The 72089-nt window shown below is 36.6% G+C and overlaps 3 protein-coding genes across 3 annotated transcripts in view; 1 reads left to right on the top strand and 2 right to left on the bottom strand.

Annotated features, from left to right (window-relative positions):
• The window catches only part of LOC136209360 (ATP-dependent Clp protease proteolytic subunit-related protein 4, chloroplastic), a 13067-nt gene extending 10773 nt beyond the window's left edge, over positions 1-2294 (bottom strand). The window contains exons 1-2 of the mRNA XM_066000812.1: positions 1956-2294; positions 413-616 (exon numbers count right to left, since the gene is read on the bottom strand). Of these exons, the coding sequence (XP_065856884.1) occupies positions 413-616; positions 1956-2231 (480 nt within the window). The 5' untranslated portion in view covers positions 2232-2294. The remainder of the gene's footprint in view (positions 1-412; positions 617-1955) is intronic.
• A 21306-nt stretch (positions 2295-23600) lies between these two features.
• Positions 23601-25045, bottom strand: LOC136212693 (polygalacturonase-like). The gene is made up of 4 exons (XM_066002784.1): positions 24676-25045; positions 24308-24597; positions 23996-24224; positions 23601-23918 (listed from the first exon to the last, which is right to left on the bottom strand). The coding sequence occupies exons 1-4, from the start codon at positions 24892-24894 to the stop codon at positions 23700-23702; spliced, it is 957 nt and encodes a 318-aa protein (XP_065858856.1). The 5' UTR covers positions 24895-25045; the 3' UTR covers positions 23601-23699.
• Positions 25046-41364: 16319 nt separating this feature from the next.
• Positions 41365-43438, top strand: LOC136209338 (light-harvesting complex-like protein 3 isotype 1, chloroplastic). Its single transcript, XM_066000785.1, has 3 exons — positions 41365-41881; positions 42870-43007; positions 43084-43438. Exons 1-3 carry the CDS (start codon positions 41482-41484, stop codon positions 43326-43328), a joined length of 783 nt encoding a protein of 260 aa, XP_065856857.1. The 5' UTR covers positions 41365-41481; the 3' UTR covers positions 43329-43438.
• The last annotated feature ends 28651 nt before the right edge of the window (positions 43439-72089 follow it).

Genomic DNA, 72089 nt, shown 5'->3' with positions numbered 1-72089 from the left:
TTGAAAGCTCTAGTTCAAAATAGATAAACAAATTGAGCTAACAGTAGTGACATATCACTATTGGATCAAATATACATCGGCAACAGAAGATGGAGGGAAGAAATAAGCAATTTACCTAGATGGTTTGAAATGTTTCATCAACCTAACTAATAACTTTGATCAACTTACAGGAAATACTGGAAGTTGTAAATATAGAGTTACAGTGAATGCTACTTGCAGTCTAAGAACACCAAGAATCGGAAAAAACAGTCTTGCTAGCATGACTATAATGAACCTCACAACATATATGATATATCAACTATTTTAATTTATGAAACCACCAGCATGTCATACCTAGAACAGATTAAAATTTTATAGTCTATAGTGTATGTACACCCATGTGAAAAAGGACAGCTAGATAAAATGGACAAACCTTCGTTGTTCCAGTAGAGTTTATATAGAGGTAAATGGGCTTCTCTTCATCCTCATACTGAAGGTACAGAAATTCTGCAAGTATCAACTCTGTGACAGAAGGAACAAGAGACATGCCTAAGTAAACAATCCGATTCCTGTACAGGTATGATGCTAAATCTGGAGGAGGCTGTTCCCATGCACTTCCCCTAGTATATGGAATAACCTGTCAAAACAGAACAGCAAATAAATGAACAAGTATTTGCAGAATGTAAGAGATTTTATGAGCAAGAAATATCTCAATTCATGAGAAAATATGGAGTTTATCATGAGCTCAAAACCGGCAATATCTAACTCAGCAGATTAGATTTATCAATATTATCACAACATTTCAAATCTATAAAGATCATTTCTGCTGGTAGTATAAGGTTCACGTTGGAAATTAACCAAGAGAAGTATAGGAAACAAAGGAAACTGTTTTCAGTCCTTCAGTCAATAAAATGGTGTGAAATGATTTTTTTTTTTAACAAAATAAAAGTATTTACAGTTAAAAATGATTAGCAAGAAATTTCACAAAATGCTAGTTCCTATGAACTATTTTCTCAAATTGTCTGGCACTATGAGTTGTAACACCTTTATTCTCCATTTCCAGTCTACCTGTTACATTCCAGAGTCTTGATTTATGTGACAATTCCCAAATATATGCTTCCGGATCTGCTGATGAGATTGACACATTAAGCACAGTTAAAAATGGTTTCTAAGTAGATGGGGAAAGGGAAGGGAGAAACAGTAACACATGGGGCAATCCAAACATCAAAGTCAGTTCCTTGACGGAAAAAGATAACTTGGAGAGGACCAGGCTGTAACCACAAACCTACAACTTGAACATTCTGGAGCGCAATCGTCTTTGATGGGAACGAGTATGTCCATTTTATGAATCAGTTGCCATATACTGTATTCTCAAAGAAATTAGTTGTCTAAAATAAACACATCTCCTTCCTCTAGTCAATCGTGTGAGGGAAGTGAGATAAAGTTCTGAAGAGGAATTGTTGACAGCAACATGGCCCTTATGATACCTACCTAATTCCTAATTTCAAAACTGCATGTGCTGAACTACTTAACTTTCCTCGTGCAATAAAAACCTTCAGTACATAAAATTATGAGGAACTTGAAAACATATACTTATTAATGACGGCATTCCTATCCACATCACTTCCTCAATGGCCTAAAATCATTGGTAAATTACAGAAATTTAGTAGAGAAGAGAATTTGTTCCCTTTTCCTGCTTCAAGGAGTAGAAACCCCTAAAAATTCTGACTAGTTTATGCAAATTCTACGATTCTCAATTCACCCAAAAATTGTTCCAAGCATTTTCAAGTTAACTGATTCCATAAATAATATAATTACATTGCCTGCACACTCATATAAAGAACAACAACCTTATCCATTTTACAAATGAAGACCTGGAATGTACCAGAAGTGATTGATTGCGTATTGAAACAAGCTAAACCTAACACAAGAGGGGCGACATATAACAAGATAAAGAGACTGAAGAGTGAACTTACCATAGCGACAACACTTCTTTTGCCTTTTGAACTTGAAATTGATGCCGGATTGAGACATTCGGGTCGGAGCTTCATTCCGGAGAAATCGCCAGTGACACTCCCGCCGCAGGAAAAGGGAGAGACAAAGCTTGTTGAGAGAGAAGTTCTTACAGAAGAAGATGAAGAAGAGAAAGATAATGTTCGGGTAGAGCTTGAGGTCCGTGAAGATGCCGGCGTCGATGCTAACATACGAGTGTGGAGCGACAAGCTCGTGGTAGTTGCCGTAGCGACCTCCATTGACAGTGGTGGTGAAAGAGAACAATAGAGAGGAATATGACTGAAATGAAGATGCCGAAACTGAAATGGGTTGTGGATGGGTTTGACTCCACTAATCTCCCCCACAAAACCCAATAATTAAAAGCCCAAATAAGATCAAGACTGAGGCCTGTTTTGCACTTAATAATTTTGAGAATTTTACATATAAATGCACTTTTAATAAGGTATATTCAATATATATTAAATTATAATTACAAAATTATAATTAAAGGATGTTGTTAAACATAGCCTCAATTTCCCACCTCTATCTCCGTGAAAGGACGAAAATACCATTCGAGGCTTTGAGGTGGGAAATGGGGGAAAAATACCTCTCCCGGCATGCGGGCGTGAGGTAATCACGCCTCACCACAGGGTGAGGCGTGAGGCTATCACGTCCGCACCTACGGTGAGGCATGAGGTAATCACACCTCACCTTGTGGTGAGGCGTGATTACCTCACGCCCGCGTGCCGGGAGAGGTATTTTTCCCCCATCTCAAATGTTGTTAACTCGAATTCACCGTTTAGAAATAAAAATTATGGGTATTTTAACTCGGATTACCCTTTAACAAATAAAATTTAACAACATAAACATTAAAATAAAAATTAATAAACATAAAAGAGTACATATAATATCAAGTGTTAAAATGTAATAAAAGAGTACATATAATTACGACATTTAGTTCGCCCGACGCCACACGTCCATAAACTCATCCATCTCCCTCCTAATGAGTGGAGCATTCTCGTCAGATCGGTGGGTAGCCGCTAGTTGGGTGACACGCCACAACCAGCTAACCCACTACAAAAAAAATATTAAAAAATAAACACATATAAACTAATACTAAATAATAATATTAAATAATAATAAACTTACAAATTCGCTGTTGGCGCAAGCATATTGGACCGGTCCATCCTGTGGTGCATGAAGGAGATGAGGATGCAAATATCGTATATACCAGTCCATGTAAGCAACATCATAGGTAGTGGGATCGTACCCAACTGGCCGACATCTCCTCCGATCAATGCCTGAGCCGATGGAAATCTCCGCCAGGTATCCTCAACTGTGACAGAGGAATGCGTGAGCCTGTACGATAAAGACCTCCATGGTCGTACTGCTTTATCAGGTCTAATACGCTCAGCTGGGATATGCTGAGTATATCCGACCTGTCGCAACACTCGATCCGGCATATACGGCTCGACAATGTCTCTACACCGTATCCAACCGGCGTAGGACACTCGAAGCTGATCATCATCGGGGACAGGACCATAAGACAACCATGTCACCTGCAAAAAAATAATACTCAATAATAAATAATAATATACTATAAATAATACTTAAATTAATACTAAAATTTTATAAAATACCTCTGCTGCCGTCATACGGTCCAGCTGCCCACGTATGGTATCTAGTCGGGCGGTCGTCTTGTCTGGTACCCTGACCTCCCATCTGCATGCACGGACACGGTCAGTTGGGATCCTGTGAGCTAGTCTATATGACCTGAACACTAAAAAATACTCGTATATCCACGTTTGTAGTAGGGTCAAACATCCGCATATACCAGAACAGTCTCCTCTGCTCGCTATCCCCAGCTGCCGATACAACGTGGCAAGTGTAGCAGACCCCCATGAAAGTCCAACTGCCCCTCTGACACCGCCGTAAACCTCAGCAAGATGGGCCGGCCTAATCCTATCTCCACTCTTGTCAACAAACAAAGTGGATCCGAGCATAAGCCACATCCACGCTGTGGCCCGAGTAACGTCATCCCTACCCTCGATGACAAGCTTGTGTACAGCATCAACAAATACACCTCCACCACTCCAGTAATGTCGGGTCGGCGACAGAAGCTGCTCCCGATCCACCCCGAACATCATCATGCACATGGCATGTAGCCGCTCAGTAGTGGGAAACTCGGACACGAAGAATCTGCCATACATCATGCAGTTGGATAGTCATCTCCCCGAACGACATGTGGAAGGAGTTCGTATCGGGCTGCCACCGCTCCACGAACGAAGTCAACAGCGGAGTGTCAAGGTTCCTTAACATGATAGATGGAAGGTGAGACAACCCAATCTTCTCGATCATATCCTTCAGCTGTAAAATGACACATATACAATTACTGAATGTTTTTGAGGTTTATAGTTAAAAATACAAATTACAATAAATATTGACAAACTAAATTATTCTTACCTCGGGTGACGCACTAGAAAACCACACCCACAAATTCTGACATGTTGTTGATCTGTTGTAGCATGTCAGAAACGACTGAAGCTCTCCTCTCAGCATCCGTGAGGCAACATGTCCTAGAAAACTAGGAATCACGGAACCATCAACGGGGCCACCATTCACCGGTCTACTAACAATCCAGCTCTCGTCCTCACTAGCTTTGGAACGTTTGCTGGTCCCTGAAATATAAAATTATACTAAAATTATACTGAAATTATAAAATTATACTAAAACTATAAAATTATACTAAAATTATATTAAATTATACTAAAACTATACTAAAGTTATAAAATTATACTAAAATTATACTAAAACTATTAAATTATACTAAAATTATACTAAATTTATAAAATTATACTAGATTATACTAAAGTTATAAAATTATACTAAACTATACTAAAGTTATAAAATTATACTAAAATTATACTAAACTATAAAATTATACTAAAGTTATAAGATTATACTTAAATTATACTAAACTATACTAAAGTTATAAATTATACTTAATTTATACTAAAGTTATAAAATTATACTAAAGTTATAAAATTATACTAAAATTATACTAAACTATAAAATTATACTAAACTTATAAAATTATACTAAAATTATACTTAAAAATACCCGTACTCGCAAAGCGACCTCCTCTACGCTGGGTCGGCTGTCTAACCGGGGTCGGCTGCTCATCGACATCCTCACCCTCGCGATCATGTCTAGTTGCAGACTATCACAGTACCTGGGCTACCACATCCAAGTAGTCCTCCACAGAATCGCTATCAAGTTCTCTGTCATCAAAATCCGTCGCCTCCTCTGATCCACGAATATCGGGCTGATCCACAATCGGACCCCTCCGCACCTGCTCCGTCGCAGCCCCTCTCCGCCTACGACCAAATATATCAATACGACGCAATCTCGTATGCCGTGGTGTATCATCCTCGTCGTCCATATCTAGACGACGAGTAGATGATGAGATGGATTTCCCCCCGATAGTAGGCCGCTCCGTCTACAAAAAATTGCACTAAATTAATCTAAAATTGTAACATGTAAATTATAAATTACAAATTACACTAAATTAATTTAAATGTAACTATAATTAAAAAAAACCCCTCGGGCATATGAACATCACGCCCGAACCACAGGTCGGGCGTATGAACATCACGCCCGACCTATGGTTCGGGCGTTTGAACATCACGCCCGACCTATGGTGCGGGCATGAGGCTATCACGCCCGCACCACAGGTCGGGCGTGATGTTCTTACGCCGGAACCACAGGTCGGGCGTGATGTTCATACGCCCGACTGCGATTCCGACGTATAAACAGAATTGCCCACAGATCCCAATTCAAACCGTAAATCAAAAAAATAAAACCTAAATCTTACCATTTTCTCTTTCCCTTTACGGTCTCTTTCACGATCCATGATTTGGTTAAAAAACGAGTCCGGATTTGATCGAAGAGTGTATAGGTATTTGAGAGGTTTTATCTTTTTTTCAATTTTTGGGCAAATGGTAGTTCGGTCAATTCCCGAGACTAGAGGTAGGAATTTGTGGCTAGCTATAATAATTCACTAATTAAATTATATTATCAATATATATTATTAAAAATAAGGTATATTCAATAAAAGTTCTATATCATAATTCATAAATCATAAACTTAAAATATATATATATTGTAGACCTCTAATTTATAAACCATAGTTTTTAAAATGTATTAAAATAATGATTTACTTAGTAATGTCAAAATTCATGTTTAATCATATGTTTGTGATTTGTTACTAATGAGTGATAAAATGATGCACATATGAGGTGTAGATGACAAGATTCAATCGAGAAAATAATTTGATGAATAATTTCTCCAATTGACCAAACTTGTCAACGTTAGGGAGTAAAATTGCTCTTAGCTGCCAACATTAAGGGTAAGATTGTACAATTTTAGACGTTAGAAGTAAAATTGCTCCAGGGGGTAAACGTTAGAGGTATTTTTGCACCTTACCCCATCTAATTAATTATTTTCACATAAGAAAATCTATCTGACAAATAAATTTTAAGAGGTATCCAAGTATCAACACATATCAGAAGATAACAGTTTTGTTTGGTCTCCATCCAAACTGCATAAAATTTAATCCATTGGGATAGTTAATAGGCCTAATGTCATAAAATAGTTAGGGGCCAAATGATGAAATTTTGAATATATGAGGAGCCAAATAACACTTTAAGCCAAAAAGAAAAAAATACCTTTAACATTGGAAAATTTATATAATGGGACGAGATGAGTACTAATCCCTTCCACTTAGATGATGACACATCATCCCAACTGCTAATGTGACATCATTTGAATGGAAAGACCAGTACTAATCCCGATTCAGAATATAATTTCTCTTAAATTGAGACTTAATTTAAAATTATTTCAATCCGATAAAACAAATATCTATGTATAAAAATTAATAATATATAATATTTCTTTCACACTTGATTATTTTCACAACAATTATTTTTTGAGCAAAGGCTGATAAGAGAGAAGAGAGTAGTTGGAAATCCCAACTAAATTGGTACCTCCGATCCACTATCCGAACCCCGAACTTTTCACAACAATTATTTCTCAAAACAATAGGAGGCTAGAAAAAATAGAATATATCAATGCAAATTAGGAATTTATTACATGGAAATAATTAACTAAACAAGATTCCAGAAAAAACCAAATACAAACTAAAGCAAACAAGCAGAATATTATCTTCTTCAAATAAAATAAAATAATTCATTATTGATAATAATTCCATTTTTAAGCATTAACATGAGAATTATTTGCAAGTCCTCTCTGTTTACGTTTACTAATAAATTTCCTCAACAGAAAGGACAATGGAGGTATGATGATCGGCATTACAATAGATACAATGAGGAATAAGAGGCGCATATTCCCGGAGGGCGTAATTGATATCATTGTCGCATCGTAGGCTGATTGAATTGCAAGTATGGCCACATATAACTCCCAATAAAATGGATAATTGCGCATTAGTAACACTATTATATGCATTGATATGAAAAACCCAATAGTGTTAGACACCATGAACCAACCATATCTGAATCCATGTTTACTCAATAATGCTATTCCTGTTTCAGTATCTGCACCTCCTGGAGGGTTTAGGACTGCCTGATAGGTACCCATCGCCATTAGTATGGCTGTTATGAGCAAAACAGTCCTTGTTTTGTCCGGCGAGCTCTTTCGCAAATAGAATTTGAGATATTTCTCCCAATCTGATGAGTGTGTTTCTTCTGGGGACACATGATTGGTAACTTCAATTTCAACATCGTTTGCTACCATCTGGCTGAGAAGCCGGTGGATATGCTGGTGCTGAGAGTTTAGTGCGATGTCCATGGCTGTCTGGTTTCTCTCATTCGTTGCATTGAGTTGTAGCATTCCGGGATTTGATTTGTTGTATGTTACTAAACTTTCTGCAATCTTTTCCACAAAGTGTTATACAATCATTAATTCATACATTCCATGATTTGATTTGTTGTATATTTTGTGTTTCTTCTGCAAGTATTTCCAAACAAATTTCACAATATGTTTGGCACACCACGTTATATGTGCCAAACATACGATGTGATGTCAAATTATTGCACAGATAGCGTGAAGCACCGAGTAATTTTTCGTATTTCTAAAGTTAGGGGATAGCCAGGGCTCGCCCGGGGTGTGCCGTACTAGGGTCCACGGCGGGAATTTTAGTGTTATATATATGTATGAAAGTTATTTTTTTTTAATATAGATAATGATAGGAGAGTTTCATTTTTTCAGAAAACCCGTTGGTTAAAAAAAAAAACTAAAGGATTTGCCCAACCTTTATACTTTAATTAATAAATTTTATATTAAAAGAATCTTTATTAATTATTTTGCTTGATCCCCTAAATTGTTAAGACCGGCCCTAGAGATAGCTTTAGGAATTCGTGGATACCACCAAACCCGAAGTCATCTCCCTATTAGGGTTGCACATAACTAGAGGGAAAATTGATTTTCGAAATCGAAAAATAAGTTACAACCAAAACAAATGGATTTAACTAAGTGTTCATTTTAAAAACTAATGGTTAATGGAAATAAAACCAATTATCTAGGCTTAACATATTTTAGCCTTTAAAACAGTAATTTTCACAAAACAGTAATTTTCACATAGTGAGTGACCAAGTGAATTTGATTAATCACGATTAGATTTAAGCTTATTAAAATCTTAGGGTGGACATTAAAATCATCGTAAGACTTAGATTCACACTTCGGTAAAAACCACCGCTCATATTAGGCCAATTATACATACAGTAATGTTAACAACCTTAATAACTCATTGGTAGGTGATCTGTAAATTCCACTGTAAACCCTCATCGAGGTCTGTGGTTTGCCCTGACCTTAGGAGTGGGTAGACCTACCCTTACCTAAACTTTTATCAAAAAAAAAAAAAACCTTAATAACCAAACGAATTTGGTCATTTAACGTTAGATATGCAAAGTGTTAGTATATATACTTTGAATACTTAAATAATTATATAAATAATTTTTAAAGCCAGCAATCATAGATTAAATTATTAATTTTTCTATGAAAAGTAACGATATGATGTTTTTGTCCATTAGCTGCTTTTGGTTGGTTGGGAATTCTATAATATTGGAGTACTATATACTTATAAGGAGAGCTTATATAATTAAAATGGGATATATACCTGGAATTGATTTCTCAATGTTGAAATATGCAACACAGTATTGCCATCCGAATCCCTGCAGTTAACAACTCTTTTTTTCCACAAATTAATCTCTTCATTACTATCCTTACGAAGCATATCCAACAGTAGTTGAAAAGCTTCAAACATAGAGTTTTTCAAAGCAACATGAAGAGCAGTCTCCTGCCAAACATTCACATCTCCAATGGATTCAGGAAATCCCGAAACTAAACTCTGCAATAGAACCAAATTTCCTTCCCTAACAACAACATGCAAAGGGGTCATTCCTTCCTTCCCTTTCACACGGACAAGGCCAGGGTCCATCTCTACAAAGCAAACCACCATTTGGGTACACTTTTTCTGGATTGCAATGTGGATTGGAGTGAAACCTTCTGGATTACATTTTTTAGCAAAAGATGGCTTTAATCTCATGATTTCCAGGGCAAATTCAACGTGTCCTGAATCTGCAGCAATGTGTAATGGAGTATCTACGAATGGTATTTCATCGATCATGGATAAAATTCGTGGGTTGTGGAGAATTGCTGCGTATAACTTGTCGATGTTTCCTTCTTTGCTTGCACTCAATAGAGCCTCCATTGTTGATATTTTGAACTGATGCAGATAATTAGATTGAGGCGGAGCAATATATATCTATGATGAGATCGACATTGAGTATTAGCATAAATTGATAGAATTCAATAAATTAATCTTTTGACTTTTGAATGTTGCTAGTAATTTGTTCATAGTAGCAAACTGCAGTTATTTGAGTGCAAGCGAGTGAAAACTGGAAATAACTTGGAAGATCCCAACATTAGTATATTTTCTGTCCATCACCTAACACGCGGTAATAGAATTAATTTATAAGTAGAGACATGAGGACTAAGACCAAGTAGACAGGTTACAATTTTTATATTACTACTTGAGGTTAGAGATTAGAAACATTCTACCATACTAATCAAGTATATATTCCCCCTCATATTGGATATAAAAAGGTAATTTTAGTATACCCCAACCACATAAGATGCAAAACATGATGCAACCAAACCATTAAAAACTTGCCACGTATAGTTAAAAAAAAGTACATGTCAAATTAGGTAGAATTTAACATTTTGAGTTTGCCACTTAATTTCTTTATCTCCATCTCTCCAAAGTAGCTCTACCATCGATGACTTGCTACGACCTCTGAGGAGTTACCAACTGTCGAGTTACCAACTGTCAGAGATTCATATAAAATCTATGATTGGACCTTAATTATTCGTTTAAATTTTTGGTTCAACTAGTTTTATGATATAGTATCAGAGTCTCTAAGACTAAATAGTTGAGGGTTCGAGTCATGACAACCTCATTAATGCGTGGAATTAACCTGTGTTGTGCACGCTGCAAGCCTAACTAACAGTTCGAGCTTTTTGTTCAATCGGTTTATTGACACCAACAATTGGTAAGTGCATAATACGTAGTATGTTTTAAAACCGAATTAAGTCGAACCAAATTGATAATTGGATAAAAAATTAATGAGTTCAATGAATTGACTCGGAATAGTTAAATCGGATGACGTCATATATAATATATATTTTTTAGTTTAATTTAAATTATGAAATTTATTAAACTTTTCAATTTTATTTTATGTATACTTATAATTTAAATATAAGTAAATTTTATTTATATTGAAAAGATAAATTAATTTTTTAATAATTTTTATTAAAATATGTATAAACAAATATGTAGGCTTACACTAAGGGCCCGTTTGGTAAGATGTAATGGGCTTTGTAATGGAATGCCCTTTATATTGAAGGGTCATTACCATGTTTGGTTGCACTTTAAAATTTTGTCGTAATGGAATGAGAAATCCATAGATTAAATTTTTTTTAACAACTATTATAATCCTCATTACATAAAAAAATGGATTGAATTCTCATTACATCCAACAAGTAATCCTAATTTCTATCTTTAAAGTTCCATCTAACCTCTCATTTCTCAAATCTCACTTCTCATCATTCTCAAAAACTAGAAAACCTAAAAACGAAAAAAAAAGCAAAAAAAAAAAAAAAATAATGAAAAATAAGAAAATGAGAAAATAAAAAAACGGTGAAAATGGGAAACGAAAAAAGAGAAAAATGTAAAAAAAAAATACTATGAAAACACGGAAAATTATATATTAATTTCACGATTTTCATGTTTTTTTTTTGTTGATTTTTATTATATATGTAAATAAAATTTTGCGATTATATTTAACTAAGCAAACATAAGTAATGTAATGGTAATTACATTTCATCATTTTTTTAACCAAACATGGTAATGAAATCACCATTCCATTACATTACAAGTTTGATTACATTACAATTTTAATTACATTACATTGCATTAGGTCATACCAAACACATCCTAAGTTCTTATAGAACTAAAACAAGCTAGAGGTAGTGGTACAAAGAATTCACTAATAAGTAAAATAATTAAATAGGTTTTACAAAATCCTATCATAATTACTATTTTTTTAGCAAACAAATATTTGCAAACTTTATTGCTATAATTTATGTCCATGGCACATCTGAAGAATTAATTATGGAGGTTAAGCAATCACTTAATAAGTCTTTTACTATTAAGGATTTGGGAGCAGCAAACTACTTTCTAGGTATTATTAGGGAATTCATTGATTTTTCGGAAATCCAAGAAACAAAATACTGCCAGTTGCTCACCTATCGAGCTATGGCCACAATAGTGACAATAATGTGTGAATTGAAATAGTTGAGCTACCTACTTAATGAATTCAAGCTGCAATTTATATCAGCAAATCTAGTTTACAAAAGAAGGCTCCACCAAGAGAGCCCATTTCTCAACTGTATTCCTTGCACGTGAGAAAACCTTTTTCCCAATAATTAGTTAAAGGTTTGTAAAAGCCATTTACTTATAAATTAGTTAAATTCTCATTTATTCCCTATGTGGGATGAGAATACTTAGTTTCTTTTTATTTCTTCCAAACCATTTCGAATGCTTCAATTTAAGTGTTAATTTCTCATTAATCACTTGTCTGTTTTGAGTTTATACCATTAAAAAGATCGTATGACTAGAATATGTTGACAAAAAATAATAAATAAAAAGTTGTTTATAATTTGTTTTGGATATATATAATTTATAAAAATAATTTTAAATTAATTATATATATTTAATATATATATAAATATTATTTATTTATTTATTACGTCACCTGGTCCGACCAAATGACCTGTAACTCAGTTATAAATCCGATTTGATGTCCGTTCCGATTCTAATAACATTACAAATGATATATTACTTACAAATTAATTCAATTCAATAAGAATTAAGTTGCTTTCTCCTCTTTAATCTTCACACTTCGGTCCATGTGGATGTGTTAAATAGTAACTAAATTTGAGTTATCTTCTTATAAGCTTGCTAAAATAATACTAAGACATATGCACCAATTAGTCTACATTAATCCTCTGACGTAATATACCTACTATACTCTAACTAGGAATATTGGTCTACAATATTATAATAGTCATTTTATTAACTAGATTTTGAAAGAGGTATCAGATTCTCTAGTTTGAATGATAAATAGATAAAGATTTTGAACATTTTGTTAACATTTATTAGAGGCAATTTGGATTAATCTAAAAGATGTTCACAATAAAAACAGAATATGCTAAATGGTATAGTAAATTCTTGTTTGATTAATGGAAAACAAGCTGGCCCTAGTGTTATCCAACATCTCCTCTACTATTGGTCTAACAGTTTTTCTATTTCATAGTACAACACTACATATATTAATTAACACAAAAAACAAAAAGATAAGACATTAATTTCTCATAAATCAGCAGATATCATCCCATAAACTTTGCCGATTATTTCAAAGCAATAGGAAATCCAAATCCTTCAAATTTGTCAAACAAACTTGTGTCTTCTTCTCAAGTAAATTTCGTGGCTTCTTCTCGCTGTTTGCTGTTTGCTCATTACTTTATATAATAACATTTTTCTATAAATTAAAAAAACACTCTTTACTTCCTACTCCAAAGAAATTTGGACTCTGAGACCTAACTTAAGTGGTATCAGAGCGTACTTAGAAGAAAATGTTGAAGAAAGCAGCGAAAGATGGACGTGTCGATCTGCTATACGAGTTACTCCAAAAAGATCCATATCTCCTGCAGAATCTAGAAGAATTACCAGTAGCTGATACACCTCTACATGAAGCAGCAAGGGCTGGAAAAACACACTTTTGTATGGAGGTTGTGACTCTAATGCCATCACTTTCTTCGAAGCTAAATGAACAAGGATTGAGTCCTATGCATTTGGCTTTGATGAATGGACATATTGAAACTGCGAGAGGTTTTGCAAACGTTGATGTTAATCTGATACGTGTGAAAGGAAAGGAGAGACTTACTCCTTTACACGTTGTAGCTGAAATTGGAGATGCTGAGATTTTGGAAGAATTTTTGTTTCTTTCACCTTTGGCTATACAAGATTTGACAGTTCGTCGTGAAAGTGCAGTTCATGTTGCTGTTAAAAACGGCGAGGTTCAAGCTTTTCGGTTTCTATTTGGATGGCTTCACAGGCAGAATCTGGAAGATGTGTTGGATTGGAAGGATGAGGAAGGAAACACTGTCTTGCATATAGCTGTTATGAACAATCTGACTGAGGTAATTGCAATTTGCATTCGTATTACATTGATTTCATAGATAAAAAAAGACTAACAATTGATCTCTGTTTGCCCTAAAAAAAAGGTTTTAAAGCTGTTAATCAACAATGCTGATTTCAACGCTAAAAATGCCAAAAACAAGAAAGTTATAGACATGTTGGAAGAGTGCAATCCTGAAACAAAACGTCTTCTCAGCCGTCATTCATTCCTTTCCAGTCACTTAAATTCACTCATCAGGAAAAGAGATCACGAATTGGGATTAAACAACAGCAACAGCAACATTCAAGGGCTTGAAAGTTTCACCATTGAAATTCGAAGCGCAGTGCTCGTTCTAGCTGTACTAATTGCAACAGCAACTTACCAAGCAATCCTTAGCCCTCCCGGCGGATATTGGCAAGACAATGCTGATCCACAAGCAGTGAACACCACCAGCACCAACAGCATGGATGATGAGAGAAAATGGCATAAGCCGGGGAAAGTGATAATGAAGCCATTTGAGAGTTCTTTTTTTACTTTACTGAATACTGCAGCTTTTTCTGCTTCGATATGCACAATTATTGTTCTTGTGATGGGTTTGCCTTTTGCGTTCTTGCTTGAAGCATCTACGCTTTTTATTTCTTGTTCTTATTTCTTTTCGATTCTTACCATCTTTCCGTCGTTAGATGCGACAACGGAATGTCTTCTGTTGTTGAGTTGGGTGATATTGTTATGTGTTCATCTAGTGGCGTTTGAGGCTCGTCGGCGTAAGAGGGAGAATTGCAGAGTTGGGAAATACCAATGGAGCTTTCGATTATCTCAAGATAATTCTGCCCCTAATCTTGGGAATTTATTTAATTAAGTTTCTAATCTCTTTTGGAGATTCTATTTAAGCAGACCTTTTTTAACTTTTCTGATATTATTGGTAATCAATCAAGCATGGATATCAAAATCGCACCGGTTAAATAACCATTTTTTTTCAAAAAAAAAACCTAGTAGAATTATATTAAAAAGAAGACCAAGAATAAAATCCAGAGGAGATACCATATTCCATTTCGTGACACAAAACAAGAAGCTCTAGAGCTACTATATTTACAGAACGACCAGAACTGATTAACTCATTGTAATCAAAGAATCACACCATACATAATGAAGTTTGATTGATATACTCGATCATTATGGTTGCATTTAATAATTTGGAAATATCTTGTTACAAGCACACTAAAGCAGATTAGGAACTTTAGGAGGAACCTTGAGTCTCCACATCTTCTTCTATAGATAACTACTTTTAATTGAAGAATTCCTATGATGCTTAGCAAATAAAATTATTTATCAGAATCATTACCTGAGAGAGGAATACTAAGAATGTTGGCATGGTTTCGGTTTGATTAAGTTCGTGAAAGGAGATTAATAGATTTACGTGGACACTATGTTTGCAACCACGGTAGATAGTTCTTCAAATAAGATACATACAAAAAGAATTTTTTTTTTTTATTATTTTCCGCTGCGCATTACATTATTCTATTTCCTAACATAATTCAATTTATTCTTGTATCGTCATCCTTTAGGGTCGCTCATTGTTCAGACTTTCCACCGTGGTGCCACGCCCTTAGAACGAATTCGTTAGAGGCCCATCAACTTCCATGATTATATGGAGAGTTGGTTTTGATATAAATTGTAACTGACTGTTCTAGTACCATATAAATATTGTCAGCTTTAACTCAAATTCACTTTCTCGGACTTCATAGCTTTAAAAAGTATTTGTATACTTAAAAAAACACGCCTTAATGGCTTATCTGTATTGATGGAATACCATTTGTAGATACTCCATTGCACGAGCTGCAGGTGCAGGACACATCCAATATGCTATGGAGATTATGAGTTTATTATACCCATCTTTTTCCAGAAAGCTAAACTATAATGGCTTCACTCCAATCCATGTTGCTCTCCAGAAAAATCATATTGAAATGGTGGTTTGGCTAATAAACAAGGAACCTGACCTTGTTCGTGTTCAAGGAAGAGAAGGAATTACTCCTTTGCATTATGCAGTTCAGAATGGAATTCCTCATCTCTTAGACATTTGCTTATCTGTTTCCCCCAAATCCATTGAAGATGTTACCATAAGAAACGAGACTGCTCTTCATATTGCTCTCAACAACAATATGTTGGACATTTTTGAAATCCTAATTCATCGCCTTTACAGGGATACTCCTCAGGAGACTACAGATGGTGATTATTGGCAGAAAATGATCCTTAATTGCAAGGATATGGATGGTAACACTGTCTTGCATGTTGCAACGATTAGAAACCAACCCACGGTAAGCTCAAATTTGGGATTTCATCCTCACTTTCTTCACCAAAAGTTCAAATTTTCATAAAATCTAACATGTTGACAGGTTTTAGAAGTAATAATGAAGTACAAGAATGAGAATCCAGGGATACTAGAAGCAGGAGCAACCAACAAAAATGGTAAAACAGCATTAGATATAGCTTCATTGATCTCTCCAGAAATAAAAGAACTAGTGAGTGAAATAGCAACTCCAGCTGCAGAAGGTACAACTAAGTCATGAACATGAAAATATCCAGAGAGAAAGGATATATAGATGGGAAGATTACTTCAAATTCGAGTTTGAAAATGACAACAAAGACAACACAAGAAGTGATTTACTAATTGTGGCAGTACTTATGGCAACAGCAACATACCAGGCCTCATTAAGTCCTCCAGGCGGACTTCGAGAGGATAAACCTGAATCTTTGCTGGCTACTTCAAATCCTTATTTATATATACTGTTTATCACCTTCAACAGTGTTGGATTTTTTCTATCCATGAACACAATTTTGGTACTTTTATACAAGTATCCTATGTATCTGGAGACTTATGCAGCTATGTTGGGGATGGTTTTTACTTATGATATCGCTATCAATGCAATTTCTCCGCCAGGATATATGGTCGGGATCTTTGGCTGTATTGCAACATTCATGCCCATTTTAGTTGGAATCATACCCTTTCGCATCAGAAAATTCTATAAAGAAGGCTGGAGAAGGCTGCCAAGGGATAGCCCAAGTGAGAATGCCTGACCCAATTAATGATTCTAGAAAATTTTTATTTTTGTATTTTCTTTGCTGGAGATGTGAATTGTGACACGTGAATCGAATAAAATTGTAAGATTCCGTTCAAATACATAATATTATTATAAAATTAGGGGACAAATTAAACCTTAAGCGTATGATATAAAAACAACTCTCTTTATTTTCTCAGCTTATGCAATTATAACAGTATAGATTAAATATAAAAAATTAATTTTCTAATAAGAATATCATACAAATCAACCTAATTGAATGGATAGAAAAATCTATTCCATTACATGCATTTGTAAATTTTGAACAAAAATCGATTTTTATTATATGAAGTGTGTTTTTTTAGTTCGATAACGTATTTAATCCATTGTTTAAAACCAATTAGAAATTTGTAGATTTAAATTTATGTATGAAGGGGCCCAAATTTATTATCTTGTCCCGGGCCTACAAAAGGTCAGGATCGGCCCTAATTTTAACCACTCATATTTATCTTAAACTTAACTTTGGTCATTTTTAATGGTAAAAATTTAGGATTATCTTGCAATTTGTATAAAAATTGAGCCATTAGCTCAACCAATAGAGAAGAAGCTCATAATTTGCTTAATTATAGTAAACAAGTTGATTGACAGATGAGGTAAGGGAATAATTAAGTTTTTGGACCGATGTAGAGCTAAAGATGAATAATTGAGTAATTATATATTTAGCTGCAATGCTTTTATTTTATTGCCGTTCTTCAAAGCTTTTCGCAATGTTTGGTGATCCATGGGATAATAATGTATTTCACAATGATAATTATGTTGTATTTAATGTGTTTGCTAAAATTCTTAGATAAGCAAACATCCAAAACTAAATTACACTTCTCTACAACTTTCAAAAAAAAAAAAAAAAAAAGAAAACAAACGATGATAACCAAAAAACACTACAAGAAAATGATTCTATAACGACCAGATGTAACGATGGTATCTGTGATATCCTCTTTAAAAATTCTTTTCTAAGATGGTAAAAAAATAGTCCCATTAAAAATGTAACGTCTCGTGTACCTTTATGCGGTTAATGAACCAAGTATTACGCCCGGTAGTTGGGATGTTCGTGATAGTCTACTTTGATGACACCCTTATCCATAGCTAAAATCTTCAAGAACATGTTGAGCACTTGAGGATTGTTCTAGACTTGTTGAGGAAACACCAATTGTATGCAAACTCTAAGAAGTGAGACTTTGTTATGAAAAGCTTAGTATTCATTGGCTATGTTGTGAGTGGAGACATTATTTGGGTAGATAAGGAGAAGGTTCGAGCCATCCGGGATTGGCCAACACCTTGGAATATGGGGGATATATGTAGTTTTCATAGGTTGGCGGCTTTCTACCAAAGGTTCATGTGGAACTTCAGCTCCATTGTGGCACTTCTTATCGAATGCTTGAAGAATGGAATGTTGAAATCCAATTTTGATGAAGTTTTGATTATGGCAAAAATTACATTAAGGAATTAGATCCCTCAATTATATCAAAATTCAAAATTCAGAATTAAATATGTCTTTATTAACTAATAATTTTTGTTTAAGTGTTGAAAATTGTTTTAAGGCATATTAGGATGTTTCTGTATAAAATGCAAAAAGGCCTGATTATCAATTAAAGGTTCAAAACATAAGCAAACCCAAAACTAGAAGACAGAAGCCTATATCAAACTCATAAGAAGATAACAATGTTGTCTTCCCCAAAGCTTTCCCATTCTGGTAAAATGCAGAAGACAAGCATCTCTGCTATTAACCCATCTCTCTCTACATAAACCAAAATAGAAACGCTCCAGCCTGCAAGATTAGAAACCAAAAAATATCATTGGATGAAGCTTCTCAACAGTCAATGATCTTATGAGTCACAAAGAACTAGTTTTCCCATTTTGCAATTCGACAGAGAAACCAGAAATCCTAGAGAAGAATAGAGGACGTTTCTTCTCAACAGACATCTTCTAGATTCAAACTGCGAGTTTGAATCTCTGCCTATTTAATCAAAGCTCAAGAATAAAATCAAGAAGACCAATTTAAGCATATACGAGATATATTGTAAAAAGCGAAAAATAGAGAAAGTGCTAAACACAAATCAAGTTCATATCTATGTAATCGATTAGAGAGAGATTAGTTCAAATACATTTTCCATCTGAAGAAATTGTGAGCTTTCGATTGTAGTCAGTAGTCTTTTGTTACTTCGATCATAAGTAGCAAAGTGTGAATTAGTATGAGTGATGATTGAAGGATTGTACTTTATTCAAACTTAAGATGTTCTAGAAAAACTTTGTTCTCTTCCTCTAAAAGAGATCGTTAGTGGCTTAAAGCTTATGAGAAGGTATCCTAAGGACTTGACGTAGGAAAGAGGCCGAACCATTATAAATTTGCTCATTATTCTTTCCCTACTATTTGCCTTAACTTATACCGAATTATTATGCTTTGAACTCTACCTCACATATCAACACTCTGAATATTCCTTTAACTGTGCATATCTTTCATATCTTCAAAACCTCTAATAAAGAGTCTTCCTTTGAGTTGGGAATTATCAGAAGTTGAAGCAATCTCAGTGGACTGAAACCTCGATAGACTGAAATTGCCTCTGATATTGAAATTACCCTCTATGGTATATTGACTTGAGTAAAAAGTTTTAAAGGAGTAAAATTACTCATTAGTTGTATTCACCACCCTCCCCACTTTAGAACTAATCCGCCTTATTAGAGACCAACATGGAAAAGGATTTAAATAGGAAGATGAACAATAGGGCATCTTTGTATTGATTAAAGAAAAGTTAAGTACAGCTTCGGTGCTTGCTTTTCCAAATTTTGAGAAACTCTCCGAGAATGTGATGCTAGTAGTGTTGGGGTTTGTGGAGTCCTCTGCAAGACAAGAGGCTAATGGCATATTTTAATCAGAAGCTATGTGAGTCAAGACAACCATGAATCACCTATATGACAAAGAATTTTATGCTATAGTGAGAGCATTAAAGACGTGGGAAAGGAATTTGTGCTTTATATCAACCACCAAGCATTGAAATACTTGGGAAGCCAAAAACAACTCTAGAGTTTGATGCATGCAAGATGGTTTGCATTTGTTGATAAGTTCCCCTATAAACTTATTCAGAAAGTCGAACATCAAAATAAAGTGTCGGATGCCTTGAGCCGGAGCGTTGCACTCCTCGAAACTATAACTCTTGAGGTGGATTGTTTTGCTCATGTGAAGGGGAACTGCAAGGAGGACACGTAGTTTAGGGCTATTCAGGAGAGTTGTAAGAATTAAGTTGGTGAAGGGGAGTACCATGAGCTAGATGAGTATCTTATGAGAGGGAATCAGTTGTGGTTACCATGTACCTCCATTCGGGAGAAGGTGATTCAGGATTTACATGGGGGAAGCCTTGGGCGACACTTCAAAAGGGAGAAGACGTATAAGGTAGTGAGTTCCCAGTACATTTGGCGAAAGATGAGGAAGGATGTAGCATACCTAGTGGAGAGGTGCTACATGTGCCAAACTGCCAAAATGTATGCCACCAATTCGAGATTACATATGACCTTACCCGTGTCGGATACCGTTTGGGAGGACCTACCCATGAATTTTGTTTTGGGCTTGCCAAGAACACAAAGGGGAATGGACTCCATATTTATGGTGGTTGACCGGTTGTCGAAGATGGGGCATTTCATTCCATGCCAGAAAACTATGATGCTTCAGCTATAGTTAAGCTATTCTTTCAAGAGATAGTGAGGCTCCATGAGGTCCCGAAGAGTATTCTGTCCGATCAGGATACTAAATTTCCGAGTCACTTTTGGAGAACCTTATGGGCCTTATTTGACATGACTTTGAACTTTAGTACCACTGTTCATCCTCAAACCGGCGGGAAAACTAAAGTGGTCAATCGGACTTTGAGGAGCCTATTGAGGAGCAAATGCAAACATAAGTTGAGGATGTGGGATTTAGTATTGGCCCAAGCCGAATTTGCATATAACGGCTTCATCCACTTGGGTATAGGAAAATCACCCTTTAATATCGTGAGCATCCCAAATGGTGAAAAGGTGAGCATCCCCGCTCACAAACTTACTATTGAGTACTAGACATGTTCATGGATTGGGTCGGACTAGGCTTGGACCAGACCTAGTCGGGTTTCACATTTAATTACTTTGTCCAAAGCCAGCCCAATCCACACTATATTTACACCGGACTCGGGCCGAGCTGGGCCAGACTAAAAACATTGATTCCCAAACCCAACCAAATCCGCCCAAGTAATATTTATTTTATGTCTCATTAATGACATCTCTTTAAATAGCACTGTAAATTTAGACATAGAAGAGTATATATTTATAAATCCTTCCAATGAAGGAAAATCTATTGTGTCTGGCTCCATAATTATAACCTAAACTAAGAAAATAAAAAACAAAACCTAACATATTATTTCTTTTGAAACTTTTGATAATTTCTCAACCAATAAAAAGAAAATTATGAAAGATATTTACAAAAAGCTAGGGCATTAATTCAGTGGTGTTTCCTGTAAGTAAAAGAATTAGATGGGCTAGAACAAATTCAGGCCGGGCCCAACCGGGCTTATTAGGTAAAGCCCAAGCCCAATTTATTTTATATATGGACTCATCCGGGCTTGGACCAGGCTGGGCTTAATATTAAATAAGTATGTCCAAACTTAACCCATATGAAGTGGGTTTGGCCGGGGTACGGCAGGGGCGGAGCCAGGCTAGAGCCCGGGGGGGCCGAAGCCCCCCCCCCCCTCCGATCACCGGCTCCGCCCTTAAGTATCGTTAGTTTTATCTCGTGTAACCCCCTATAATATTGGTATATATTTAACCTATGTAGTATTATTTCAATAGTTTAAAGTGGTCAAGTTGGTTAAGAGTTTTATTTTAAGGTGAGAGGTCATGGGTTCAAACCACACCAAGCTCAATTCCTGGCTCCACCATTGGTGGACGGGCAACTTAAGGTGGGGGACGAAGTCATGGTACACTTGAACAAAGAGCACCTAAGAAATGCAACATAGAAGTATTGTTCGTACAAGACAGTTTGACGTAAATTTTTGTGATAAATTTATACGTAGCAAATTTAGTTTTTAACATTTTAACAGAATTTTTACAATTTTATTAGCAATACATTAAATGTCACAGGCATAATAAGTATTTGAAAGGAAAGTGACAATTAAATACCAGACAAACCAGTTTTTCTGATTTCCGATAACGTATGACTAAAATTGATCTTATTTAAAAATGTTAAGGTTAAATTTATATAATTTCATATGTTAACCCTAAATCTATACTTATTCTTAAAATGTTAAAATTAAATTTAGTTTTTATCCAATTCATCATCCGTTAAAACTAAAAAATAAATTAAAAAAAAAACTAAAAAATAAATTGAAATATATTTATTTATGGGGTTTTCATACTGTGCTAGTGCCATTTCTTTCTCTATTTCCAATTAATTTTATTTATATATTTTATCCTATGTTAACAGTTTTTGAAAAAAAAAAGGACTTATAACAAAAATTATATCAATAGCTACATCGTCATTAGCATTGAAAAAACAAAATAAGGATGGATTGTCAACATTATAATGAAACTACTAGAAATCCCATTTACCATTTAATCATTTTAAAAAAATTTAATAAATAACGAAATTTTATAATTTAATTAGTTCAGTATGTTTCACAGTGTATATAATATTTCACATTTATTTTAAATTTGATTAATATGTGCAAATAACCTTTTTATTCATTTTTTATTTCAAGATCATTAATAGAATCAATGCAAACGCCTACAATATCGTACTTCCAAATTGGTTGGGTAAGATGTCACCCTCTTTCAATGTACGTGACCTAAACCCCTACAAGCCGGACGCACCCCTTGAGTATACTACAGAAGACTTGGGGTCCAATTCCTCTCGAGAAGAAGAGACTGACGATGACTTCAACATGAGGGATCCGGGGAAAGCCTGAAATTGAGCCGACACAACATGTAGAGACAGGAACACATCATGTGAGCAATCAAGGGATCGAAGAAGCTAAAGAAAGACTATCACACGGTCTGTGACATCACCCACACATCATGTGAGATGTTGCGGAAGTTTCTATCCGCTTTTTATTAATTCATACGGCGTGTCACTACAGCCACATGTCGTATGAATCATAATGGAGTCAGCCCAAGCTTGCATGAAGAACTACCACGTGGATCGCCACATTTCAGCCACACGATGTGTCACCTTGACCACAAGCTATGTGACCTAGTTTCATAACCAAGTTCATCAAGTATGTTGTTGTTTTGCCATTTGGCCCTATTTACTTGCCTTCCATTATCTTACTTTACCCTTTTCACCCCTATTTATTGGATGATACAGAGAGAGTATTAAATCTTTTACCACCTAGAGTTAGGGAGGTATATAAGTTTAAAAGTTTGTAAGGAAAGTTTTTATCTATCAATCAAACTTATTTTTTTCCTCCATTAGAGCTAAGATATTCACCTTGAATGAGGTTATTTCCTACTAGTAAAAGCTAGTGAAAAACATATTTCTTTATTGGTTTACGATTAAAACCTTCATTATCATCACCAATCCGTATCACTTTACAAATTTGTTTTAGTATGAATTTCACCTCTCTTGAGAATTTCTGGATCCGTCCTTGATAAATTTGAGTTTAATGTCAATTTTTCTTATCTAAACCCCCGCATATTAAACATAGATTCGGGCGGGCCGAGTAGATACAATACTCAAGAATACATTTGTCTTGTTTGCAATATGGGGAAAAAAAACATGATAGAAATGGAAATTTAATTAACCAAAACCAAAATTTACATACAAAAATGATGGTATTCCCAATTAAAAACAACCTTGAGGTTGAACATGGCCAACAGTGTTTCCAAGTGCATTAATACAAGAAGATTGAGCTTCTTGATTTGAATATGTCAGGTTGACATCATGCATTCTTATCCCTCTACATGGATACATTGAGCTGCAATCCAGTTTTATAGCAACTGATGTTGCTGATGTTCCTCTTATTCCTTCATATATAACATCACTTATTTTTATACCCGATACCTGTATATATACATATAATTATACCATTAGTCACCATATATAAGAATATAATTGAGTAATAAATAACTAGTAATTACCTTATTAGGACAATGTAAATTGTGAGGACAATAATGTTGATCGATAATAATAGGGTTCTGAACATTTTGCATAATTGCTCCGATGAATCGGATATTCCGAACAAATCCCGTACTCCGTCTAGCCCACGACTTGATTCGGAACCCATTTTGTGTATCAGCAAAGACACTGTTTTTAACTGTCACATTTTGAACTCCTTGTTCCTTCAAATCTTTAGCCAGACTTCCTATGCTGCAAAATGCAATCAAAATGATCATATTTCGTGTATCTGTAAATCGTGTTATCGTATCATAAGTTAAAAATAAATATCAGACCTGATTCCATGACCCGGACCGCATTTAACACCTTCAATCCACATATTCTTAGTTCCAGGGCCTATGGAGATGCAATCATCCCCAGTCTGGATTCTAGTTTTGTAGATGACAACATTGCTTGAATATTGGACGTGAATACCATCTGTATTGGGGCTGTTTCCATCTGCCGTAATTTTAACATTTTGAAGATTCACATTCTTGCAGCCATTGAACACCATGTGAAACATCTGGCTGTTCATCGACAATAATCCTTTGATCTTTATGTTTTCAGAATTTGTAAAGCTCAGTGTCTGCAATCATAATTAGAACTTCGTGTTAACATATTCTACGTGATTATATATGATATGATCGGGTGTAAAATGAATTACCGTAGCACCAGTAGGGCAATTTTTAGCTGTGGTTTTGCAGTCCCACAAAGAAGAACCTTTAGCATCCATTGATCCACCGACAATTGAAACGCCATTAACACCTTGGAAGCTAAACCAACTGGTGGATTTGGCTAGAATTTTATAGTCTCTTTGAGCCACTAAAGTGCCATCGATTAGAAGCTTAACATTAGGGCTATTGCAGGCACCTTGAAACACCATTGAACCAAGCAAATACCTTCCTTTAGGTACATAAATTGTTGCTGAATCTGCAGAAGCACAAGCTTGAGCCCAGGTATGGAGAAAAGCCTTAGTTGAATCAGTGAATCCATTCGGTTTTGCTCCATAGTTTAGTATATTGTAAGTTGTAGTGGAAATTGATGAGGAAATGGAAATTAAGAAGAAGAAGAAAGAGGAGAGAATTGGATTGAACATTTTGATGATTCGATTGAGAAAATAAGGAAGAAGGAATTAGGGGAAAAGAGAAGGTGGTTATGAAGTGGTAATGAGTTAAGAGCAAGTAGTGGGAAGTTGAAAAGTAAGTTTACAGTGGAGAAGTTGAAGGAGGTTTTAGAGGGTAATTACTAATTATAAATTGTATGATTAAAGAACAGCGGTTATGAAAAACAAGAGGAATAGTTTAAAGTTAAGTTTATGTTTTTATATTGTTTTTAAATGGAAAATGAAAGAAACCTACGCTACAATATATACTAAAGTCTACTTTGTACTATTAATTAGTATAATGCCATTTTTTTTATAAACATACTTGTTTGATTAGATGAAAAAAGTACCAATACAATCATAAAAAACACAAGGAGTAAAATCCTAACAAAACCATAAAGGGACGAAATTGATTACAAAGAGCATAAAAATCCATAAAAGGTATAAAAAACATAAAAAACAATGAAACATATACTTCTTGGAAATCAAAATCCGTAGAAGAGCAACTGCAGCAATCTGATCTTCATCATTCAGACCCTTTCGAATATTTGGATCAGAATCATTTCTTTTGTTGCAACCACATAGATCTATTGATTTACGTATAAGATAAATCGTTTCTGCACTTGCTAAATCCGAAAAAGATATAAATAAAAGAATGATTGGGAGCAGATACAATTCAGACAGATATAGAGATCTACAAAATATATGAATACTAAATAAAAAAACAAACATACAATCTAACCCGGTGGGAGGAGGAAGAAGGAAAATTCCTTCTTCCTTCTTAAAGTAGATCCGCTTTGATTTGGGAAGAGTATAATGCCATTAGTTTAAATTAAATTGATCACATCCGTTAAAACTCAAAAATAAATTGGAATACATTATAATGAAACCAGTAGAAATTATGGGTTATAAATTATTGTTATCATTTTTTTAATAATAAATAAATAAATAAATAAATTTTATAGTTCAATTACATTAGCGTGTTGTACAATATATATAATACATTTATTTTAGATTTAATTAACAAAATTTTGAATTTTTCAACTGTACAAATTATTTATTTATTTATGTGATATTTAGTATTGATGGATAATATATTAAGTGAGCTGCTAAATACCGCTATCAAATTCCTTTTCACCGCCATTTTTGGATTTTTTTGCCCATCTCATAATTTTGATCAAAAACTGAAAATTCTCTCTCCAAAATCATAAATCCGAACAACAATAATTGCAATTATGAAAATAATTGATGTGTGACAATCCGAACCCCGAAAATTGATGATTACGAGTCGGAAACATTAAGATTTACATCTTTTTATCAAAGAACTCATGAAAATAATACATATTTTTCATGACGATTTTGCATTTTTCGTCACAAAAAATAGGAGAATTTTTAATTTTTCGTCACAAAAAGTTGAATGATTTAGTATTTTTCGTCACTAAAAATTTTACGATTTTGCATATTTCAAAATTTAGCCTAAACAGATGCCGCATACCATTCCCACCATGGCGGGAACGGATGCCGCATTAGTTTAGGCTAAATTTTGAATTTTCTCTCAAATTTTTTTTTTCCAATTTTGACAAAATTTTTATGCCAAGTGCAAAATGGTCCAATGTGTGCGGTGATAAGGATTTTGGATGCGGTATATAGCAATACCCGACATATTATTGCATAGGAGAAATTTTTATATCCCGGTGCAATATATTTGTGCAATTAAATAATGTTATTTTTAACAGAAAATTATTAGAAGCATCCGGTTCTTCATATCAAATGGAGGAGCTCCCATATATATTTTGACACGTGTAATATGGACTCATATCTATTATAAGAGGTTCCACTATTTTAGTTAGGCAAAAAACATCCTGAGGCCCTTGATCTTTGATTGTTTGGTGCATTACGTCCACGATCTTTCATTTAGACACATTGAGCCCCTAAACTTTCATTCTTTAATGCATTAAGCCCTCGATCTTTCATTTAGACACATTGAACCTTTTATCTTTCATATATGGGTGTATTAGGCCCTTCCGTAAATCAATTCATATATATAGGTGTATTAAGAGTCTGTTTGGTTCAACTGTTAGCTAATAGATGTTAATGTTGATGTTAGTTGTTTGCGGTTGTAGTAAGATGTTTGTTGTTGTTGGTTGTTTGTTATTAACTGTTTAATTATTAGTGGTTGGTAAAATTATATTGAACTATTGCTGTTAGTATTACAAATGTCTAATATGGACTTGTTTTAAATTAATCCACAAATAAATTATAAACTAAATTGTTCTCAAGAAAAAATAAATTATAAAATAAAAAATGTATTATACAAATTAATAAAAATAATTTAAATAAAAAAATAAAAATTTTATTGAACGCAATAAAACCTTGTTTTTCGATAATTATGTTCTAAAAATAAAAACAATGTTAAAAATGAAACACATTTTTGTGGAAATAAAAAGGATAATTTTGTCAATAACAAGTAACTATAAACATCTGTTTATGAAAAGCTCTAAAAAGGAGCTTTTCGTGAAAAGCTCCAAAATGCTGCCGTGTCTAGAGAAAATGCTAAACGTTGCGGTTATATAAATCTAACCAAACATGCCCTTAATACACTCATATATGAATTAATTTACGGACGGGCCTAATACACCCATATATGAAAGATCAGTGGCTCAATATGTCTAAATGAAAGATCAAGAGCTTAATGCACCAAACAATGATGGGCTCAATGTGTCTAAATGAAAGATCGAGGGCTTAATACACCAAACAATGAAAGATCAGGAGCCTCATGATGCTTTTTGCCTTTTAATTATTACATGGGGTCACAATATACATGTCCAAATGTGAATTGAGGTCCTCCGAGTGACATGGAAGACCAGATACTTAATATAAGAACTCCATTCTTAACATCAATCATGTTCCATGAATTGATATCTTTTTCTGTTGGTCGGATGTATTACACTCCTTGTATAGTAGAAACTCTCTATGCATACTTTTTTTTTTTTGTATAATATGAATTTCAACATTATAAAAATTTAATATTTTGAATGTAGGAGCAAAATTTTATTACGACAACTTTTATACTTTAATTAAAAATATACATTTAAATTCACCATTGATTGAAAAACAGAATTGAAGAAAGAAATAATAATTGTATTCAATCAAAGAATAAAAATATCAAAATTATTATAAATTGCATATGTATTATAAACATTCGGATGAAATAGATGTACAAAAGAAGATGATTTTGAGATCTGAAGAGATAACTCTTCTTAAAGACAAATTTTTCCACGGCTGACAATTGTATCCCAATATACAACAAAAGTAGGAGTCAAAACTCTAACTATTTGTATCAAATTATCACAAAAGATAACCAAGAAATAGGCCAGACGAATAGAAACAGAAGTTTTGAGAGCTGAATGAAATTTGGCAAAGATGAAATTTTTTATATGAACTGTCGGTTTTGATCACATGTACCTTAATGACCATGTAGAATTTGGCCATTCACCGTTAGATTTAGCCTTATTAGAATCCTAAGGTGAAGATTCAAAACATTACAAGGCTTAGATTTAATAACACTTAACCTTTTTAAGTTGTTTTATCATTTTTAAAATGACGATTTTTCTTATTAACTAATAAATTCTCGAGATTGGCTCTAAACTATCGATTAATTACTTTCCCTTGGTTCGGCTCAAGTAACTAATCTAGAGAAGCATTAAGTTTTATTAATATAAACCTTTTTAATCTACTTTACTTTGGTCCGGCTAAAGTGATTACTTAAGATTCAAGAAAAACCGCTCGAGTAATTAGTTCCAAACTTTCGATTAATTACTTTCCATTGGTCCGGCTCAAGTAATTAATCCAAAGAAGCATTAAGTTTTCTTAGTTCCAAACCTTCGATTTATTACTTTCCATTGGTCCGGCTCAAGCAATAAATCTAAGATTTGTAATAAGATTCATGAAAAACCTTCAAAAACCAATAACCACACTAAATGGTCATTAGGTCCAACTTATGAATTTCGATTAATCAATTTATTCACAGTTAATATAAACGATTAATTATATTCAAGTAGGAATTTGGTCCATCTCCTACAAGCATTAAGAATTCATAAGTTAGTTCTAAAAAAGGATAAACATAGCTTAAATAGGTTAAACGTAATTACCATATAATTAAGGTTAAGATCCGCTTTTAGCCTTAGTTAAGAGATTTTAGCCCATGATTAGATTAAAACACACCTTAGAAAGATAGATAATGGAGCTCATAGTAATAAAAGATATTGAAGTTTAGAAGAAACTGTAATGACGATTGCCGAACGAACTTCTTCGGTAACTTAAAACTTACTTTTATTGGATGAACTTTTGCACAAACAATAACTTGAGCACAAATACAACTGATCTTTGAAGAGAAAAATCAGCAAAATAACATTATAGATGGAGGAATTAAGCCTAAACTTGGCGGGTCCTCAAATGGCTCCCAAGGTCTCCTTTTATAGTAAAATAGCACAAATGCTTCCAAAGACTAAGTCTCCTTATGTACCATAACTCCTTAATCTTCCATACTCAGCTTTAAAGAGGGTGGTAGAAGACTTTGACAATTTAGGAGTTGAAATGAGTAAAGGTGGGAAATGAATCATAGCCTTCAACATGTTCATCAATTTGGGATAATTTTTTGGGCCTGTTACACTTCGAATTTGGAGGTGATTACCAGTAGTCATTTGTACATCTTTCTTTTAGCTTTCCAATGCATTTTGAATCGCCTTAATCCAAGTCTGTATGAGGGAGCTACAATGAAAATACGAAAATATATCAAATCTGCCCTCAATGTGAATAAAGAGACTTTATTTCTGCCAGGTCCATCTCGACAAGATGCTGCCCATCTCGACAAGATGCACACGAAAAATCACTAAAAACTCATTTTTTTCACTCCGTTTTACTCCCGAATTCTTGCCTTAAGCCCCGACTTTGGTTATTTATGCCGAAAACCTTGCGAAAGTGCCTGAAAAACACACAAAGTGACTTAGATACATAAAATGAAGAAAATATACAAAAACCATTATTAAAATGGTACTAAATAACTAGTAATTAAATACTAAAAATGTTATAAATTACGATGATAACATTACTCTACCGAGGCTTTGGTTATTTGTACAAGGTTTGTGCTCTACCTCTAAAAGAGTTCTCTAGTGGCTTAACGCCCGGAAGAAGGTATTCTAGGGACTGGACGTAGGCCAGAGTCCGAACCAGGATAAATCTGCTGATTAACTATCTTTCTAATCTCTGACCTACTGCCTTTGATTATTCATGTGTTATATCGGATCTCATATAAACTACATAACTGCATGTCTTATTATTTATCCGTTTAAGTATAACGCATTGTGAACAGACCTCTGATAAACACAACATCAAGCTTAGAAGCTGATAATTAAGCTTAGAACTGCTAGATTGAGCAGATCCCTCTGTTTATCTTAAGCCAGCCTCTGATATTAATTAATTTGCATCTAGACCAAATTTGTGCTGACCAAGTGAGAATTTATAAAAAGGTAAAATTACCTAATAGTTCCATTCACCCCCCCCCCCCTTGGAACTAATATTATCTCACTAGGGACCAACAAATGGTATCAGAGCTTAACAAACTCCATTAAAAAAGATAACATTATCTTAAGCTTAAGATCCTTATTGGCTTCAAACAAAGGGTCTATCCATTACCAGACCCTCTTTGTTCTTTGGATCTAATTATACATTTTAGAAGAACATAATGATTTTTTTTTATCCAAGCACAGAGTATGATCGCCTGGTTAGTCATAACCAGAGGCCCATATGAACCTACTGAAACAGTAGGGGGAACGTCTGTAATAAAGACACCAGACAAACAAGTGGTCTGAAGACGATTTAAAAAAATTGCAAACTAATGCTTCGGTTATCAACATGCTTCAATGTCCTCTAGATTCTACATAATATAATAAAATCATAGGTTGTGAGACTGCTAATTAAAGAAATATGGGACAAGCTGGAAGTGACCTATAAAGGAACCAACAAGGTCAAAGAGTATAAGGTGAATCAAAAAATGAGATTCTATGAGCTGCTTGAAATGAAAGATGGGGAAGGAATCTCTAACATGAATGCCAGATTCACAAATATAATAAATGAGCTGAAAAGACTTGGAAAAGTCTTCTCTGAAGAAGAACATGTCAAAAAGATTCTTAGAAGCCTTCCAAAAGGATGGCAGGCCAAGAAGACTTCTATTAAAGAAGCCCAGAACCTTGCAACATAAAAATATGATGAGCTGATTGTCTCTCTCATTAATCATGAAATTTCAATGAAAAACTTTGAAACAAAGGAGAAGTCAGAAGATAGGAAACAGAAGTCAATAGTGCTGAAAGTGGACTCCTCTAAAGAAATCACTACTAATGATGAGGAAATGGCCATGTTCACCCGCAAAGTGAAGCGGATGTTTAAAAGAAGTGATCAGTATCAGAAGCCATTCAAGAGGTTTGACAGATCCAGAAGAGAGAGAGGTGATAGTAAATTCAGAAAAGAATCCTCCAAGCCTATCACATGTTTTGAATGCCACCAGTTAGGGCAAATCAAATCCAACTGTCCAACACTCAAAAAGGAAAAGAAATATAGCAAGGAGGCCATAGTTGCAACGTGGACTGACAGTGATGAATCCTCTACCTCTGAGAAAGAAGGTACTGAAACTGCAAACATCTGCTTCTTGGCAGATGAAACAAAGGTCCAGCTAACAGTTGAGGAAGTGGAAGTTTCCAATGCCTTTGAAAATGAACATCAAAACCATAAGGTAAATTCTCTCTCTCTCTCTCTCTCTCTCTCTCCTGAACTGAAATGGTTAATGCTCTGTGTGATGTTTATACACTAGTGAAAAAGTGTAATAAAAAGATCAGATCTCTTGGGAGAAGATGTGAGGAGATAGAAGAAGTAAAACTTAGAGATATCCAACATCTTCTACAAGACAACACTAGGCAAGATGAAAACTTAAAAATCATGCATAAGTTTGTCACAGAGGTTCAGAAAGAATCCTCGTGTCTTCGAAAGGATGTGACATCAATCTAGAATCATCTGTCTAATAAAAATTATAATCATGTCCATCAGTACTCTAGAGGTAACTCCTTTAGTAAGTGTTTCCCCTATAATTACGCGAGAACTAATTGGAAGGGATTAACATAGAAAAAGTGTCGAATAGAGAAAGAACTGGAGAACACCGCTCAATAAGAACTATTCGAAAGAAACAGAGCAAGCTGATCGAAACGACAAGAGAAGTAGAGTTTAAGAGAAAGCAATAACACGCCCCACAAACCAAGGCTAGAGAAGCTTGAATGCATGAGAACATGGGCAAGAGGGAACGTGGGCAGCTGATAAGAAATCATAACCCATCGTATAGAGGAACTAATTGAAAAACGTGGGTTAGTGGGAACAAGAACGTGAGTGTAGCGGTTACTAGAACAATTGCGGTATTTAAAGAAGAAGAGAAAAACAGGGAAAGGATCCAACTCAAACCAATTCAACAAAAATGAAATCAAATCAAACTAAATCCTAATGGAATTCAAACAATTCTCACATTACAGACTTTAGCTATTCTATAGCCTTAGTTTATTCATCTTGATCTAACTTTCAACTTGTAAGTTCTAGCTCTAGTCTTCCACTTATACCAACTCATTCAATGCAATGCAAGCAACGTTTTACCTTTGAATTCTCTTTTTTATGCAACATCTTAGTGTAGCTATAATCAGTCTTCTAGATTTCGCTACGAACTTTAAGCACTTTTATGTCGTTTAAGCTTTTTAACTTTCGTTTGATTAGAAGTTAGATCCAATTTACAGCTCTTTTTGTAGTTTTAGATAAAAGCTACTGGCATGCTCGTAATCAGATCCAATCCACACAAGAAAGGCACCAAATAGTAGGAAAGGTTGGAATCCACGAAAAAAGAGTCCAATGTGATTTCTGTGGAAAGCTTGGCCACACCACCAATGATTGTTGGCATAAGAATGGTTATTTTGAAGAAGAATATATTAGACCTGCTAGAACTAACCCTAGAGGACCCAAAAAGACTCGGGTACCTAAAAATCACTAGTTGTCTTGCAGGTAAGTCTGAGATATGCTCAGAAGTAAAAAATGTGGTACATTGGCAGCGCATTCTCCAGACATATGACATGTGATGAAAATCAATTCATCATATTAGAACACAAACGAGGCGGAACAGTAAGTTTCGGAGATGATATGAAAGGAAGAATAGTAGGCTCTGGATCCATCAGAACCAACCCTGTTATTGAAGAAGTCTCCCTAGTCAGAGGTCTGAAGTACAACCTCTTGAGCGTGGCTTAACTCTGCGATAAAGGCAGAAGGGTAACTTTCGATACCTTTGGATGTCAAATAATAGACAGTAAGACTAATGTTCGCATACTTAATGCTCCTAGAGTAGAAAATGTTTTCATGTTAAATCTAGAAAATAAGTTTTCAAAGGATATATGCTTAGTAACAAGGGAAGAAAGTTCCTGGCTATGGCACAGAAGACTTGGTCATATAAGCATGGACCTTCTAGCCAAATTAGCAAAAAAGCAACTTGTTGAAGGTCTGCCAATACTTAAATTAGAAAAGATCACTTATGCAATGCTTGTCAATTAGGGAAACAAACTAGAAAGTCTTTTAAAAGTAAAAATCTAGTTTCAACCAAACGTCCTCTAGAACTACTACATCTGGATCTCTTCGGACCAGTTCAACCTCTGAGTCTAGGAGGAAGAAGATTTTCATTAGTAGTAGTAGATGATTTTTCTAGATACACTTGGGTCATCTTGCTCACTACCAAAGATGAAACTTTTGAGCTATTTTTAGGACTCTATAAGAAAATCGAGAACGAGAAGGATCTAAAAATTGCTCATATCAGAAGTGATAATGGTGGAGAATTCTGAAATCAACAGTTTAAGGAATTCTGTGAAACCAGAGGCATTGATCATAATTTCTCTGCTCCTAGAACTCCTCAACAGAATGGGGTAGTTGAAAGGAAGAATAGAACTCTGGTTGAAATGGCCAGAACAATGCTGAGTGAAAATAAGCTTCCAAAGTACTTCTGGGGAGAAGCTGTTAACACAGTTTGCTATATTATTAATAGAGCTCTAGTCAGATCTATTCTGAAGAAAACTCCCTATGAATTGTGGAAAGGTCGAAAACCCAAGACATGATACTTCAGAGCTTTTGGTTGTAAATATGTCATACGGAACACTAAAGACAGCCTTGCTAAATTTGATTCAAAGGTTGATGAAGCCATTTTTCTTGGCTATTCAACAAACATCAAAACATATAGAATTTTCAATAAAAGAACCCATGTACTAGAAGAGTTTATACACATTGAACTCGATGAAACTAACCCCGTAGAGAAGTCTAGCAATGTTCTAGAAGAGGAACAAGTCTCGGCACCTGCCGAGAACCATCAAACCTCTGAAACACTCTAATTGGAGCCTCCGAAGGGTAAATCTTAACCTGAGATTATTTTTGCTGACGATACTCTACCTGCAGAAATTGTTGAAACACATAATGCTGAAGACAATTCTCTTCCCAAAGAAGTAAGAATTCCCAAAGGACACTCTGAAGGAAACATTATATATTCTGTCTAGAACACCGTAAAGGCCAGAGGCCAACTAAGGGAACTATTGAGCAGTGTTGCATTTGTATCAATGATTGAACCTAAGACGTTCTATGAGTATTGGATGATAGCCATACAAGAAGAACTGGATCAGTTCAGAAGGAATGATGTACGGGATTTAGTCCCTCATCCGAAAAATAAAAAGACAGTAGGAACCAGATGAGTTTTTCAAAACAAACTAGATGAGGATGGAAACGTGGTTAGAAATACGGCAATGCTTGTAGCTCAAGGATATAGTCAATAAGAGGTTATTGACTATAGAGAAACATTTGCCCCAGTAGCAAGGTTAGAGGTTATACATATTCTTTGTGCCTATGCTAGTTATATGAACTTCAAATTATTTCAAATGGATGTAAAAAATGCATTTCTGAATGGGATAATTAATAAGGAGGTGTATGTAAATCAGCCCCCTGGGTTTGAAGACCCTAAATTTCTAAACCATGTCTACAAACTCAAGAAGGCTCTGTATAGCTTGAAACAAGCACCACGTGCTTGGTATAAGCGTCTAACAAATTTCCTTATGACTAGAAATTTTGTCAGAGGCAAGTTTGATACAACCTTATTCATTCAGAGAAAGGATAAAAATATCCTCTTAGCACAAGTCTATGTAAATGATATTATTTTCGGTGCTACTGATGAATCTCTGTGCATAGAATTTAGTAAACAGATGCAGGATGAGTTTGAAATGTCCATGATGGAAGAACTCAGTTACTTTCTTGGACTCCAAATCAAACAAGGGAAAAATGGAATATTCATAAGTCAAACCAAGTATGCAAAAGAGATACTAAAAAAGTATGACATGGAACAATGCAAATCAATTTCCACTTCGCTGAGCACAGACACTGTACTCTCAATAGATGAGGCAGGTAAGCCAATAGACAACAAGCTATACAGAGGTATGATTGACTCTCTACTTTATCTTACTGCTAGTAGACCTGGCATACAATTTTCAGTATGCTATTGTGCTAGATATCGGTCTAACCGTAAGGAATCTCATCACATAGCTGTGAAAAGAATCCTTAGATACTTGCAAGGTTCTGTGAATGCAGGGCTCTGGTATCCCAGTCTACCAAGGCTCTGGTTATTTGTACAAGGTTTATGCTCTACCTCTGAAAGAGTGCTCTAGTGGATTAAAGCCCAGAAGAAGGTATTCTAAGGACTGGACGTAGGCTAGAGGCCGAACCAGGATAAATCTGCCTAACTATTTTAATCTCTGGCCTACTGCCTCTGATTATTCATGTGTTATATCTGATCTCATATAACTTCATAACTACCTGTCTTATTATTTATCCGTTTAAGTATAACGCATTGTGAATAGACCTCTGATAAACACAACGTCAAGCTTAGAAGCTGATAATTAAGATCATAACTGCTAGATTGAGCAGATCCCTCTGTTTATCTTAAGCCAACCTCTGATATTAATTATTTTGCATCCAGACCAAATTTGTGCTGACGAAGTGAGAATTTTATAAAAAGGTAAAAATTACCTAATAGTTCCATTCAACCCCCCCCCCCCCCCTTGGAACTAATATTATCTCACTAGGGACCAACACCATTTGCCACATGGGGAATTGACATAGTAGGGACCTTCTCCAAAGTATCTTCTCAAAGGAAATACTTAATCGTCGTAGTCGACCACTTCATCAAATGGGTGGAAGTAGAACTAGCTTCCAACATCACCTCAACCTAGATTATCAACTTTGTCAATAGGGAAATTCTGACCAGGTTCGATATACCTCACACTATAATCACCGATAATGAAAATAGTTTGACTATATAACTTTTAGAACTTACTGCAAAAACCTACAGATCAAGGTCTATTGTTCATCGGTCTCGCACCTATTAAAACATAATGATGGAGATCACCAACAGAACAATCATCCAAGCCCTCAGGAAATGGCTGGAAAAAATTGACTCCAACTGGCATAAATGGTTACAAATTATATTATAGGCTTATAGGACCACACCCCAAACGGTCGCGGAGGAGACACCCTTCTCAATTACATATGGGATCGAAGCCTTCGTCCCTTTAAAAATAATGGCTGCCAGCCTTCAACAAACTTTCTACTCTGAAGCAAACAATAAGACCTAACAAAAAAATCGTCCAAGGCCTTAAGAAAAGGCTGAAAAGACTCGACTCCAACTGGATTAAATAGTTGCACACTATAGTATGGGCTTACAGGACCACATCTTGAACAGTCGCGAGGGAGACATCCATCTCACTCACATATAGGACCAAAGCCTTTGTCTCTGCCCTTGACAACCTTTCTACTCTAAAGCAAACAATAAGACCGACATGAGACATCAGTTGGATCTCTTTGAAGAACAAAGAGAAAAAGCCCTCATACGCGTCGAGGCATACAAACATAACATGAAGTCCGTCCATGACAAGAAAGTCAGACCACGAGAATTCTTCTTGGGTGATCTCATGTTACGTAGCACATAGGCATCCCAATACAAGAAAGATAAGGGTAAACTAGGGGCACATTGAGAGGGCATGTATCAAGTAATGGAATGTGTTAACCTCCATATGTACAAACTACAAAAATTGGATGGCACGTCAGTCCTCCGGACCTGAAATGCCAACATACTCAGGAAATTCTACCAATGAAGGGCTCCTACACTCTCCGAGTAAAGACTTTTGATTATACTTATTATATACAACTTCTTATCTTCAAAGGTAGTCGAAAGCAAATAATACAAGTTACATTTCAACACTAAGGCTTTTTACTTTAAACTCAAATTTTTTTTTCTATTGTTTGTATAATTGTTTCACTCGTATTTTAATTTGGACCGATTTCGTAATTAATTACTCAATTCAGCCTAAATTATGTAAGTTGATGAGATTCGGACCGAATGAGTAATTTTACCAATTATTCTGGCTTGAATCTGATATTATTTCATTAATTACTTCTTTTCATCAAAATTTATGAAAAATATGAAATTTTGGACCGATTTGGTAATTTACTAAAAGTTATGGCTGAAGTGCGTAAATATTCAATTAAATCCACAATTATACAACAGTTGTTCAAATTTGGTAGTGGATCTGAAACATGTGTTAGTGGGTAAGAAACAGTTGAGAACAACTTTGCTTTACAGTTATAAAACTTCATTGCTGAAACGTGGAGCTTTCTTGCTTAAACGTGAAACTTTCTTGCTGGGCAGTTTCCTACATATTTGTTGAGCGATTTTCGCAAGTGCACGGTATACGCTTGTAGTAATAAAAGATATCGATCCCACAGGAAACGTTTTTCAACAAAAACTTATTTTGAATCGGTTAAATTTACTTTTAGGTTTGTAATATGGAAAAATCGTTTAATCGGTTTTTGGTTTTGAAATTGCTAGAATAAGAATTAGATTAGAATATGAAGATGTTAGAAAATATCTGATTTAAGAATGAATTTGCAAAACAGGAACGTTTTAGTAATTTAGAAAAGTAAACAAGTATATTTGTTTGTATTAAGCAAAGAAAACAACTTTAAACTTTGTACGAATTATAAAAATGAAATAAATGACGGAACCTCTAATTAATTGGCTTTGAACGCGACAAAACCCTTTCGGGATAGTTACCCTTAATCAAATTAAAACTCTTTCGAGATAATAATTTGCCTAAGTGTTCAACAAAGTTTCCTTGTAAAGATTTTGAATTAAACTACGTTTTAATGAAAACACCAGCAGTCACTTTAGTGGATTGGTTACCATAAGTGCTGCATAAAAATCTATCGAATAGAACGGACTTTATTAGATGAAATATAAATTGATACAAGTTTACAGAGAACATGGAGCATTGAATTCTTCGACGGCGTGCAAGTGAACGGGTTGTCAATCCTTTTCTTGGGTTTCGTTAGAGTTTGTCAGGCTCAGGGGCGAATCCTCTACTCAATCTTCTCGTTGAATCTTCGTAATAGAGACTGGATCGGTCTACTACCAAAATGAAAACTAAATTGGAACAATGTCTAAACGCTACTGAATTTGTTATTATTTAGTAAACAATGTGTGTACATCATATTGCTTTTTACAGAATCTAAATCTAACTTCTGAATCACTTGACTCGGAATTTCTGCATAAATTCTACACTAATCTCTTTCTTCTACACATATAACATTATTCTTCAACTCTCCATCAACTCTTTATTTGTAGATGTTGAAGAGTCTTGATTGAAGTGTCGTGTCCGTTGTGAAGGATCGTATCTGTTGCGAAAGGACGTCTTTATCCACCCGAACGAACGCGTTTCGTTGAAAACGAAAGTGTGTAACTAGGCTTCTTCAAACTCCTGCTCGTACCGAGAATATTAAATTCTCTACCGAGAATGGGGGAGCAACAATTTGTACTTCGGATGAAGGGAAGGAGGGGCTGAGGGACGCATGTCGCGACCGTGAATATTGGGGGCCGCGGTCGCGACACAGAGCGTTTTTCACCTCTTCGGCTCTCGTTCGTGTCCTTGACTTGGCGTTATTAATTTTCGTCGTCTTCGACTCCTTTTGTAGGGCTTTTCTTCTATTTTTAAGCTCTTTTTACTCCTATTTGGATTTTACCAAATATTTATGTACCTTGCATGAAAGAAACATATTCGAGAGTAAAAGTATTCTAAATAGGTATAAATAGCATAAATTCGTAGCAATATTGATGTAATTATTGATGATATTTTAGGTATATTTTGGACTTAACAATATTTTTATAACATAAATACATAATTTAGCAGCAGCAAATAGTTAGTGGAGGAGAGCAATTACAGAACATTCTTGTTGAAACTTAGAATTTTCTTGCTGAAAAGTGGAACATTCTTACTAGGCAGTTGCCTATCTATTTGTTTACAAAATAAATACAAATTTTTGCAGCAAAATAACTCACTCAACAATCTCAAAAAAAAAAAAAAACTCTCAACAACAATCAACAAAATTCAGACTCAAATTGTCAATTTCTTTCAATTTTCAATACTTAGTTCTAGATTCTTTTTCAATTCTTAGTTCTACCTTTTCAATTCCTATATTTATAATCATTGAATTTCAATCTCAATTTCAAGCATTTTATTCTCAAATTCGCATCGTTCATACTAATTAAGCCTTTCTTCTTTACGGTTTAATTTTGAACCTTTAAGCTTTTTCGTCCTTTAAGCTTTTCACAATCTTTGATTAGACGTCAGATTTCATTCATTTTGTAATTTTTCTAAAAAATTACTGGCACGCTCACCCAACTAAAATAAGGCGAAATAATTTTAGCACGCTCAGTGGGACAAGAAACAATGCCAACACTTAATCATGAATTTAATGAAGAAAGCAATAGATGATTACTAACTGAACCTGACACGATAGATGATTACACTCAATTTACTTTACATCACCTTACTTTAATTACATTATATCCAAACAAAGTCTAAAATACCCTCCTGCCACGTTAGTATTGCATTAAGGAATTTGCATTAATTCTGCTAACGGCTTTGTAACAAAAAAACACCACATTTACAAATATGTAAAAACTTAAAACCCAGGAATGTTATTCTTATTTTATAGGGTAAATAATTTATTAGTCTCTACCTTTTTACGTAACACGTTGTTTAGTCTCCTATTTTGAAAAACACATTATAAGGTCTCTAACTTTTATCAATATTAACATTTTGGTCCTTTTTGTCTATTTTTTTAGATTTTTGACCGAACTTATCTTAGCTTTCGAGACAGTTATAGTACAATACAAAATGGTCATGTTACTATATTATTTTTCGTCTATCTGTTTATACCAAATATAACAGTTAAAAATCTAAAAAAATAGACAGAATGATCAAAAGGTTAACCCTAACAAAAGATATGGATCTCATAATATGTTTTTTAAAATAAATGGACTAAACAGTGTATTAGGTAAAAAGTAAGTAACGATAAATTATTTACCCTTTATATGTGAAAGTTATAAGTAGGGGTGAGCAAAACAACCGGTAACCGATTATCAAACCGATAACCGAACCGAAATTTTAGTTTGGTTTGGTTATTTTAACATTCTGGTTCGGTTCGGTTTTAATTTTGACTTAGTTTGGTAATCGGTTATCGGTTCGGTTACTGAAAAAATATATCGGTATAACCGATAACCGAACCGAACTTATTATATAAATATAAAAAATATAATTTTATTTTTACATATATAAATAACTTATAAAGTATAAAATCCAACCCCTAAAAAATATACTTTTATCTTTATATATATGAATTTTGGTTCATTAGTCTTTAATTTCTTCAATTGTAACTTTTATATAAGAGCATTATTTGAAAACTAATTAAATAAAAACATGCAAAAATTAAACATTATGAGTTTTCGGTTATTCGGTCGGTAACCGAACCGAACCAAAAATTTTCGGTTAAATAAAATTCGGTTACCAATCTTATTCGATTCGGTTATGAAAATATCACAAAATTCGATTCGGTTAACCGAAAGTTCGGTTCGGTTAGTAACCGAACCGAACCGATACTCACCCCTAGTTATAAGCAATTTATACATTTGTCCCAAAATGAAATTTACCATTTTTGTTAAAGCGTGGACTACCTTCTTTATCCTCAAAAGTATGTGTCTCTTCTTGAATGTTTACAATGTACAAATACTTTATTATTTAATATCTAAGTATCTCAAAGGAAGCATTTAGTATCGTCTTTTAGTTGCCAGTAGGTAAGTCCTAAGGCTGAGGATAACTCGATCAAACACAGCCATGAACTGACCCCCAATTTTCCTCCATTAACCAAATCATGCCTATTTCAATGTCCTTGTTCTCCCCTCCTCCCCCAACTCATCTTCTACCTGCCCTTTCTCAGAAACCCCAATTCATCCTCAAATCTACTCTTTTTCTAAGACCCTCTAACCCTCTCCTCATCCTTTCACCTCCAAAAGCCTCCGCTGATAATGGCGCTGGAATTTCAACTTCTGCTGCTGCCGTAGAGGAACCCAAGCCGGAGACCCTAGTTTCAGAACCTTCTGTCTCTGCTCCGGAAACCCAAAAGGAATCTTTGGGGTCTAATGGAGCGGTGGCTGATGAAGAAGTGAAGCTTGAAAGTAAATTTGTGGACCCTAGATGGATTGGAGGGACTTGGGATTTGAATCAATTTCGGAAAGATGGAACCACTGATTGGGATGCTGTTATTGATGCTGGTATGATGTTGGTTTTTGTTGTTTGATTATTATCTACATGTTCTAATTTTGTTGATTGTAGTTCTGAAAGTTTCCAATTTGAGTTATTTTGAGGGTGCAATAATTTGAAAGAGTAATGGTGGCTGAAAATCACAAATTTAGACATCAGATGGTTTGTTAATTCAATTTTCGAATTGGACTTACATCAAACACTTGGAGTGCTAATTTACTGGGCATAGCCTCACAGTTTATCACCACCAATTTTGTGGTTAGAAAGCTGTATGACTTGCGGATAAGAAGTAGGAGAGGATATAAAAGCAGTTTAACTATGTTTCAGCTTTCAAATGTGAGTGATTTATCTGTTGTAACCTTAAGATCAGTAATAAATTAGGCAGGTAATAGACTCTGTTTCTCATTTTCCTCTTTGTAGCTCTGCTTTTGTCTATCTCACATTGCTATTTGTGGATTTTCGGTGGAGAAAATGGCTTCATAGTTTAGGCTTAGCGTTTACTCAATGGGCACTAGTTGTTGCGTGTCAAAATGGTGTTATATTTTATGATGTAAATGCAAGAAAAATGATAACCGTGTCTCTGTAAATTGGGCTGTCGTCTCAAAGTAGATTTTAGTTTTTTAAATTGTGCATCTAATTTGAGGTGAACATTATTTTGCAGAACATAGTCTGAGATATTCATTAATTCTGCTTTTTGTGTCTTCCCTTGAAGGAAGGATGACATGAGTTTTATCTTTGTATACTTTGGCTAAATATGGAATCATCTGATTATGATTGCGTTTACAATTTGAGACTGCCAACATTCAATTGTATTGAAACTTTAAACTGAAAATCATGTAGATGGAAAGTTGAGTAGCTTGTTTTCAGAAGTGAGAAAGAGGGGTAGAGGTGAAGTTGGGATTCATGTACAAATTATTTGCTTGATATTAATTTATATCTATCTTGAGATTTCCTGATTTAGTATATTATAAACTTGCTTAATTAGTTGACATTTTCCAGAGGTTAGGAGGAGAAAATTGCTCGAGGCGAACCCAGAATCGTCGAACAATTACGAGCCTGTGGTTTTCGACACCTCAATCATACCATGGTGGGCATGGATGAAAAGGTTCCATCTACCTGAAGCAGAACTACTTAATGGTTTGTTATTTTCCATCTATATCTAAACCAAAAAGCGCCATTTTTGTATCTCTGATTTCTTATACATGTCGTACAGGGCGTGCTGCAATGGTCGGGTTCTTTATGGCATACTTTGTCGATAGCTTGACTGGTGTTGGTCTTGTGGATCAAATGGGAAACTTCTTCTGCAAGACGTTATTGTTGGTAGCTGTGTTAGGAGTGCTTCTAATCCGCAAAAACGAGGACTTGGAAAAAATTAAAAAGTTGATCGAGGAGTCGAACTTTTACGACAAGCAATGGCAAGCAACCTGGCAGGATGATAACAATTCCAAAACTGAGTAGCTACTTCCACTGTTTTGTTCCTTTTTTAAGTGATGTAATCGGATTCCATTTTATGTTGTAATTCTGTATTTCCAGAGTTTAATCAAGGTTTTCTTGAGGGTTTCATGTTACTTTCTGGAGTTCAATTGCAGAGTTTTGAATGCTTCACTTATAATAGTTTCAAAATTGATCAATATAATGAATTCCTGTATTATAAGATCAAATTGCATACTATAAGATCGAGCAGATGGAATATAAATTAAGCAATTCTTGAAAATAAAACATTATATTAATTGAAAATTTGTTTAAAGTTCTCAATGCATAAGAGTTTGGAGGTATATAATAATGTTCACATTGATGTATATTAACTAATTAGTAAGTAATAACCAATTACCAAGGGTGTCTGCTGCAATGGAAATGTGCCCTAGCGACTCACTAGACAAAAACATCGATCTACGTGTAAACTCTTGACCGTCTGGTTCAAGAGGCTCTGGTACCATGTTATGGAACCGATTGAACTAAAAGCTGGAACTGATAGTTAAAGTCAATCATATATCTTATATTAGTCTCTGACACTCTCTAACGAAAGCAGCAAACTCAAAAAACCCAGTGTGCAAAAGCCTAAAAACTCCGAGAAGGTTTCTTTTATGGACGTCTTTTCATTGGCTACCCTCACCGCCAAATACCATGAGTTTGGCCTAGGGGAGTGCATCGATTCGGTTTAAACTCCATACCGAACTGAACCAATTGAATTCGGTTTTTCGGTTCGGTTTTTTTGACACTTCAGTTCGACGTCGGTTTTATTTTTAGGTGTCTTTTGGTATTCGGTTCGGTTGGGTTCGGTTTGACAAAAATTGTAAAAAAATCAAACCACACATAATTACACATATTCCACATTATATATATATATATATATATATACACACACACACACGTATATTTGATTTTACAAATTTACTTTTTTTTATTATTATTGTGATAATAAGCTAATATAAATATATTTTAGAAGTATTTTAATTTTTTATGTTCTTTAGGTAAATTTAATGATGAAATATAGTGATTTTTATATGTTATTTCATTTTTTAACTAAATTCGGTTTGTTCGGTTAAACCCGAACCGAATATTCCGGTTTTACATTCTATTCGGTTCGGTGTCATCTTTAATACAGATAGTAAAATTACATGTAATTTATGAACATATTACAAGAGTGCAGACTTTTGGATGGTTATTACTGATATATTAATCCAAAAATGATATAAAATATTTAAAAAATATTACCATATCATCCCAATATTTTACAAATCACCATTAACCTAAATACATAATAAAATTACATAGCAACCGAAAATAACTCAATTAGGTAACTGCAAAACCAGCAGCCACTGAATGTAATAAAATTGCAGAAAACAAGCCAATGAATGAGAGAATCAGAATGCTAATGCTCGTGAAAGGTGATATCAGCTTCCACCTTAAGCTACTTTTTTTTTCTGTGCCTTTTGTCTTACACAGAACTTTGATTCTCAGTTGATTCCATGATTCTGCAATTATAAAGGATATAAGAGGTATAATCAAAATAAATTTTTGTCTATTTATTGATTTTTGAAGACAAAATTTTGAGATAAGCTGAAAAAAAACTAAACAATTTTACCCATTATATCTAAAATGGTGAAATTTTACTCGAGGTTGGATCAATTTCAGAAAGTATGATTAAACACAGATATTTTGTTCCTTATAGTTTTTTTAATGTCTAATCATATATATTTTTTTAGTGACATACATGAGAAGTGTAGATAACAATATTCATGACCGAAAAGACAGTTTGATGAATTATTTCTCAAATTGATATAATTCGTCAACGTTAAAAGTAAAATTACTTTTCAATGCCAATATTAAAGATAAAATTGTAAAATTTTAAACGTTTGAGGAATTGCCCATGTTTAAACTTTAAGGGCACTTTTATCCCTTATCCCAAAATTTTTCTAATGAAGTTATTTAAAGGAAAAAAAAAACCATTTGAATATGAAAGCTCTCCTGTTGTGGATAGAGGATATTTAAGTTTTCAAGTTAATTTCTGCTTTCTGTTATTATTTAATGGTTCCTATGTATACCTAACAAAATAAGAGTATTGATGTAACTTTTTTATATTCCCTACTATATACATTGTTTTTTATGACTATATATACAAAGAATTTTTTTTTAGTCATGTCTTACATTATCTAAATTTAATGATTATATATACGCTACATTTTAATGATATATGATATATTTCGTTAACGTAACCTAGAAAACATCAAATTAATCATGTGCCGATAAAAATGATCTTTTCATAACGTGCCATAACATTAACAAAACTTAACGGTTATGTATACGTTAAAAAATGACTTTTTAATGATATATTGGTAATAGATTATACCGTTAACGTAAATATCACATCATATTCGGATAAAAATAACCATTTGATGATGTCACACTAAATTATGTAAAAGTGATTAATTACAAATGCATATTTTTTTTTTATTACAAATGCATATTAAATTGTTAGACTTTTTTTCTTTTATCATATTAAATTTAAGATATAATCTTTTTTCGTTATTCATTTTATATAAATTTCCAAAATAATAACTATTATTCTCTCCAATCCACCAAATGAAACATTTGGAAGGTGAAATATGGAATACTTGACACACATATATATATGAAACATTTGGAAACTGAAATGTGAAATCCTTGACACGTATATATAGATATACTCTTCTTCCAAATTCAATGCAAGAAAGTTTTATTTTTTTTATATGGCGACTTTATCACAAATATAAAAGCTTTGTGTAAATCATTACATTTTTTTAATATATTTGGGTGGTTTTTTTAATGAAATAATTATTCTACAAATGAAAAAATAAAGATCTAATCTAGAAATACATATTCCTTATTCCTTAAGTTATAATATAATGAATTCCAAAAATACCACTTTCATCTATGGATCAAAACAAGAAGAGAGAGTATGAGAAAAATGTGATCACAACAACAAGAGAGAGTATGACAAAAATGTGAAAAACAATCAATACAGAAAAAATAGGAAAAGAGAAAAGGGAAATGGGAAATTTTTAAAAAAAAACGAAGAATACGATAAAAAACATAGAATAGAGAAAACGCAGAACGTAGAATAATGCGAACACCGGAAGAAAACAAGGAAATACAGAGTACATGAAAACGTAGAAAAATACAAAAAACACGGTAAATTGGAAAACACTCAACGGGAAATATGAAGAAAAGGGTAAAAAATGTAAAAAACGAGAAATAGAAAAAGAATGTAAAGGACGTGGAAGACGCGAAAGATAAAGAATACGGGAAAACCCTAGAACACAGGAAAAACATAGTTTCAGGAAAATATAGAATACAAGAAAAACACAAATTACATGAAAAAATATGTAGAAAAATGCAAAATACGAAAAATGGAAAAACGCAAAAAAAAGGAAAAAGCTGAAAACACGAAAAACATAGAATACGAGAAAAAAAACATGAATATGCAGAAAACATAGAATATAAGAAAACGCAAAATATATTAAAAATGCAGAATATAAGAAAAACGTAAAATACGAAAAAAAACGCGAAAAACGCAAAATACTGCAAAAACGCAAAATACAGGAAAAATACGGAAAACAGAAAAATGTAGAATGTTGTGCTTTGTTCCACATGTTCTCTGTTTTTCTCGTTTTACTATTTTTTCGTTTTCCATATTTTTCCCATATACATTTTTTCTCATTTTTATGCGTTTTTCCCACTTTTCATGTTTTCCCTTGCTTTGTGTTTTTTGCGTTTTTCCTGTTTTCCCCTTCTTCCGACCAAGTAAGTGCGTCCATTCTGCTGCTTTTTCTTTTATATTCTTTCTATTATGGCCACCAAACTCCGAGAAGGTTTCTTTTATGGGCGCCTTTTCATTGGCTACCCTCACCGCCGAGTACCTTGATTTTGGCCAACTGGAGAAGGTGCTACCTAGTCAGTGCCATGTCATTACCTATGCTCCAAAAGGTCACATAGGCTTTTACAAGATTTTTCTAGAGCAAGGGATGAGGCTTCCTTTTACCGATGCATGGTGAACGTTTTAAACGGATTTGATCTTTACTTTGCCCAAATCTCGTCGAATGGTTGGCTTGACCTCCTTTCCATAGTGAAGATTTGTGATGATATAGATGTAGTTATAACCCTTCTCATTATTAAGGGTCGCTCTTTATTCGGTTCTTCCATCTTCCATATTTTTACAAGTTATCTTTAATAGAGATAGTAAAATTACACGTAACTTGTGATATTAATTAGCAGACTTTTGGATAGTTAGTATTGACATACTACTTGAAAAATGATATCAAATATTTAAAAATATTGCCATATCATCTTATATTTTAAAATCCACTAGTGAATGGCTTAGACAGAGAATCAATAATTTCAGTTTTTTCAACACTCAATTCTATTCTCCCTCATATATACATACTGTCTAGATACTATTTTGGGTAAAGTTCAAATAAAACCCCTGTGCTTTCACTAATTTTCAGATAAAGGACTATGGTTTACTTTTTGTCAAAAGGAGGATTGAGGCTTCACACTCTTAATAATGCTATTAAAACTATCTTTAACGACCTTAAAATGAAAATTTTCAAGAATTAAAGTTGTTCAATGCCATATTTTCTATGGAACTACATTTTCGATTTTAGAAAATAATCTTTTTTGGAACTTTCTCTCTCTAAACATTAACTTTCTCTCTTTACCAAATATCATCTAAATAACCTCGAAATAAAAAAGTTGAAGAATTAAAGTTGCTTAGAATATTAGTAGTTTTTAAAATATGTCATTTTTGAAGTCGTCAATGGTGATTTTAATAGTATCAATCGAAAAAGTCCTTATTTTGCTAAATTTGAAAACTTCAGTCCTCATTTTGACAAAAAGTAAACCACAGTCCTTTATCTGAAAATTAGTGAAACCACAGGAGTTTTATTTGAACTTTACCTGCTATTTTCCTTACGTAAAACCAAAAACTTTAATTAAATTTAATTTTTGGATAAATAATTTATTACTCCCTGCATTTTTACCTAATATAATGTTTAGTCCTCATATTTTAATAATATACCGTTTAATCTTAATTTTTATTCTATTCAACAGTTTAGTCCTTTACAGATAGACTAAAGTGTTTAATTATTTAACTATTTGAGAGATTGAAGTGTTGAAAATAATAAAAAAAGTTAATATATAGTTAAAATGTGAAGACTGCATAGTTAATATTTTTCTATATAAATCCAAAAACCTAGTTAAATTTAATTTTTGATTATTACTCCCTTCATAATTACTTAACACTCTATTTAAGCCTATATTTTAGTCTATTCAACCGTTTATTCCTTAAATTTTACTATAAACTGTAGGGAATCATAATAATAAATGATTTAGCCTTGAAATTATGAAATGTTCTTGTCTGTATCCTCATCCCATTTACTACTTATAGCCCCTAGTAGTTCAGTGTTATCTCACAGTTTTCATAGTCTCCGGATTCTTTCTCTCTTTTTGCTTTTTGCTTTTTGGGGTCACTTTCTGTTTCATCTTTCGTCATAGGATTAGGATGAATGCTCTAGCAGCGACTACCAGAAACTTCCGTCTTGCATCAAGACTTCTTGGTCTTGATTCAAAACTGGAGAAGAGTCTTTTGATCCCTTTCAGAGAAATCAAGGTATAGTTTTTGCTGAATTTTGTGTTTATAAGAACATGTAATTAATTTAATGGTGATCAGTACTAATTGTGTTATGATCTGTGTAAAAAATGGAGGTTGAATGCACGATCCCAAAAGATGATGGAAGTTTGGTCTCTTTTATTGGATTTAGAATTCAGCATGATAATGCTCGTGGCCCTATGAAAGGTGGTATCAGATTCCACCCTGAGGCACTCTTTTCTCTTCCTCCTTCAGTTTTATGCACAAACTTTGAGTTTCACTTCATTTTTCTGTTCCTATTCAGGTATTTTAAAGGGAAAAAAATGAAGTTGTAGAAACCATTTGCATGTTCTTGATTTTTCTGCTCCTTTTGTTTTATGCAGAAACTTTGAGTTTCACTTGATTAGCCATAAAAAATGGTAAAATGAAAAGAAATTATGTCTAAATTATGCCTAAATTTATTGATTTTTCAAGATAAAAAAAAGTAGTTGTAGAAACCATTTGCATGTTCATTTACATGTAATCAAAAAAAAGAAAAACACAGAAAAAAACTATTTGCATATATAACTTTGAGGCTTTCGGCGAGAGCCAACTTGTCTGAGACTGAAAGCCAAAAGACCTCTAGGTATCTAGAAGGGCTGAGATACAACATCCAGGATCGAATTGGCACACAGATGGTGGTGCGAGTACAAGATGCTAGGAATTTAGCCCTCAAGGCTGAATCCCAGCTGACCGGGAGATCCAGGAGATCCGCCACTACTGAGTATATGCCTGGAGGAAGAGATAACGTAAGGTCTTATGACAAAGGCAAGCAGGTGGCGAGTGCCAGTGGGGCCAAGGTTAACAGTGTGGGAAGGGGATCCGTTGGAGATACTAGACCATACAAAGAAGCACCTATACCACCCAAGAGCAACAATCCGTATGCAAGGCCAGCACCTTTCAAATGTTTTCGGTGCAATGAGCCAGGACATAGATCCAACGAGTGTCCTAGAAGAAAGAGCGCCAACATGGTGGAAAGGTATGAAGATGACTATGACGAAGAGGATGAAGTATTTTGTGAACCCTTGGGAGAAGATGATGAGGTGGCGGGTGAAGAGAGGTACGCCATTCATGTGGTACGGCGTTTGTTAGTCTTCAGCCGGATAGAGGGTGATCAGAGGCACCGACTATTCAGGACCCGCTGTCTTGTGAAGGGTGGGCGATGTAACGTGATAATAGATAGTGGGAGCCAAGAGAACATTATGAGTAGCAGCGCCGTTCAGAAGTTCGGGTTGTTGGTAGAGGCGCACCCCGATCCCTACAGGGTGGGATGGATCAAGAACGTGGGCGAGTTGAGGGTGACCCAGAGATGCAAGGTACCGATTGAGATTGGTAACTATCATGATGAAGTCTGTTGTGATGTGGTCGACATGGACGCATGCCACCTATTATTGGGCCGGCCCTGGCAGTTTGATAACAACGCCATCCATGCAGGAAGAGAGAACACTTACAGATTTGTGAAGAATGGGGTGAAGTTCGTCCTTACGCCAATGATGAGAGAACCAAAGGCCGACGAGAAATCTACTTTAGTAGTCTGTCCTACACACAAATCGTTTGTCAGCGAATGTGAAGAGAGCCAAATGGTGTATGTGGTAATGGTTAAGGCGAATCACGAATCCGCCCAAAGGGACGAAAGGGAGATGCCGAATGAAGTGACCCGCCTACTTGGCGAATATCAGGATCTGTTCCCTAACGAACTGCCAAGCGGGTTACCACCTTTGAGGGACATCCAACATCATATCGATCTTGTGCCCGGGGCTAGTTTACCAAGCCTCCCACACTATCGAATGAGCCCAAAGGAGAATGACATTATGAGACAGAAAGTGGAGGAACTCATCGAGATGGGATACGTTAGGGAGAGTATGAGTCCTTGTGCCGTTCCAGCTTTACTTACACCGAAGAAGGATGGGTCTTGGCGGATGTGTGTTGACAGTAGGGCTATTAACAAGATCACCATCAAGTATAAGTTCCTGATTCCAAGGTTGGATGACATGTTGGACCAACTTGGCGGATCTCGAGTCTTCTCCAAGATTGATCTCAGGAGTGGGTATCATCAGATACGAATCCGATCTGGGGATGAGTGGAAGACTGCCTTCAAGACAAGAGATGGATTGTATGAATGGTTAGTTATGCCCTTTGGGATGACCAACGCCCCTAGTACTTTTATGAGACTGATGAATCAGGTGCTTCGCCCATTAATTGGGAAGTTCGTAGTTGTGTATTTTGATGACATTTTGATCCATAGCCAGACCTTAGCGGAACATGAAGAGCACTTGCAGACAGTGTTTGACCTGTTACGGAAACACCAGCTATACGCCAACACCAAGAAGTGTGACTTTGTCATGGAGAGCTTGGTTTTCCTTGGATTCGTGGTCAGTGGGAATGGAATCCAAGTTGATGGGGAGAAGGTAAGAGCCATCCGAGAATGGCCTACCCCGCGGAACGTGGGGGATATCAGGAGTTTTCATAGGCTAGCAACATTTTATCGCCGATTCATTAAGAACTTCAGTTCCATAGTGGCCCCGTTGACAGAATGTTTGAAGAAAGGAAAGGGGTTCGAGTGGGCGGACGCCCAAGAAGAGAGCTTCGCCTTGATCAAGGAAAAGCTGAGTACCGCGCCAGTGCTGGCGTATCCCGATTTTGACAAACTGTTTGAAGTTGAGTGTGATGCCAGTGGGATTTGGATTGGTGGTGTCTTGATGCAAGAGAAGAGGCCCATTGCATACTTCAGTGAGAAGCTCTGTGAGGCACGGCAAAGGTGGGCAACGTATGATCAAAAGTTTTATGCTGTAGTGAGGGCGTTGAAAGTATGGGAGCATTACTTAGTGGGAAAAGAGTTCATCCTCTACACTGACCATCAAGCTCTCAAATACCTGGGAAGTCAGAAGCAACTTCGAAGCGCCATGCACGCCCGGTGGTCTGCCTTCATAGATAAGTTCCCCTATAAGCTTATCCATAAGGCGAGAAAACAGAACATAGTGGCGGATGCCTTGAGTCGGAGGGTTGCACTAATAAAAACAGTCAACATGGAGACCGATTGTTTCGAACACATCAGAGGAGAGTACCTGGCGGATCCTGACTTTGGAAGTATCTGGGAGAAGTGCCAGCGCCAACCTGGGGATGGGGCGTATCACGTGATGGATGAGTATCTAATGAGGGGCAACCAACTTTGTTTACCCTGCACTTCTATCCGTGAGAAGGTGGTCAGAGATCTACATGGCGGATCACTGGGGGGACATTTTGGGCGAGACAAGACATATGCTGCAGTGAGTTCCCGTTATTTCTGGCCCAAAATGAGAAGAGATGTGGCGTACCTGGTAGAACGATGCTATATCTGCCAGACCGCCAAGGGACACGCTACAAATGCTAGCTTACAGCTACCCTTGCCTGTACCAGAAACCATATGGGAGGATCTGTCCATGGATTTTGTCCTAGGGTTACCCAGAACTCAGAGAGGCATGGATTCCATCTTCGTGGTTGTTGACCGGTTTTCGAAAATGGCACACTTCATACCATGTCGTAAGACTAACGACGCCTCAGCGACTGCCAAGCTATTCTTCAAAGAGGTTGTCAGACTACATGGTGTACCAAAGAGCATTGTCTCAGACCGTGACACAAAGTTCCTGAGTCACTTCTGGCGGACCTTGTGGGCTCTTTTTGATACTTCTCTGAAGTTTAGTACCACCGCCCACCCTCAGACAGACGGACAGACCGAAGTGGTCAATCGGACTCTGGGAAACTTACTGCGCAGCAAATGTAAGGATAAGCCCAGGATGTGGGACGTGGTTTTGGCACAAGCTGAGTTCGCCTACAATGGATATGTACACTCGGGAACTGGGAAGTCACCCTTTGAGGTGGTATACACTAAGACCCCAAATCACGTCCTTGACATAGCCCATCTTCCCAAAGGAAACGTGACTGCAAACCAGCTAGTCAAAGACTATGTCCAGATGCACCAAGAGGTGAAGGAGACTCTTGAGGAGAGAAACCAGAAGCTAAAAGCTAAGGCGGATGAGCACCGCAGGGACCTACAGTTCGAAGTGGGAGATGAGGTTATGGTTCACTTGGGAAAAGAGAGACTCGCCAACGCCACAAGCAGCAAGCTTCGACCGAGAAAGTACGGGCCATATAAGATCACCAAGAAGGTCAATGCCAATGCCTATCACATAGCTTTGCCAAATTGGCTTGGTAAAGTCTCACCGGCGTTCAATGTTCGTGACCTTAGCCCGTGGAAGTCAGATGGCCCTTTAGAGAACAACACAGATCAGCCAGTGCCGAATTCTTTTAAAGAAGGAGCGAATGATGCGGACATCCTAACTGGGATCAATAATAACACGCTCCTTGGCGGATCTCCTCTCGGCGTTCCCACAGAGGTTATATCTAAGAGGGCGGATCCCCTGGACACGCGAGCGGGGCGGATCTAGGCGTACGCCATGAGGCGTACCAACAACTACACTGGGCGGATCTCAAGTTTACTTCCTGCCGAAGGAATTCCCCAACAACCTCTGACGCTCCGTACCTGCACCTCTGTACCTGTTGTCTGGGCGCATTACCTATCTTACCCTCTTATTATTAACTGTATTGTAACCCTAGTAGGGGTAGTCCCTGTCCTTTGCTTATCTTTTAGAGGTTGTATTTAAACCCTCATGTTATAAGGATATGGCACTTTTTTTCAATCAAATATCATTTCTCATTGAGATTAAGGTTTATACCTTGTTTATCGGGATTCACTCCTTCTAGTCTAGCTAGAGAAGAAGATCTTTGTTGGTTTACGATTAAAACCTCCATTTATCGCTTTCAATCTGTATCATATATATATTTAAGAGAGTTAGAAATTACTCAGTATCACTTATCCTGGTTCGGCCTCTCCGCCTACGTCCAGTCCCCAGAATCCTCCAGGCTTTCAGAATTCAATACTGAGCTCTTTAAGGGTAGAGCACAAACCGATTACAGGCAGTTGAATATGCAAGAGTACCTTCCTCTATTCGTCTACTCAACTCCTACTAAATGCTACAACCCAACACTTAGATTTCTCTACCACTAAGTACTAAATACCAAGTAGTCAGTACGCACACTCTCAATATTACAATTGATCACACACTTGTTCCTTTTAAGATAAAGAACACTTTAGATGATTACAAATAATCAATCTAGCATTTACACAAAGAATAGAAGATTGGTGTAAGCTTTCACTTTTGTTTTGAGTGCTTTGAATTTGTATCTTTCTCACTTGTAATTTTCTGTAAATCGGCAATTATCCAAATGATATCCTTGTCCCTTTTATAGTTGAAATGTGAGGAACAAATCATTTGAATTTGATTTGTCCGTTGAGTCCAAAACGGCTCTTTTGGGGGGACAAACTTCTGGTCAGCTTCAGATGTGCAGGCCAATCCTGTCTTCTGAATTCTTCAGACGTCAGATTTGTCTTCTTCCTACAGACTTTGTCTTCTTGCGGCAGTTTGTCTTGTAGCATAGAACAGTTGACCCATGCATCTTGGAATTTGGCTTTTGCGTAATTCAAAGCTACTATTATTGGTGCAGACAGTTGTCGAATTTGTCTTTAAGCTAATGGATCATTCATGCTGTCCTGAAGATTACTCAGCTTCACTTCGATAATCACTGTCTTCAATTTTCACCAAGTTTCATACTGAGCTCTTTTTCTACTCAGCTTTCATGGTTAGCTTCGTTCTGTAGAAACCATTCCTTTGAGCAGATTTCTTCTGTGCTGAGCTTCGCTTTTACTCAGCTTCTTTGTTCAACTTTATTCTGAAGCCGTTTTTCTGAAGATGACTTATCTTCTCTTATGCTGAGTTGCTCTTCACTCAGCTTATGTTGTGTTCTCATGCTGACTTTATCATGTCTTAATCTTTATTTCTTTTTGCATTTGTACTCAATATTGAACAAACGGATTAGTACAATTAAATCAAAGCACTTAAATTTAATTGTCTCTTAATCATGGATTAAACTTAAATGATTTTGTCAAATCAAAATCTTGTGGAAAGGTGTTTCAACAAACTCCCCCATTTTGATGTTGGCAAAATATTTAATTTATGGAACTCAGTATTGAAATTCCCCATGATTGAATTACATTTTATTCTTCTGAAATTACTCCCCCATAAGGGTTGCATATATTGTCTTGACTTTACTCTAAACCTTAGAGAAGACATGTTTATCCTGACTTAGTTCAATTTTCAGAAGAGTTTAAATGTTTACTCAGTTTGATACATGATTATTTTGGTATCGGAGTTAGTGAGTACTAAGTATTTTCAAATTGAAGTTATTTTGTTTGTTCAATTTTTAGACAGGTCAACATATTAATAAGCATCGCAAATAGTTAAGTCAATTTGAAAGAAAAGATACTTAACATATATTCAAGTCATCAAGCATACATACAGAATAAGCTAAGTCCTAAGTTGACTAAGCTATTACTTCCTATTAACTTGTGCTTGATGAGCAGCCTGATACAATTTTCCCTTGCCTTTGTCTTTCCGTTGCTTACTTCCTGAAGCTTCCCTTTTGTCTTGCTGAGTTCCATCAGCTTGGCTTTTCTCCCCCGTTTTGCCACCATTAGGCAGAGGAGGGATGAAGGTATCATTGAGAGCAGCACGATTCAGCTTTACGGAATAGGCTTTGAGGCGCTTTGTGCTTTCAAATAAGCCATCAAGGACAGGAACTCCATCATCCAGAACAGCACAAGGGATGCGGATAGTTGAGCTGATCATGCTAAGCATGTATTCCTGTGACTTAGTTAGCCAAGATATTGCTTCTGCGAGCTGTGCATACGATTGATGGTACATTTTAAGCACAGCCTTATCGTAAATGTCTCGCTGGGCATTTGTGTGACGCACATGGCGAAATAGGCATTGAGTGGTTTGGAGGATAGTGTTGGTTTTGACCACATCAGTTTCCATCTCCTCTTTGCTCAAATTCAGAAGGCGGACAGCTTCACTTATTTCATCCATCGTACATTAGGAAGACGAAGAGAGAAGATCACGAGTACCAGTCAGCTCAGAAGACAACTTGGTAAAGCAATGATCTAACTCAGCAGAGGTAGCATAGCCCATGTTGATGGTAGGTAAGGCATTGATCTGTCCTTGAAGTGAATTCATGTGATTCACCATCATCAATATCAGCTCAATCAGCTTGACAAAGGATTCTTGCTTGGGTTGCTGGGCTTGGACTGAGGTCATGACACTAACTAAATCTTTGAGATTTTTGATCTCATTGAGAAGCTGAGTGACAGACGAAAACTCTTGTGATTCAGCATTTGCGGACCCAGCAGCATCGGCATGAGAATTATGTAGATCCTGGAGAAGATGTTGAGCCGAGTCGATGATGCGACGACCAGACTCAGTTGCATTAAGATAGGAAAATTGGGCCTCAGGATGTACCTCAATGGCCGGAATTCTAGTAGCACCAGATTGATGAGGTGTTTGGTGCTGTCCTTGAGTAGAAGTGCCAGTATGGTCAGCAACTGGACTTGGATGTGGATGAGCAGCAGGAGCTGACTGCTCAATGTTCTGCAAGATAGGATGGGAAGTAGTTGGTGGATCGGCAAAGATAGTTACCTGCTCAATATGAACTTGAGTTGGTGTAGGAGGAGGCACCTCAGGTTGAGCAGGATTTTCCTTAGCTTGCTTGTTTCCTGGATCAGCTAGGACCTCGAGTTCTTGCTCGACTTGATTTGGATTTTCTAGAGTCTTAGCGTGTTGCTCGGTATGAGTAACAGAGGCTTGGTTTTCCTATATGGAAGGCTCAGGATGGGATAAGAAGAACTTAAAGTGAGTAGTGGTAAGGTCCGTGATTTCATCCATTGGAGGCGAGTCATCCAAGAGGTCAATAGCTGGAGTTTTGTAGGCCTTCTTCTTAAGCCTTCTTAACTTTCTTGCCTTTGAAGGAGGTGAGTCAGCAGGAATGGAATCAAGTGATGATTCAATTCCAAGATCGGTGTTGAGCCCTTCCCTGACTATTTCTTGCTCTGGGAGCTCAGCATCACTTGTCACATTCTGTTCAGCTGGACTTTCAACTTCCTCAGCATGCTCTGTTTGTTCTTGCTCGGTATAAGTTTCTTGATGTTGCTCAACATCCTCATTATGATCATGCTGACCTTCATTGTCACTTTGTTCTTCTTCTTCTTCTTCTTGATCAGCAGGAGTTTGCTCAAGGTCAATCTCTTGGCTTTTGATGAAGTGAGCATCATCAGGAACAGCAAAACCAAGAGGAACAGCTTCAATTGGACTCAGCTCAGCAGTTTTCTTTTTCTTCTTTAGAGGGGTTTCCACACTTTCTAGCTCCTCAGGCTCATCTTGCCTCTTTCTTTTCTCTGCTGACTTACCTTGGTCAGCATCAATTTTCTTTCCCTTAGATACAACTCGAATTTTCTTGGGGACAGCATCGACATCCTTTGAGTTGGTTTGGATTGCCTTGCGTTTCTTTTCTTGCTTGGTTTGGATAGCAGCTTCGACTACAGCGATATCCTCATCCTGAGGTAGCTCATCATCCCCTTCCTCCTGAGCCTCCTCCTCAGCTTCTCCCTCAACTTCCCCCTGAGCTGCCTCGACGACCCCTTTTCCCTTTTTGGGTTTGATAGGTTGGTTGTATACTAACCCAAACAATAACGCAGCGGTAATTTCAGTTCCCACCGTTTCTATTTCAGTTGTCACGTTGATTTGGCGGTCTTCAAGAATTCGAGAAATAAGAGAACCCAACCTGAGCTTGATAGTACTCCTTTGGAGTGCTCCTACCAGAAATATGGGCATGTTGAGGGGCCTGTAGGTCAGCATGTGCCAGATGAAGCACTGCTCGAAGTTTGAAGCGGATGATGATGCGTTGAACTTTGGGAAGATGAAGTTTGTTAGTATATAGTGCGCCATCTTTTGGTTTTGCCCCATGCACGTGCTGGGTATTTCCCCTTTGTGTCCCGCAGGTTTACAGAAGGTGATTGTGTGGTCAAGTTTTTCTTTGGTGGTCCTGAATTCCTTTCCAGTGTTTGGAAGGTTGAGCAAGGTTGCGAGATAGGAAGGGGTAATAGTGAGCTTCTTACCCTTAACGTGAGTGACTAGATGGTCAGCATCACTTCCATCAACGCAGAGGTTGGAGTAGAATTCACGTACTAACCTAGGGTAGGTTTTTCTAGGAAGTGAAAAAAGTCCAGCCCATCCGTTTTTCGCAATCCATTCACAAAACGGTTGCTCATGTGTTATGAAGCTTGGGGAGAACCACCTACATCGGAGAACCTCATGATTCTTCACACTTGGGTACACCTTGATGAAGAATTTCTCATTCGGCTGCTTATCCTTCTTCTTCTTTGAAGAGGTTGCTAGGTCAGTTTTGGGGTTTCTGTTTGGAGTTAGGTCATGCTGACCTTGTTGAGGAGGAGACCTAGGGTTTTCATCGGCGTGGTCATCGTTGTTACCGCCACCGGAAGGATTTTGGGATTTCGCCATTGCTATGAATTCTTTGAGGATTTTCTGGGATTTAGAGAGATGAATTTGAATGCCAAAGATTTCGTGTGTAAAGAGTGATAAGTGGGAAAACTTCCACTATTTATAGAGATGCTAAATGATCCTATTCGTTGAACTAGCCGTTTAACATCGAGATTATCAACCGACAGAGATTCTGGCATTTATGACACATTCGACGCATGGGTTTTCTCATTATTGCTTACGTTATCCTAGGTGGCTTATTAATGCACGTGCTAGCATTTAATGTTTTAAATGGGTTTTACTCAGCATTAAGAAGATCAAACGTTTGTGATTCTGAGCAGTCAGTTTTACGTAGGATTGTTGTTTGTGGACTTAGTAACTCAGCTTGGGAAAATCACTCAGCATGTTTGTCTACTCAGCTTAGGGTGATTTCATGTCATTCTTAATTCAGCATGCAACAGTTACTAAATTAACACAAATTACTCAGCATGGTAATTAGGGATGCAACTGGGGCGGGGAATACCCATACCCGTCGGGGCCCCGCCCCGACGGGGCGGGGATTCCCCGCCCCGTTTTTTGGCAAGGACGGGGACGGGGACCAATATGGTCCCCGTAGGTGGGTACGGGGCGGGTACGGGAAATAGTATCCCCGCCCCGCGGGGATCCCCGTACCCGTACCCGTAAAGCCCCGACGGGTAATCCCCGATTAGTCCCCGTTTATATATAAATAAAATGAAAAATATTTACTTGAATTTATGTCTACCATTACTTGAATTTGTTCTTAATAAACCATAAATTAACTACATGGACTGAGATAGAAGAAAGTTGGAGGAGATTGCATGTTCGGACGGCTTGAATGTTTTTTTTACAATATGATGATTTGCTGTGCTAGAACATTAGGCTTTTTTTTTGTAGGATTTATGTTTGGTGAGGAGAAGTTGGGAGGAAAGAAATGGGTTGGTCTCTGATGAAGACCTTAACATTATTAATAGGGATTGTGTGGGATGTGTATTAGTACAACTACCATTTGCCATTTGAGAAATGCTGCACCCATTTGAGAAATGTTGCACTGCAGCTGCTTATCATTTTGCTCACCAAAAGAAAACAAAGATATATTACATTCATTATCAGTGTTGCTTCTCTTTTTTGGTTGCTATGCTTGATGCAATTTTATCAAATTAGGTATTTTTCAATTTGTCCATCTACTTGGCACAATTTTTGAACTTCAATTTGATTTTTTTTCCCCAGTTCATATCCACATCATGTTATTCTTGTATTGATACTTGTAAATGTGGGCAAAACATAATCAACTAAATGGGGAAACGAGGATTCCCCGTACCCGCGGTTTCCCCGTGGGGCGGGGACGGGGACGGGGGAATCCCCGTTTAGACGGGGACGGGGATGGGAAACCAAATCCCCGCCCAAGGGCTTCGTAAAGATATCCGCAAGCTGTTCATTTATTGATACGTAGGCCAGCTTGATCTCACCCTTGAGTACATGATCTCTGATGAAGTGGTGTCTTATGCTGACATGCTTCATCCTGCTGTGTTGGATTGGATTCTTAGATAAGTCAATGGCACTCTTGTTGTCACATTTGACTTCTATTGGTTCTATTTTGACGCCATAATCCTCGAGCTGTTGCTTAATCCATAGGACTTGGGCCACACAGCTTCCAGCAGCAACGTACTCAGCTTCAGTTGTAGACAAGGCCACTGATGACTGCTTTTTACTAAACCATGAAACCAGACAGCTTCCTAGGAATTGGCATCCTCCTGAAGTGCTTTTTCGTTCTAGCTTATCTCGTCCATAGTCAGCATCAGTATATCCAATCAGTGTGAAGTCACTTGTATTTGGATACCATAAACCTGCATTAACTGAGCTCTGCAAATATCTGAAAATTCTTTTTACAGCTATTAAGTGAGATTCCATATGGTCAGTTTGATATCTTATGCAATAACATACTGAGTACTGAATATCAGGTCTACTGGTAGTAAGATAAAGTAGAGAGCCTATCATACCTCGATATAACCTGCTGTCTACAGACTTACCCTTTTCGTCAGCACAAAGGACCATGTCAGTACCCATTGGGGTTGATATGGGTTTACATTCTTCCATATCAAACTTCTTTAACATTTTTTTGGCATACTTAGACTGACTTATGAAGATGTCATTCTTACCTTGCTTGATTTGAAGTCCAAGGAAGAAGTTGAGTTCGCCCATCATAGACATTTCGAACTCAGTTTGCATCTGTTTGCTTAACTCTTTACACATAGAATCGTCAGTAGCACCAAAAATTATGTCATCTACGTAAATTTGTGCAAGTAAAGTATTTTTACCCTTTTTCTTAATGAACAAGGTTGTGTCAGCTTTGCCTCTGACATAATTCCTGGTCAGCAGGAAGTTGGTCAACCTCTCATACCAAGCTCTTGGAACTTGCTTTAGGCCGTATAGGGCCTTCTTGAGTTTATAGACGTGGTTTGGAAATTTTGGATCTTCAAACCCTGGAGGCTGATAGGGGTATTTTACCCCTATCTTTTAACGTGATTTACGGGTTAATTTTAGAAGAAATAAATAAGTTTAATTACAAAAATATAGTGTTTTAGTAAAATAACGAAATAATAATAATTTCTGTACTTTCGGTTAATTTTCCTTGTTTTTTATTAGTTTAGGAAATAAAAACGTCAAGCTAACTCGGCTTTCAAGATTTGTATTCCAGGTACGAACAAGTGAGCAAAATTCATGCATTTACGCGAGGCATATTATCCCTTACGCGGGGCGTGGAACATAGAGTCAGAAATGATTGCCTTATCCGCAGGCACCACGTGGGATCTACTCAGCAATACGCAAGGCGTACCCAACCTACGCGGGGCGTAGAAAGCAATAATTGCCCCAATCATAAACGTCAGACTGCATTGTCCCCCGAAGTCAACTGTCTATGCGAGGCGTGTTTCAGGATACGCAGGGCGTACATGGTGTAATTCAAGCGCTTTTTAGCCATGAGCTCAAACACGTGGGGTGTGCTCCACCATACGCGCGGCGTAGTATGGGAAATTGCAGAAATCATGATGTTGCTCCATACTTGTACCTTGTGAAATTACAACTTTGCCCTAGCTTGATGTGTATAAATAGGGGCTTAACCTTAAGTTTTATATATACTTTTTAGATATACTTTTAGAGAGACTTTGTTGTATAGTTTCATTTTGGAGATTATCCAGATTTTGTTGTATAGTTTTAGGATTCAGCTTTTATGTAATAAAACTCTACCACCTTGAGAGCTTGTTCGCTTAATCCGTCACTCCGTCAAAGTTCCGTTCCACCTCCATCCACCAAGCTCGAGAGTTCCACCTCCAAGTCCTAAGAGACGGCCTTGAGTCCGGTTAGCTAGTTCCGAGGGACAATTCTTCCCTCCTTACTTGCTAATTAGCTTGTACTCTTCCTATGTACTAGGTTTGGTTGTATTTCGCATTTACGCTTTCCATATTTATAACATATGATTTGCAATTCCCGTTCTATGTACGTGTTGATGTTTATTGCTTGTTTTGATACTCATAATTGATTATTATGTAGGGTAACGCGATTTCCGACGCCATTCGGGCTATCTTTAGGGATTCATATAGGTGTTGCCTTACCGGAAGTGACGCTCCGGAAACCGTAGGAATTGACAAGCCACGGAACTTATGGGCCCTAGTTTTTGATCCCCAGCATTAGACACGCCTTGACTAGGAATCACGTAGTCTAAGTACTTCACGGATCGGTCGAACTACACATAGTCATCTTTGCAAGAGTAAATCGTCAACCGAATATATTCGGAGTTATTGTTTATTATATTTATAACTTATCATCACCCATATCATTCTGTGGAGTTTTCCGTTACATAAATCTATCTCACCCGTAGTTAGGAGTAGTTTGTAGTTGGTCCCCCCCCCCATTTCCTTTTCCTTTTTCCTTCTTCTTTCTGCTTCTTCTGCAGATTCATCGATCCTGAACCGTTTTTCCACCGTTTCTTTGATTTACGGAGATTCGACCGTTCGAATCACTTGAAATTGAAACCATAGCATCCTTATGTATAGATCTAAGTCCTAGCCGAAGAGTTTTTGATTTTCGGCAGTGTTTGGAGGCAAATGGCTTAGACAGAGTTTAGAGGCGAATTGAACGGGTTTATGGTCTTTAATTAGTAGCCAGGGTAAGTAGCTATCATCTATATTTTGGAGTTTTATGTATATAGAGATATATATAATCAAAGAATTTTCAGAAATTGATATTTTAAGGCTATGCAGGAATTTTGTAAAATTGGGGTTTTTCACGATTTTTCTTGTGAAAGGAAATTTGAGTACGTTATAATTTAATGATTTTATATCCATCGAGAGCTATCCGGATCGGTGGTTCCATATTTGAAGACCATGTTCAGTGAGGGACATGGCCTGTGTACACAGTTTGAAAGACCTATTGGGTATGGCAAAGAAGTGTCGGGTAAGACCATATGGGATAGGCAATGTTAAGAGACGTCTCGATTATATATGTGGTTATGGATTGATACTTAAGGGGAGAAACTCGAGGATGGATACAATGTTTTAAGTTCATTTGGATTATGCTTTACGTTATGATTGATTTTGATATAAGGTTTTACGTTTAATTGATTACGATTTGGTTTGATAAAACGCTTATTTCATTATAATATTTTATAAGGTTTTGAACTCAAGAATCGATACAAGATTTTATATTTTTGGTTTTTGGTTTACTACTTTGACTATATTATGAACTTTGGTTTTGAATATATTTTATAAGGTTTTAATTAAATCCCTTTTTAAAGGTATATATGTAGCTATGTTCAGTAAGTTGGTTTTTATTACTGAGATTTTTGTCTCACCTCTTTAAATGTTTTAATGTTTTTAGGTGATAAAGTACAGGATATAGAGAAGGTTACTGACCAATTAGACGAGGTTGGAGACTCCTAAGTGTTGATTATGATCTTTCTATTTCACGTCCGATGCCGATTGAGGTCGTTTAGGGTCGGGTGTGACAGTACACTTGCCCCTAAGTAGTGACGTCTAGTAGATACAAAGCACTTAAAAAGACCACATCCATAGTCATAACGTACTTAATATCATAATACACATATTTCATCGTAGGAAAATACGATCGCTAGACGGATCTCACATCAACTTTTTGGCGCCGTTGCCGGGGATTTATAATTTCTTGCAATATTAGACAAAAACGTTTTATTGTTAGTCTAAGCATTTGTAGATATTACTCTCCTTTTGTGAATAATTTATTTTGTTTCTTGTTATTACTAATGATTTCTTCCATGGTATGATGCCTCATAGTCGTCATCTGTGGGACGACCGCATGGATGACGAATGTTCACACCAACAATCAACCTCACAATTCGATGTGGTAATCTCTATGCTTAAAGACATTCATGAATGATTATCTAACACTGAGGCATATTGCAGGGATTTGGAAAATCTATTGGCCAGATTGAAGTCTCCTCTTGATTCCGCCGCGGACGAATCAATTCGAGATTCCAATTCGGTTTGTCAAAATGGGAAGCTCAAGTTAATTGAGTTTTCTCAAGAGGATTCCCCAAATAACGTAGGTTGTTTCAGTTATAAGGAAACGGACATCGATGAGCCGGTTGTGCGCGGCCCCATGGAAATGAATCCAAAACTAGAAGAGTTTGAGGTTCCTTCTACCTCGGAATATTTCACTCTTTTTGAACTACCAAAGGAGTCAAAAAGGGAGCAAACTAAACTCTTCGTTAATTTTTTTAAATGTAGTTTTTGGTTTTTATTAATTTTTATTGAGACTAATAACTCGTTTTGCAGGTACAGGTTGTTTATTCAAGAATTTGAATTTCTAACACGAATAGAAGCATACACCTAGGAGGAAATTCTAAGTCGAGCTCACCAACTAGAAAGTAGCGCTTCTTGGGAGGCAACCCAAGCTCGAATAAGGGAGTTTTTCGTTCCCAACTTTTACTTTCCACATTTCGTTTTCCGGCCGATTCATTTCATTTCTTTGAGTTATTCTTATCAATTTTTATCTTCATTTCTATTTTTATTTTTATTTTTATTTTTTATTTCTATTTTTCATAAATTAAAGGAAAAACAAATCCCATGTTAATCCAAAAATTTTAAGCTACGCGGGACGTACAACCACTTACGCCCCGCGCATCTGTGTGTCTGCCCATTTTACTCAATAAAAGACACACTATGCGGGGCGTATCTCCTACCACGCCCCGCGTACCCTTCGGATAACAAACCCCTTTCGAATAAACGCCACGTGGGAGGACACGCGGGACGTGCCCCAGGGCACGCCTCGCGCATCCTTGGGGAGTTGTGAATTACAACTCCCCATGGCAGTTTTGTTTCTCCTAACTTCCCATCACTCTTCTTCCCCATATACATTTCCCACTTCCACACTCCACCTCCTCTTCCATCCAATCAACCTCCATCTTTTCAAATTCAAATCTTTAACTTCCCTCCACAATAAATTTTGTATTAACTACCCCCTTAATTACAATTTAAAAACATAAAAAGAATTAATAATTAAACATAAAAATCATAAAATCAATTAAAAACTCATTAAAGACTCATAAATCATAAAATTAAAAATCGGAAAACTGCTAAAAACCGAAAAAAAAAATCCCTTAACTTCCTCTTACGCGGGGCGTATCCCCATGTACGCCCCACGTCCTCGCCCCTTTTTCCATCAAAAAGGGGCAGGAGGCATGATACGCGAGACGTGCTTCCCTTCACGCCCCACGTACCATGCCATTTTCGCGTTAATAAAGGTCAGGAGGAGGGATACGTGTGGCGTGGCCCCTTCACGCCCCGCGTACCCCTCTGGGGAATCCGAGTTTTACTTGGATTCCCCACTTTCCCCTTATATAAACCCCTCCTTTTCTTCTTCTTCTTCCTCACAACTCACTCAACCTTCCCATAACCTTCTACACACTCTCTAAAACCCCTCACTCACACCATGGTTAGGCGAAAGCACACCGCCGACATGCGACCCCCACGGTCAACTAGGGCCCGTTCTTCCCGTTCCGCCCAAAATCAACAACCACCACCATCACCCAAACGGGAACAAACACCACCACTCACCCGCCAATATCGGGCTCCTTTTCATCTCCTAACCGAAGAGGAAGCCCAAAACTACCAAATACTCTCTGCCGCCCACATTATGGAGCTCCCGTACATCCAACGAAGCACGCTTGATCACTACGATCTTGGTAGCATTTTCGAAGCTCGTCTTCGTGACCTCGGGTGGTACGATCATTTTTGCACCCGTCAACTCGTCTACCCTTCCTTAGTGATCGAGTTCTACACCACCCTCACCTCTAACAACGTCCCCGGTGCCGCCCTCTTCAACTTCCGCCTCACAACCAACCATTTTCCATCGACACCCAATGGATCCGCAACCATTTCACCCAACAAGCGGAGGGTGGCATCGCCCATTGGCCCGAGGGTGCTTCCGCTCATGAATTTTGGACCTCCATTACCGGGTCTGATCATTACGACATCTCCAACCTCCGTCCGGCCCTCATTCGTGATCCAATCCTCCAACTTCTCCACCGCTTCATCTCCTTCTACTTTTCAGGGAAGTCCGAATCCACCAAGGTCAACAAAGACGAACTTTTGGCGCTCTATTGTTGTGCCAACAACCGCGCGTATGACCTTTCCTTCCTCGTAGCCATCCAACTTCATCACATTTCCACCCGGAAACGTGGCAAAATCGGGTTGCTCATCACTACCTTCGCCACCTCCGCTCTTGGCGCGACTGCCCTTGAGCACCTCCCGAGTCTTGGATCTCGGCCCGTGCACAAAAATGCCTTTAAGTCTCTCAAACGTTCCATTTCGGGCCCGGGTGAGACTTCGGGGGCGGCTCACTCTCACGAGGAAGGGGGTTCGGGTTCGGATTCGGATATGGGCCTCAATTTCAGTCCTCCGCCCAACCACGACTTCAATTCCATCTATGCTCGGTTGGACGCGTTGGAAGGCCACCAACGTGCCGATCGAGCCCACTTCGACAACCACTTCGCCACCCTCAACACCCGCTTTGACACCCTTGAGGCTAACCGCCTCATGGAACACTCTACCTACCTCACCCGCTTCAACGCCATTGTGGCGCAACAACGAGAGGATCAGGTCCATCTCGATGCTCGCTTTGATGCCCTCACCAACTCCTTCACCTCCTACTTCAACCTCCACGGCAATCCTCCTCCGCCTCCACCATAATCTCCATTTCTTTTTATGTTTTTATATTTTCTTTGCTTTTTCGTTTTTATTTTTGATGTTTTCGCAGTTAGTTTTGTTATCTTTTGTGTTTTTCTTGTAATTTCCTTTTTATTTTTAATATATTTATAACTTTTTGTGTTTCGTGCTATGTCATTTTATTTTCGTAATCGTTTTATCTTTAATACGTTTTTAATTTTGCACCAACAATAAAATTCACGCAGGGCGTACCTCCTTGTACGCCCCGCGTAATCCTCCTCTTTCTTGCATAAAATGTCCAGAAACACGAACACGCGAGGCGCCCCTCTTACTGCGCCCCGCGTATTTGGGTCTCTGCCCAAAAAGAGAATAAACGCACCTCCTACGCGGGGCGCCCCCCTGGGCACGCCTCGCGTAGGACCCGACCTTTAAACGGGTCTAATTCTCATCTCCATTTGTTTTTGTTTTTGTTTTTCTTTTCTTTTGTGACTTCCTTGGAATAGACGTCATTTTAATAACGCGGAGGGCCGTGCAACCCCGCACTTTCAGTTTGTTTTGCACTAACAAAAACAAAAATAAATAAAAATCAAATAAACAACAAAATAATTGAACTAATTTATTGATTCTTTAAATTTTTCCGACACACTACCTTCCTTGGAAATAAAATAAAAGTTCTGTTATGAGTCCTTGAAATAAAAAGACGGAACACAAAGGATCGGTTTTAATAAGAAATTTTAGTCTTAATTTTGAAGTTCTAGAATTTATGCAAAGCCTAGGTTTATACTAAACAAAAGCATGGAGTCCTAACCCACATGTCATCTCCATAATGAGATTTAAAAAGGCAATAAAAACGGGATGTTTGAAAGTTTAGCGAAGACTCGATAGTACACAATTTAAACCCGAAATTCTGTGAGGTAATTTTGAGCCTAAAGGAGTTCGTACGAGAACTCTATTTTTTTTACAATTTTTCGAGAGCTTTGACTTCACTCGACTCATAGAGTTTGCACCTAATACCGGGTTAAGTACACCTATTTTAAAATAGGAATAGATGATAAAACGAACCCACGTAGTCTAATTCTTTTCTTAAATTATTTTTCTCGTTTTTATCAACTTCTAGGAAAACCCTTGAGCCTACTAACCGACTTTTCTTGTCAATACCCTTTTAACAATTAACCCTCTTTTTCCTCTTGTTTAAATACCAACAAAATCAATTCGCACCCGAAATAAGTCAAGGCCTTAATAAGTAAGCACCATAAGTTCTCGAAATCGTTTTTGTGCCGCTCTTAAAACAAAAAGAAAATGAAAAACACAATAAAGAGCAAAAGGCATTCTCAAGTTCCACCCGAGCAATTTCGAGTTATATTTTACAAACTTACCAAGGCCAAAATAAAATGCGGTGCAATCATCAAAATGGTATTTGAACTGGAATTCTCAAAAATTAACCACTAAAAAGCCACCCACATTACAACCCCCCTCCGGGTTCATTTTTAATATTGTCTAAACCATAACATAGGAGGAAAAACCCGGATGAAAATGCAAACTCAAAGTGATCTCGGGTAAGTGCAAAGTAGAGTGCTAAAACACCGACCCACCAAGTTTGAGCGTAAGAGTGAAATCCCTTGGTGAGGTACTATCGGGTTCTCAAAAGATAATCAACCCCCGTTAATATTGCCTATTAATTTTGATCATGGAGGTTTCAAATAAGTTTTGGTCACTCGATTGTTTGTGTAGGTGTTTACCGAAAACTTTGCATAAAACTTTAACTTTGAAATCACGCACTTGGTAAAACCAACCGACGGTTTGTTTCTTGATAATCTCAATCCCTTGTCTTTCGATTTCTTTTACTTGAGGACAAGTAAAACTTTAAAGTCTGAGGAGGTTTGATAGGGGTATTTTACCCCTATCTTTTAGCGTGATTTACGGGTTAATTTTAGAAGAAATAAATAAGTTTAATTACAAAAATATAGTGTTTTAGTAAAATAACGAAATAATAATAATTTCCATACTTTCGGTTAATTTTCCTTGTTTTTTATTGGTTTAGGAAATAAAAACGTCAAGCTAACTCGGCTTTCAAGATTTGTATTTCAGGTACGAACAAGGGAGCAAAATTCATGCATTTACGCGAGGCATATTATCCCTTACGCGGGGCGTGGAAATAGAGTTAGAAATGATTGCCTTATCCGCAGGCACCACGTGGGATCTACTCAGCAATACGCAAGGCGTACCCAACCTACGCTGGGCGTAGAAAGCAATAATTGCCCCAATCATAAACGTCAGACTGCATTGTCCCCCGAAGTCAACTGTCTACGCGAGGCGTGTTTCAGGATACGCAGGGCGTACATGGTGTAATTCAAGCGCTTTTTAGCCAGGAGCTCAAACACGCACGGTGTACACCAACATACGCGGGGCGTGGTTGAGACACAAGATCCGGATCAGGTCCACATGCAGGAAATTATTGAAGGAATGGGCCAACACGCGGGGCGTGCTCCACCATACGCGCGGCGTAGTATGGGAAAATGCAGAAATCATGATGTTGCTCCATACTTGTACCTTGTGAAATTACAACTTTGCCCTAGCTTGATGTGTATAAATAGGGGCTTAACCTTAAGTTTTATATATACTTTTTATATAGTTTTTAGATATACTTTTAGAGAGACTTTGTTGTATAGTTTCATTTTGGAGATTATCCAGATTTTGTTGTATAGTTTTAGGATTCAGCTTTTATGTAATAAAACTCTACCACCTTGAGAGCTTGTTCGCTTAATCCGTCACTCCGTCAAAGTTCCGTTCCACCTCCATCCACCAAGCTCGAGAGTTCCACCTCCAAGTCCTAAGAGACGGCCTTGAGTCCGGTTAGCTAGTTCCGAGGGACAATTCTTCCCTCCTTACTTGCTAATTAGCTTGTACTCTTCCTATGTACTAGGTTTGGTTGTATTCCGCATTTACGCTTTTCATATTTATAACATATGATTTGCAATTCCCGTTCTATGTACGTGTTGATGTTTATTGCTTATTTTGATACTCATAATTGATTATTGTGTAGGGGAACACGATTTCCGACGTCATTCGGGCTATCTTTAGGGATTCATATAGGTGTTGCCTTCCTGGAAGTGACGCTCCGGAAACCGTAGGAATTGACAAGCCACGGAACTTACGGGCCCTAGTTTCTGATCCCCAGCATTAGACACGCCTTGACTAGGAATCATGTAGTCTAAGTACTTCACGGATCGGTCGAACTACACATAGTCATCTTTGCAAGAGTAAATCGTCAACCGAATATATTCGGAGTTATTATTTATTATATTTATAACTTATCATCACCCATATCATTCCGTGGAGTTTTCCGTTACATAAATCTATATCACCCGTAGTTAGGAGTAGTTTGTAGTTGGTCCCCCCATCAACCTCAAAGTATTCACCGCTTAAATAACGTATAAAACCGAGTCGTTTAATATTTGCAGTTATAAATCCCGCGGATTCGATACCCGGTCTTAACCGGATTATTACTTGATACGACGGGGTACACTTGCCCCTAAGTAGTGACGTCTAGTAGATACAAAGCACTTAGAAAGACCACATCCATAGTCATAACGTACTTAATATCATAATACAAATATTTCATCGTACGAAAATACGACCGCTAGACGGATCTCACATCAGAGGCTGACTAACATATACCTTTTCGTTTATAAAGCCATTAAGAAATGCACTCTTAACATCCATTTGATATAATTTAAAGTTTATAAAACTAGCATAGGCACACAGTATTCGTATAACTTCTAACCTGGCAACAGGTGCAAAGGTTTCACCGTAGTCAATGCCCTCTTGCTGACTATAGCCTTGGGCTACAAGTCGGGCTTTATTTCTGACTACGTTGCCTTGCTCATCTAATTTATTTCTAAAGACCCACTTAGTTCCTATGGTCTTTTGATTCCTAGGTTTAGGTACTAAATCCCATACCTCATTTCTTGTGAATTGATCAAGCTCTTCTTTCATAGCGTTGATCCAATATTCATCGTGCTCAACATCAGCAAAATTCTTTGGCTCATGCACTAAGACGAAGGCAACATTGTTGAGATACTTCCTAAGCTGATCTCTTGTCATCAGCTTGTTGTCAGCAGCATCAAGAATGGACTTTTCCGAATGTCCTCTTGGAATTTTTATTTCTTTGGGTAATGTTGAGTTGTTTAGAACAGGTGTTTCTACAAGCTCTGCAGGAATAGATTGGTCAGCAAAGGTTATTTCATTCTCTTGCTTACCTTTGGTCAGCCCTTGTATTGATGACTCAGAGGCTCCATTTTGATCAACGGAAGCTGAGCTTGGTTCATCTTCAGTGAGCTGAGTTGACTTTCCTGCAGGGTCAGCTTCATCGAACTCAATATGGACAGACTCTTCTACAACTTGTGTTCGTTTATTATATACCCTATATGTTTTGCTGTTAGTTGAGTACCCTAAAAAGATCGCTTCGTCAGCTTTGGCATCAAATTTTGCAAGATTGTCTTTTGTGTTGAGTATAAAACATTTACACCCAAAGGCGCGAAAGTAGCCATTGTTGGGCTTTCGTCCTTTCCAAAGTTCATATGGGGTTTTCTTAAGAATAGGTCTAACTAAAGCCCTATTTAGAATGTAGCATGCTGTGTGAACAGCTTCACCCCAGAAATACTTTGGAAGCCTATTTTCACTCCGCATTGTCCTAACTATTTCGACAATTGTTTTGTTTTTCCTTTCAACAACCCCATTTTGTTGAGGTGTTCTAGGAGCAGAGAAATTGTGATCAATACCACTGGTTTCACAGAATTCATCAAACTGTTGGTTTTTGAATTCCCCACCATTGTCACTTCTAATATGAGTTACTCTTAGGTCTTTGTCATTTTCAAGCTTTTTAATCAATGTGGTGAACATCTCAAATGTTTCATCCTTGCTACTCAGCAAGATGATCCAAGTGTACCGAGAGAAATCGTCTATAATGACTAAGGAAAATTTCTTACCTCCCAAGCTGAGTGGTTGGATAGGTCCGAAAAGATCCAAGTGTAGTAATTCCAATGGTCTCTTGGTTGAGACAATATTTTTACTTTGAAATGACTTTTTAGTTTGTTTGCCTTGCTGACAAGCATTACACAATTGATCTTTTTCAAATTTAAGTTTGGGCAATCCTTCAACTAGTTGCTTTCTAGCTAATTTGGCAAGAAGGTTCATGCTTACATGACCAAGTCTTCTATGCCATAGCCAGGAGTTATCCTCTTTAGACACTAAGCATATATTTTTAGAAAACTGTTTTTCCAAACTCACCATGTATACATTGTCTACACGAGGGGCAGTTAAAATCAATTCGTTAGTTTTTCCCTCGAGTATTTGACACTTAGTATCATCAACTACAACCTTTTTGCCGCTCTTGCAAAGCTGAGCTACACTC

The sequence above is a fragment of the Euphorbia lathyris genome, chromosome 1 (assembly GCF_963576675.1).
Source record: "Euphorbia lathyris chromosome 1, ddEupLath1.1, whole genome shotgun sequence".
In the NCBI taxonomy this organism is placed as follows: domain Eukaryota; kingdom Viridiplantae; phylum Streptophyta; class Magnoliopsida; order Malpighiales; family Euphorbiaceae; genus Euphorbia; species Euphorbia lathyris.
The sequence above is the reverse complement of the archived record's forward strand: the minus strand, read 5'-3'. Positions and strand labels throughout refer to the sequence as shown.

What these genes read in the sequence shown, in the direction of transcription:
- LOC136212693 (XM_066002784.1), bottom strand. Translation starts at nt 24,894, where the DNA reads ATGGTGTTTCAAGGTGCCTGCAATAGCCCTAATGTTAAGCTTCTAATC. An exon ending in GGTCCGGGTCATGGAATCAG is followed by an intron (nt 24,225 to 24,307) that starts GTCTGATATTTA and finishes TGCATTTTGCAG; the next exon opens with CATAGGAAGTCTGGCTAAAG. An exon ending in ATTTACATTGTCCTAATAAG is followed by an intron (nt 23,919 to 23,995) that starts GTAATTACTAGT and finishes GTATATATACAG; the next exon opens with GTATCGGGTATAAAAATAAG.
- LOC136209338 (XM_066000785.1), top strand. Translation starts at nt 41,482, where the DNA reads ATGCCTATTTCAATGTCCTTGTTCTCCCCTCCTCCCCCAACTCATCTT. An exon ending in GGATGCTGTTATTGATGCTG is followed by an intron (nt 41,882 to 42,869) that starts GTATGATGTTGG and finishes GACATTTTCCAG; the next exon opens with AGGTTAGGAGGAGAAAATTG. An exon ending in TGAAGCAGAACTACTTAATG is followed by an intron (nt 43,008 to 43,083) that starts GTTTGTTATTTT and finishes CATGTCGTACAG; the next exon opens with GGCGTGCTGCAATGGTCGGG.